This window comes from Phyllostomus hastatus, unplaced genomic scaffold, assembly GCF_019186645.2.
Source record: "Phyllostomus hastatus isolate PE091 unplaced genomic scaffold, TTU_PhHast_1.1 phas_contig_477, whole genome shotgun sequence".
NCBI classification, from domain to species: domain Eukaryota; kingdom Metazoa; phylum Chordata; class Mammalia; order Chiroptera; family Phyllostomidae; genus Phyllostomus; species Phyllostomus hastatus.
The window spans coordinates 1269493-1338136 of NW_025333889.1; the positions used below are offsets into that span (position 1 = coordinate 1269493).

The 68644-nt window shown below is 67.1% G+C and overlaps 1 protein-coding gene across 1 annotated transcript; it reads right to left on the reverse strand.

Moving 5' to 3' along the window:
- Window positions 1–426: 426 nt before the first annotated feature.
- Window positions 427–37062, reverse strand: TWIST2 (twist family bHLH transcription factor 2). Its single transcript, XM_045845603.1, has 2 exons — window positions 36390–37062; window positions 427–685 (listed from the first exon to the last, which is right to left on the reverse strand). The coding sequence occupies exon 1, from the start codon at window positions 36905–36907 to the stop codon at window positions 36425–36427; it is 483 nt and encodes a 160-aa protein (XP_045701559.1). The 5' UTR covers window positions 36908–37062; the 3' UTR covers window positions 427–685; window positions 36390–36424.
- Window positions 37063–68644: the final 31582 nt, after the last annotated feature.

A 68644-nucleotide genomic window follows, 5' to 3' on the forward strand; every position in this document is an offset into this window, starting at 1 on the left:
GGGCGGGGCGCGGGGTGGGGGGGGTACACAGCCACGACGCAGTCACTGAGCTCGTTAAAAATATCTCAATAAATAAAACAAATAAGCAACATACACACTGAAACAGAACATACAAAAACTGGTTAGCCGAGCGCGGCGGGGAGAGAGCGGAGGGGCCGAGGGGCCATGGGGACCCCCCCGACCCGCCGGGGACAGGCATGCGGGGGCGGGGCGGGGCCTGGGGGGGCGGGGGGCGGGGGTCCTTTCCCGAGCGAGAGCCTTGGTCCAGTTTAAGCAGAAGGTACAGGAAAGCATCTGTTTTATTAAAAAAATATACATTAAAAAAGGCATTTAGAGGATATACAAATTCCAAATCCTCGTGAATGTGTTCTTGCATCTAGAGGTTTTCCAGAAAGAAACGCCCCCTCCCCCCCGTAAAACCCAGAAGAAAAATCCAAACAGTGGCGAAGAGGACGATGCGCACGCGCCGCCGGTGAGCACGACCGGGGGCGCCCCCTCCCCCGCGGGGACCGTCTCTGGGGGAGGGGCTGCCGGGCCGGGGCCCCGTCCATCCGCCGCCGCCGCCCCTCGTCCAGGGCGCCCGCTGCAGAGAAGATCCAGGGGCCTCCTTGAGGTCGTTCGGGTGTCGGACGTCACAGACGTGGACGCGTGCCTGTTCCTCGTGCCCCTCAGCCCCGCACAGAGTCTGGAAGACAAGGAGGGGGCACATGAGACCCCGCGGCCCCGCTTGGCGTCCTGGGGCCTCCTCCCCGTCCGCCTCCGCAGAGACCTCTGTCCGGGACCCCGGGCGGCTGCCAGACGCTGCCCTCAACCAGGCGTCCACGCCGGGCACCACCCTCCGCCTCACGCTCGCCTCCTGCACCCCCCAAAGGTGCCGCCTGCGGGCTCTGCAGGGCCCCCGACGCCAACTGTGCGACCCTGTGGGAGCCGGCAGGTGGGGGCGGGAGGCAGGGACGCAGAGCGGCAGTGGCCCAGGCCAGCCAGGGGGCATCCGACCCCGAAGGGTGGCATCCTGGTCTCCAGGACACCTGAGGTCACCGGGGTCCTGCCTGCCTGGCCTGTGGGTCCCTGTTCCCGTGGCTCTGGGGGTGTGAGGCACACACATCCGAGGCTGGGGACACGGAGACGGGTCACGCGTCACCATCAGACCCCACAGGAGGCTAGGCCGCTCGTGGGAGCCCCCAGAGACCCTCGCTGCATGGAGGCCACGCCGGCACTGGGGGGACCCTACGCAAGGAGGACACACCCTGGCCCCAGGGGTGCGTGGGGGCGTGGCTGTGGACTAAGTGCTGAGACCGAGGGGCAGCAGCTGGGTGGGGCCGGGGAGGGAGATGGACTTGGGGGACTGGGGGAGGCGCCCAGGTCCTGGGACCAGGTGGGTGGAGGCACAGGACTGCGGAAGCGGCTTTGAAACAGGGACGTCAACGCCCTTGGCAGGGCCTGTGTCGTGGGAGCGGGTCGGTGCGCGTCTGTGTGTCCGTGTGTCTGCCCGCCTGAGTGCGTCTCAGTGTGAGCGTGTGACCCCGAGGCTGCTCCGTGGGCGGGGTGCCGGCCCTCCCGCGGAACCCCAGCTCCACGCCGACACCCCGCTCCTCAGGAGCCCCTGCGAACTGAGACAAGGATCTGAAGGTGCTCCGGCTCATTGTCCCTGAAACTCAGGCGCACAGACACCGCCCCCCACCCCCCCCATGCGTCTCCTGTGCAGTTCGGCGCGCTCCAGCCAGGCGGCCCTTTCCAGTGTCCCCGGGCAGCGAGTCAAGGCCGCTCTCTGGGAGAATGTGGTTGTAATTAGATAATTAATGGGGGGCTGGAGAGGGCTAAATGGAACCCTTCCTCGGTGGGAGGGGCATGACCACGAGGCTTCTGATATCTGAGCTGCACCCGCCCTTCCCGGCGCGAGGCAGGCTCGTCCGGAGACGCCGGAGACCACAGGGCCGTCTCCCCGAGGCGGTGGGTTCCGGGGTTCGCTCCCCATTCCCGGGGGCCGGGAGGAGACCCGAGGCAGGTCCATTAGTCCTCTGACCCAGAGCCGCGGGGCCCTGCCCCTGTGGTGTCACCCTGACCCCAGCGGTGTCTGCTGACACGGACGGCGTTCCCCGCCACAGATGGGAACCATCTGGGCCCGGCTGCCTCCCCCAGATGAGAGCCACCTGAGACCGCGTGCGTGCGGCTCCGCAGCTGCCTGCAGGCCCAGGTGGGGGCGGCCGGGTGGGGCTGGAGCGTTGCTCTCCCCTCCCCCACCCTAGGCTGTCGGGTCTTACTCGACTCTACGTCTGCAGGACCCAACACAGGGGGTGAAACACCCGTGACAAGTCCCCAGACGGTGGGGCAGGGGTGGGCTTGCAGGGAGCAACGTTAATGTGAGGCTTTCTACCCACCCACCCATTCACCATCTGCCCACCCGGCCGGCAGCCAGCTTTCCACCCATCTCCCAGTCCTTCCCCCTCCCTCCTTCTCTCCCTCCCACCCACCCACCCATCCACCCATCCATCTGTCCACCCACCCATCCACCCATCTCCCAATCCTTCCCCTCTCCCTTCTTCTCTCCCTCCCACCCACCCATCCATCCATCCACCACCCACCATCCACCCACCACCCACCATCCACCCACCCATCCACCCACCCATCCACACACCATCCACCCACCATCCACCATCCACCCACCCACCCATCCATCCATCCACCACCCACCATCCACCCACCCATCCACCCACCCACCCACCCACCCATCCACCGTCCATCCATCCATCCACCATCCATCCATCCACCCACCCACCCATCCATCCACCACCCACCATCCACCCACCCATCCATCCACCCATCCACCCACCCACCCACCCATCCATCCACCCACCCACCATCCATCCACCCACCCATCCACCCACCCACCCACCCATCCATCCACCCACCCACCATCCATCCACCCACCCATCCACCCACCCATCCACCCACCCATCCACCCACTCAGCCCTCGTGTCACAGACAGTCTGTCCACCTGCTCATGGACAGTCCGGGCCGTGCCGAGTCCCTGTGGGAAAAGAGCAGTGTCCCTTGACGACTGAACCCTGACGGACTGGGGACCGCGTGTGGGGGAAGGGCGGAAGAACACATCCAGGTGTGTGAACGGCCTCAGGGGACACGCCTCTCACTTGCCGCGTCCAGACGGAAGGGGGCTGGGCTCTTACTCGGCCGGGATGGCCCCCGAGAGACACCCCCCCACTGCCAAACATGGACCCCGGGGTGCTAGGGGCAATGGGGCCCCAGGCAGAGCCTCGCAGCTCAAGGTAAAGCAGGGCACTCCCGGGAACCCGAGACCCCGTGGGCAAAGCCACTGCGGGTGCGTGCTGGCGGAGAGCCGGGCCCGGCGCTGCGTCCTCGGGCTGGGACTCGAGGTCACCGAGCGTCAGCACGGCCTTCAGTGGGTCGCCCGCTCTGGAAACAGCCGGCCTCGTCCTGGGCCGGGGGTCCGCCCTCGGCAAGGCCCCCCGCTCTCCTGAGATGAGCAGAGAGAGCCGGGGGGCGGGGTGGCGTCCTGGCCCGCGTCACCCCCTCCCTGCCGGGACACTGAGGCCGAGAGGAGCCAGAGGCGCACAGCTGCTCAGCGACAAGGCCGGGCCGTCCCTGCGTCGGTCAGAGTCTGTCAAGTACGACTCGGTTTTCAAAGGGACAGTTAAGGGCCGACGGGGGCGGGGGGGGCGGGGCTGAGGAGGGAAGGACACCGGGCAGACTGCTCTCTCCGCGGTGAGAGAGCACCGTCGGTCCGGGAGCGACGGGGCTTGTGGGTCTTCTGCGCGCACAGGGGCCTGCACAGCGGAGCCTGGGTCGCTCTGTGCCAGGCCCTTCCTTCCCCAGGGTGCCCCCCCCCTCCGCTGGGGGTCCGGAACGAAACGGCAGCGATTAGCGGCAGCGCACTCTGGTCCCTCTTTGGGGGCCCCTGTGCCCCTTTTCAGAGTCAGCCAGAAGCCACGGCCACGTGGGTGTCAGGCCAGTGAGGACCACGGAGGCCGAGGCGCTGCCCACAGACGGCGCTGCCCATGGTGCCCTGCAACACGGCTCAGAGTTAAGGCCCAGGAGCCTCCCCCGTGGGCCGGGCGGGCCCCGCCCGTGGCCCTTGGAGGGTCCAGATCTCCCGGGAATGGCGGGGCGGGGGCAGGATTCCCTGATGGCACCCACAAAGCCCCTAGAACACCCAGCGGGTTCTGACCCTGCAGAGAAGGGCTCCAGGCGCCACACAGCTCCGAGAGGGCCCTGTGGGGGTCCCCAGGACGAGCTTCCTTCAGGAAGGCCGCCCCCACGCCCGCCCAGGCCGTGCCCTCTGGAGGGGCCGTGCCCGTGTGCGCCCGGTGCTGCCGACGCTCCCGCGCCCTCTGGACGCCCTCTGCTTCCAGGACTGCCCCGTGCTTGCGGCTGTCACCTGCGCGGGGCCCCTGCACTCAGGGTCTGCAGGCCTGGGGGCAGGGGGCAGGGTGACAGCAGGCAGGGACAGGCCGCCCCTCTCCCAGGAAGGAGCGCCATGACTCCGGCCGGGCCCCCGGCTCCCGCCGTGCGTGAGAAAGAGGAACCCTGTTTGGAACGACCAACCAAGTAAGGAAGCCAAAGCCAGGGCCGCGCCCCTGGGGCGCCCGCTGGCTCGCACAGACTCCGGGCCCGCCCGCCAGGGAGGCAGAACCCCCACCCTCCCGGAAACTGCGCTGCTCTCGCCCCTCCCCAGGGCTGGGCTCCGGTGGTTCGGCTGGACGGACGGGGTCTGGAGCGGCCTGTCCGCCGAGCGGTCAGCCTGAGAACGGCCTGGGGAGCGGGCGGGCGGGCCTCTGCGTGGCCAGCACGTCTCTCGTCCTGGGTGCCTCCCAGCATCCCTGCCCTGGGCAGACCCGCCCTGCGGACCCTGCCCGCAGCAGCCAGGCCGGCCGCTGGGTCCCGGGGGAGCTGCGGCAGGAAGCCCTGGTCCCCGCAGGCGCGGGCCTCCACGCCCGGAGCTACTTCTGCCCAAGGGCGATGCTCTCTCCAGGCGTCTCTGCAGCCAGCTCCCAAACTCAGCCCCTCGTGGGCAGGGGCCCTCAGCGGGTGCAGCAGGAAGGGCCTCCGACGGTGTCCAGTCAGGGACGGGGTCAGCGAGGACTTCCCCCGGGGTCACCGGGCCGGTGCGGCCAGCCCAGAACACAGGTCAGCGGGCCCTGGGCTGGAAAGGCCTCCTCCCCTCGACACCCGTCCCCTGTGTCCGCGGCCGGCGGCCCTGATGTCTTCACACCGCTGACCAGGGAGAATCTGGAGACGGACGCCCCGGGGGCAGCGGCGCCGGCTCAGGAGAACGGGACTCCGGGGGCGGCCGACCCTCGGGTGGCGCTGGGTGCCGGCGGGCCACACAGAGCCGGCTTGGCCCTGTCCTCAGCCGGGTCACAGTCACGGGCGGTGGGGGGGGCAGACGACAAACTCTCATAACGAAAACGGAATGTGTCCTGACGACAGGGTAAGAAAAGCACACAACGGCCACGGCCACTTCACTCTACAATGTGACCGTACACCATCAGTGTAAGTGGTTACTGCAAAACGCAACGTGTTGTCATCGAGGTACGAACAGATGCATTCTAGAAGCACAGAGGGGACCACGGTTAAGTCCCCAGGGGGTCGGGGGAGCTCTTCACGGCTTCAAGGGCAGACTCAGGGTCGTCGGGGACGTCTGGCCCCCAGGGTTGGGGGTGAAGGACCCCTAGGCAGAAGCGAGGGCCCAGGGCCCCAGGCAGGCGGGCTGGAAGGAGGTGGGATATGGGGGGACCCCCGAGGCAGCGGAGGCCACGCGAAGTGTGAGGTGCTCTGGCCTGATCGGCCTGCGTTTCAGAGACAGCTGGGCCGGCCGGCGCAGGGTGGCGGGGAGGGCTCGGGCAGGGCACCCACCCTGCCGCGGCCCCGGGGGCAGGAGGACAACGGTGGTGCTGGAGGGTCGTCCGGGGCACCGAGGGGTCTGCAGGGGACGGAGGGGCGGCGACCCCAGGAACTAAACACAGAAACGAGGGAAGGCGCTTTGGGGGAACGGACAAGACCTGTGCTGGGGGTGGGGGCGCACTGTGGGCGGTTTCCCGATGCCCTGAGCTCGGGTCACTCTGCAGGACGCACGGCCGGAGGCCCCAGGTGAGGGGCGGGGCTTCAGACACAGGTGAGGGGTGGGGACCGGCGTTAGCTCCCGCCCATGACGCAACTGGGGATGCGGACCTCCAGGGGCCCGGGGTGGGGGGGTGGCGGGGACAGGGTGTGGGACAGGCTGCACGGGAAGGGTTCGCAAAGGGCACGTGCGTGGCTGGCGGGCAGTGCCCCCTGCTGGAGGGAGGACTGCCCTCCCGGCGGGCGGCCAGGGCCTGGACTTGGCAGTGAGGAGGCACCAGGCCACCCCGCGAGGGCAGGTCGGTGCAGGCCAGCGTGGCCTGGGCTCCACAGGAACAGTCCCCCGTACACGCAGAGACCGCGCGTGCCGGGAACCGGGACTGACGGCGGCCGCCGCTCACGCCCCGAGTGCCAGGCCCCGTGTGTTCTACAGGGAATTCTCGGAAGGCTCCCCGAACCCTCCGGAAGGGGGCGCCCTCACCTCCCACGTGTTCGACAGGCTCACACCGACCTCCAGGGCCGCACGCCGACCGGCCCCACCCCCACCGCGTGCGGCAGCCCGCCCCTCGCGGCGCACGGGTCCGCGGAGTGCGAGGAAAGACCGCCCTGAGACTGCGTCCGTGAGCGGCGTGGCGGGAAAGAGCACAAGTCGACCCCAGTAGCGAATCGGCCCTGAGGACGAGCCCCCACTACTGTGGCCGGCTCCGGTTCCCGGCATCAACCCCCGAAAAGCAGACACTTCTGAGAACTCAAAACGCTCTGCAGAAACAATTACCCCCAAGTCTGTCTCATCGGGCGCCCTCTCTTCGAGGGACCCAGGTAAAATGTGCTACTTTTGAAGCACTTGCACGTATCCACGTATCTGTGCACACTCAGAAGAATGCAAAAACCTTACCAAGCTCTGGACAGAATTCTGCAGTGACCCAGCCTCCAGTGCCAGCGACCTCCGGGCCACGGGCTGCAGCAGACGCTGGAGACACGAGACTGATTCCCGGAAGCCAGCGGTGCGCAGCGGCCCCGGTGTGAGGGGTCTGCTCCTGGGCGCTGTGCCACCCCAGCTCTTGGGTGGCTGGGGGCCTGGCCAGCTCACCCCTTCAGCCATGGGGACTTTCGGCCCGTTTCACCCTCTCAAATTTCAGCCCCGTGAGAACAAGACTGATCTCCGTTGGGAAATACGTCCATTTGGAAATCAACTACCACACACTCCTGTGCGGGAGACCCAGCCCGGTTCAGTGCCACTGTCTCGAAGCCGCAGGCCAGGTGAGCGAGCAGGCCCAGGTGCGCCTGTGGGCAGCAGGCGCCGGGGCCAGGGAAGGACCCACGGTCCTGGGGGCGGCCGGCAAGGGCTGGTTTGGAGCCACGGCTCCGGGGTCCCAAGGGAGGGCGTGGCTTCTCCAGGAGGGGCTCTGCGGGAGCCGGGCCACGCCCCACCACGTGAGAAAATCGGGCAGAACGTGCAACGTGCGTGGCTTAAAGACAGACGAGAGCTGAAGGGGAGCAGACAAACGGTCAGACTGAGGGGCCAATGGAGGAGGAAGGGACAGATGGCCCACGAACACACCTCGCTGTCAGACGTCAGCGGTCCCACCTGCCCCGGGGACGGCCGGGCTTGCTGGGTGGGCCGCTCCGCCTGGGAGCCGTGCAGGCGCCTCCCCCCCGGGCCCAGCATGCCCAGAGTGAGGCGCCATCTGCCAGCCAAGGCGACCCGGACCTCTGAACTCCCACCTACTCTCGTCTCTGGGCCTCCTTCTGGCGGGCAGGGTGAGGGGGTCAGAGGTCAGCCAGGGGGAGGACGTCAGGCGGACCGCTCCTCCCGCCCCCTGGGACCTCCCACCACGGACCTCCAGCACCTGGGAGCCCCCGAGGCTCAGGGACAGCAGACCCAGCAGCAGAGGTCAAGGCCAAGACCCGGGCCCTCAGGAGGAGGGGATGCGGGCCCCGCGGTCGTGCTGGTGAGCCGCGAGTCACATCTGAGAAGGTGCCGCAGAGATGCCCCCGCTGGTCACCGGGGCGGGGGGGACCTGCGGTCAGGAGCATGTCTCTGTGGGGTTGGTTAGCCGGGTGACTGCGGCCTGGGGGCTCCTGGGAGTCCCACGCCCAGATTCGGCCGGGACGACGCTGCTGGCCTGGAAGCACCGGGGCTGTGTGGCCACTAGACGTCCCCTCCCACAGGGAGCGCCCCTCAGACGCTTCCTCGCAAAACCCCCCTGACCCCCAAGTTGTGTTTTTGGGATGGGACCTCCTTCTCTCACGAGACGCAAACGAAGCGAACGGCACCGTGTCCTCGTCCGCACTGACTCCGGAAGACCGCGGGGGGGGGGGGGGTGCATGCGGTAGGCCCGCAGGTAACCTGCCGCGTCACCTTCCTCGGTGGCGAGTGTCACCTCCCCTGTGTGTGAGTGCGCACCGTGGCGTCTGAGGAGGACTCGACTCACTCAGCCTGGTGCTGTCGTGACTCTGGGGACTGAGGGGCCTTGTCTGGGGGCCGGGGCTGGGGTGGGGGCGCAGGTCCGAGGGAGCAGAAGCCCCGGGAGCCGCCTGGGCGGCGGCCTGGGTTCTCGGGGTCAGAGAGCAACACTCCACTCCGGTCTCCGACGGCTCGCCGCCCAGGGCCCGGGAAGGAGATGCAGAACTGCGTTCATTTGGGTCCGACTTCGAAAAATTCAGCATTCCTGGATTGAAACCCCACATTTACAAATTATAGCTTACTCAAAAAAATCTTACGGAATTTGTTTTGTTTTCAAAATTTTTTGAGTAGTGGAAAAAAAAAAGACCTGAATTACCCCATGTTTTCCCCATACCGTGAGAGTTTACAGAAAGTCACCTGCTGAGAAGCAGAGCATGTGGGTGCACCTCTGGCCGCGTTTCCGAAGGTCACCCGCGTGGGGAGCCACCTGCAGGGCCCGGCGTGTGCCCCGTCCGTCCCACAGGTGCCAGGACCCGCCGGTCCTGACCCCTCGCAGCGGAGGACGGAGGCAGGACAGCCCCTGAAGACAAAGGGGGCGCACCGGAGACGCCACACCAGACGGGCCGTCTTGCCGGGGGCGACGACATTTGCCCTGCTGCCTGCGCCAGCGAGGGTGACCCCAGCCTGCCCCGACGCCTGCAGAGACCTGTGGTCAGTGCCCAAGCGCATGGCCAGGCTCCGCCTCCCCTGGCCACACTCTTCTCCTCTGTGAAATGGGCTGGTTCCCCTGATTGGGGGTGGAGCCCCGCTCCGGACCCAGGACATACCGGGCAGGCATGGCGGGGCAGGTGGCAGTGGCTTCCGTGCCTCAATGTTTCCGAATTTTACAGACACGGTGTGCATGTGTGTGAGTGTGCGTGTATCACACATCATACACTGCATGTGGGTGTACATGCAGATGCACATACATACACACCGTGCACACACCAACCCCCCCGAACACGCACACACACTCTTCCCTAAGAAGCGTCACTTGTGTCCCAAGCTCGCGCCAGGACTGAACTCCAGAGCACACACTCACGTGGTTTCTCCCGGCCCCTCACACGGGTCAGTGTGGGTGCAGGGCGCGGAGGCATAGCTCGGTGAGACTCCGTGATGCCAGCTCTCCTTCCCCCACCCCCCACAGCCCTCTGAGACCCCAGGAGCTCCGGGGTGGCCAGGGGCCGGACGCAGACGGAGAAGAAACCTGCAGGGTGGACGTGCCCAGGGAGGGTGCTGGGACCCTCCTTCTTAGGAGAACTCGAGTCTCGAAGGATGTTCTGGCCTCTTCCTTTCCGGGGGGCTGGCCGTCCTCCTGGGAGCCGCAGGTCACACGCGGCAGCCTGAGTCACGCATTTCCCTGAACGCTCCCGGGCATCTTGAAGGGGCTGCAGCACCATTCCTGAGCCCGGGGGCCAGAGACCCTGGCCCCCCTGCAAGGGCGGCCGAGCAAAGACCCGGAGGTTCGGGACGAGGCCTCGGAGCCGCCATCAGAGCTGAAGGGTGAAGCCGGCGAGCCTCTGCGGTGGCGTCTCCAGTACACGAGGGGCTACCTACCGCCCCTCAAACGGGAATCCCCCTCCCCTTCCCTGCCCGTTTCTAGCGCATTTCGTTGCCATCTGAACTCCAGCTCGGCTGCCCACAGTGACTTCTCTGGCCAAGCCAGACCCGTGAGCTTGTGGGGTCCCGGCATCCGCGCGGAGCCCCAGACCCGCGTGGTCACCCGCCTTCCCGCCCCGGCTCCGCCCGCAAGCTCTGCCAGTGAACAGATGCCACACAGATGTGCCGCGTCGTCTGAGAGACTCAGCTTGAAGTCCGCTTTGAAGCGAGACGCCGCCACGGGAGCCGGTGCCGAGGAGCGCGGCCAGCGCGGGGGGCGGGGGGGGGGGCGCGCGGAGGCTCCAGCAAAGCCCGGCACGCACGTGGCAGTGCCCGGGAGATAGGCCGCCCCCCCCCCCCCAGCCCGGGCTCGCAGTCCAGGGCCAGGCTCAAGGGGCGCGCGCTCGCACGAGGGGCTGGCGCTGCACGGTCCCCTGAGGCGCCCGAGGGCCCCGCCGGCCAGTGACTCGCCGGGCAGCCCGGCGCGGAGGCCACGACACACCCTGGAGAAGCCCGCGACCTGGGGAGCACGGGGGTGCGGAGGGCCCCCGAGGCCAGGCTCCTTGGACGTGGGTCTGAGTTGCTCGCCGCAGACGGCGCCCTCAGCAGAGCGAGACAGGCCCGTCCGGGGCCCAGCAGGACGGCGAGGGCTGGCCCTCGCCCGCGTCCGCACGAGCCGGGTTTGCCGCGGCCACGCACCAGCCCGCCCCCGGCGCCGGAGCACAGCCACCGTTCCCATCGGCCTCGGCCTCCCTGCCCGCTCCCAGGGCGGGGACCCTGCGGGGGCACCCCGCGGCCAGGGCTGCACCAGCCGTAAGCTCCCCATGAGGAAGCTTCTCCGGCTGCTGGGGAATCGGGCTCAGAACAGGGGTCTCGTTCACCGACGGACCAGGAGCCTCCGAGGCCACAGCCCCCCTCCCGCCGGCCTGCGCCACCCAGAGTCACCTGCAGATGGTGGAAGGTGCGGGCACCGAGCTGGTGGCCGGGGTGCCCCTCACGCCCACAGCCAGGCTCCGAGACCCGCCAGGAGCCCGCAGTCCCACTCACCAGCGGGGGGCTCTGAGCTGGCGGCCGTCCGCCTGCCCGCACTGGGCTCGTCTTTACGGTGCTGGCGACCCCGCGGCCTCTCACGAAGGACAGTGCGGGGCACCAGCGGGTGTGGAGGGACCGCCTCCTCCCAAGACACTCCAGCCGGGCCCCGGGCACTTTCCCTGCTGAGCTGAAGACGTGGCTAACACTGCGTCCGTCCGGAGCGCGACCATCTGCGGGGGGCAGGGGTCAACGCCACCTCACCGGCAGCCGGGGACGCGGACCCCGGCAGGGCCCTGGCAGGCAGTAAACAGGGCCGCGCTCGGCCGGCCCTGAGGACCGAGTTCACCGCGAGTTTTCATGGCGCAGGCAGGGAGGGAGTCGTTAGCACTGTGACTGCAGCCAAGGCCACGAGCACACGCTTGAATGTGGCAGCGCCCTGGCTCCTTCTGGAAGTGACCCCGAAGTGTCCCGGTCACGTGCCCGTCACCTCCCAGGGGTGCGCAGGGGGCTCGCACAATGTGGTCTGCGGGGCTCTGGGGGTCTCGGCGATTCTCACCCTCGCCCTCAGTGCCCCCCCACAGGGTCCCACCGGCTCCGCTGGCACCAGCCCCCAGGACCCAGGGGTGGGACGGCACCCCGATCTCGTCCCCTCCGGCTGGGCTGTGGGCTGTGGGCTGACGGAGCAGGTGTGAAGGACGCCAGGCAGCCCGAGAGCAGAGTCGTAGGGAGCCCTGCTGGGCCGTGTTCCTCCCTCAGTCGGATGTGCGCCAGCCAGACCCGAAAGGGCCAGCTTTCCACCCCCCCCCCCACCTGAACGCACTAACACGGACCTCCGAGGGGCCCACGGGCACCCGGCACTGCCGGCACAGGGCGGAGGCTGCTCCCCGCCAGGGCCCTCCACCACAGCCCCCACTGAAACCGGTCATCCGAAGCCCGTCTCTCCCAGCACCCACGCGGGAGCCAGGGTGCTGCTCGCGCCTCTCACCCAGCCCTCCTGGTGGCGAGTGCCAGCCCGTTCCCTCGCCACGCCACTACCCTGGGTGTCCTGTGGACCCCGGTGGCGGGGGGCCAGCGGGGGCGGGGAGGCACCCCACACGGGGAGCAGTTTCCGGACTCACGTTGCGGACGCGCCCTCGAGCACAAGGCCCTGCCAAGGCGGAGCGCTCCGTCTCCCCTTTGCCACCTGCTGGCTGGGCGAGCTCGGTCACACGTTGTCCTCAGACCGGACCTCGTTTCCGCCCAGCAGAGGCGGGGACCTGGCTCCGGGGTCTTTGTGAGATTTTAGAACCTGGAGGTCGGAGCGCTCGTTCACACGTTCCCGGGGGGCGGCGGGGGGGGGCAGACACTGCCGGCGTCTGGCAAGTCTCCTCCGAGAGCTGGTGCTTCCTTCCCCCGAAGGTGCTCAGCACCGTGAGCGCACGGCCCTCCCTGGGGAGGGGCCCGGGTCACGGTTGGCCCGAGGGAGGGCCGCCCACATTTAGTGTCTCCGAACGACGGGCCGAAACCAGACCCGCTCACGGCCCCCTGCCATCGGCTCCCGAAGTCTCGCAAGAGCAGAGACAGGTCACGGCCACGGGCACCTCGCAGCTGGGAAACGAGCAACCGTCACCCTCGTAGCTTCTCATTCCCAAACGCTGCCTCCTTCCTGGCAGGCAGGGAGCCGCCGCACCAACACCGGCCTCTGGGACGCCCGGGGGGGCCGGGGGGCCCCTCCCCCCATGCCCTCAGTGGGCGCAGGCTCCCCCCACCCCTGGCCGGCCTTCCAGAGAATGCTGGAAGCTTCCCCTGATTCGTCTTCCAAACCCTGCTCCTTCTGTCGGAATGAAAGGCTCACCAGGGGTGGAGGGTGGGCCGGCCACCTCTGTCCTCGCCTTTCCCGGGCGATGTCAGGACACCAGGCCCGTCCTCGGAGACCAGCAGCTGCGGAGCCGGGCACCAGTGGCTCTCAGACTGACGGGGAATCTCAGGACGGGCAGCACGGTGAAGGCCCTGGTCTCCACCTCGGAGGGTGGGCTCTGCCGCTCCCTCCAGTGCTCCAGGGCCCCAGGCTTCCCCAGGGCGACCACCCACCGAGGGTGGGGTCTTCGGCCCGGTCCTCACAACACAGCAGATGCCCCTCCACGCTGGGCCCCCCCACCCCGAGGCCCTCAGCAGCACCAGGGGAGCGAGAGGAATGCACGGGTCTCGCCCCGGGCGCTGGAAGACTCCACAGAAAAACAGAAGGTGGAGGGGAGGCACCGTCTAAGAAAGTCCTCCCACCTGAGTCCTGCAGGGCCTCACTCCCAGGGCCGAAGCACCCTTGGGGGTCCGGGTCTCAGGTGGGACGGCCCTCGACGCCCGGGGTGGCTCGGACAGACAGACGTCCCCCGCCCAGCATCCGGGCCCTGCCCCTCGGGCCCCAAGGGCTGAGCCGCCCCGGGCACTCGGCCAGCCGCCCAGGAGACCCGGCAGGGCTCCGAGCCCTGTCACCTGGAGGCGGGGCTCGGACTGGAGTCCCGCCCGCCCCGGGCGCACAGCTGGACTGAATCTGCCTGCCCCTGGGCTGCCGTCACCGCCACCTGGCTCCGAGCGGCCAGGACGGCCCCAGGCCCCTGAGGGGATCCCCAGAAAGGATCCCTCTGTTTTGTGCATGACGCTTTGGCCGCGGGGAACCCCCGGAATTGACTTGTCCCTTCACAGGACGCCAAACACCGCCCTGCCCGGCCGGCCCCCTCACCCTGGGGCGCAGTGGGTGTGTGGCTTACAAACTAATTTGCTGCTTTCGAGGAGCTTTCCTCATGAGCCTAAGTGTTTCCACAGACCCTCCGCTCGGGGCTGGGGGCCGGCAGGGGCAGGCGGGCCGAGGGGCCGCTGCCTCGGCGTCTGGGCTGAGCAGCTCTGAGACCACAGCGGCGTGAGTCGGGCTCTGAGACCACAGCGGCGTGAGTCGGCGTGGCCCTTTGACGGTGCCCACGAGCGCCCGCGAGGCCGGCACCCCGGCCGGGGGTGGGGGGTAGGAGACGCACGCTTGGTGTCTGCATTGCTACTCGGAGCGGAAACAGCCCGAGGGGTCTCTGGCCGCCACCTTGGTCACGGCCCCCGTGGGAGAGGGCTGGCAGGGCTGGGGCGGGGCCCGGCTCCCGCTCTCAGACGATGGCCCTCGGGCTTGGGGGACCCGGGCGGCTGCGGGGGAAGGGAAGACTTGAGGCGTGGCGGGTGACCGGGGACTCCGGGCCAGGCCTGGACTTACGTCCTGACTGGCTGTGTGCCCACTGAGCAAGACTGTGTGCATGAGTGTGCGTGTGTGTGAGAGAGAGAGAGAGAGAGAGAGAGAGAGAGGGTGGGGGGAGGGAGGGAGGGAGGCGGGGGCACTCCCTTGCTCTCAGACTTGTTCGGAGATCCGTGGCTCCCACGCACGGAAGTCCAGCCGGATGGCGGGCGGGACGCCCACCCCAGTAGTGCCCAGGGGTCCCCACCCCGGGTGCTGGGAGGCCCCCAGACAGGGCCCTCAGGCTTGACAGGCGCAGAGGGCCCCTGGAGTGGACACAGGACAGCGGGCACAGGCCATGCCCTGGGCTTTGTTACCGGAGGCACTGAGCTGAGAAGGGGGAGAGCCGGCCACCGGGAGAGAGTCCAGCCCAGCCCGGCTCAGAGACCCGGCTCAGAGACCCGGCCCCGGCGGCCGCCGCCTGCGACTCTGCTGCGGCCGGGAAGGGGTCCCTGGGCCTGGCCGGCTGCGGGCACCAGCGGGGGTGGGCCATGAGGGGCTCTAACTACTCTCCACCCGCCCCCCATGAGCTGACAGGACCACACTCAGCCAGGGCTCACGGGAAAGGGGCAAGGACCACAGAGCCCGCCGTCTGGACCCTGGTGCCGGCCGCTCGTCGCCTTCACAACCATCACACCGAGAGCCTCACCCGGTTCTTCCCACGCCCACCGAGCCGGTGGCCCCAGGGCTCTTCCCGGCCCGGGGACTTCCCTCTCTGCCCTGGGGGCTCGAGTCGCCCCTCCGTAGCTCCAGCAGGACGACCTCCATGGCCATGAGCCGCCCTCCCCGCAGAGGAGCCGCGGGAAAGGCGGCCACTGCTCCTGCCTCCACGGCGCGGTCCGGGAAGACAAGGGCAGGCCCGTCCTGGGCGGGGCACGCGGGCTCCGGGGCGCAGAGCAGGGAAAGCGTGAGTGTCCACCCAGGACCCACCGGGGGACCCACTGGGGACCCCTGGCTTCCGGGGCCGGCCGGGGCCCTTCCTCTCGGAAAGCACACACCTCGATGTGAGGTCATACAGTTGGAATTCTGTTCTAATTGTGGCCTCGCGCTCCGTCCCTGGGCAAGTTGGTGCTACCGACTGACCAGGAGGTGCCCCCCGCCCGTGGTGAGTTCAGTGGGTGAACCCTTCCGGCGGCCTCCGCCAGCAGCGTTGGAATGGAGCACCGCCCGGGCTCGCCGGCTCCCGTGGGGGGTCGGTTGGCACCTGTCCGGACAGAGGAGCCGCTCGCCGGCCCAGCGCCGGTCACCACGGACCCGGTCACCACGGACCCGGCCTCGGGCTGGGGGCGCCGGGGAACCTGTGCCGTCGCGGTGGTCCCGGAGAAGTGTGCCGTCACCTCGCCCCGGGACTGAGGCTTCTTCCCCCGGAAAACCTGCCCCGCAGCAGCGTCTGTGACAGCGCCTCTCACGCCCCCCTGGGCCGGTCACAGACCCCAGGACCCCCGGGAGGGGCCCCGGGCCGGAGCGGGCTCCTGCACGGTGGTGCTCTGCGGGGGGAGTCCAGCAGCTCTTTAACCGTGGGCGAGAGCAGGGGGAGCTGGGGCATCACCGCGGTTCCTCGAGGGAGCCAGGCGCTGTCCACAGGTGTCGCGGGTGGGCCCCGAGAACGGGCCGGGGCCGGGGCCGGGGTTCGGATGTTTCCGCGTTCGTGGCTGTCGTCTTCACGTCTCACCGTGTGACCGGGCCGCTCACCTCTGGCCTGTGCGAGGGTCTTCTAAGAAACCATCTGGGCTGGGCGATCGGGCTCCTTCCTGCTCGGTTTCCTTAGTTTCGACGGAATTTTTTTTTTTCTGGTGATGAGGCGGGGACAGGTTTTCTGGTACACGATGGTGTCACCATCTCCGAGCAATCAGTCCTGGTTCACCGTTGTGCCCTGCGCCCTCCTCCCTCGACGTGGTTTCCAGAGCCACCGCCAACGGCCAGGCCACGGCCACGGCCACGGCGCGGTTTGGTGGTGACGCGCACGGCTTCCGTGCGAACGGCTCGGGGACTGACGCCGCCCAGGACAGTGGCGGAGGGTCTGTGCTGGCACGTTTGCCAGTTTAGAAGCCAGAAAAGGGATGTCAACACCAGAAACATGTTACATCTTCCCAGAGGTGTTTCAGCGTCTACACAGACGCCTCACTTTCGCCGGCGCTGACGGTGGGCTGCGTGGTTCGGGGGGGCCCCGGCGCGGGGGCCTGGCGTCCACTGACCCTGGGGTCGGCGACCACAGCCTCCTCGGCGTGTGCCCTGCGCTCCGGAAACACCACTGGGTTCAGTTTTCTTAGCCTTCACCCAGAACGTGATCTAAGTCCTAAGGAAATGGGTCTGTTCGGGTTTTTTTAACTTCAGCCGATGATGGCAAGTGGGCTGAGAGGTTTGCTTTGTTCCCCACCAGCGGCGGCGTGCTGTGGAATGTCCCCCCCAAGGCGGGGGCTTCTTCTCAGTACCCCCCCCGGGGGGCCGGCACCCCAGGGGTGCCTCCTGACGGCCCGACGGTCCTCGAAAGGGGACGGGAGCCCCAGACAGGGCGCACCGGGAGCCCGGCGTCCCTTCGGGAGGCAGCTCGGGTGGGAGACTTGGGGCGGTCGTTTCTCCTGAGGCCCGGCTCGCCCCCCCACCCCCACCCCCACCCCCGCCCCCGTTCCGAAGGTCTTGCCCATGAGGAGAGCGAGGAGCCGCTGAGAAGGCCCTGGTCCCACTGCGGGGGCAGCCTGGGTCCCCGGCCTGGTTTCCGTCCGGCGAGGGCTCGGCGGCTGCCGTGTCTCCCGAGGGGCCGAGGGGCCCCTTCCCGCACCCACCCGGGGGCAGGCTGCAGGCCCCACCCCCGGTCCACCCACAGGCAGCGAGTGGACGAGGACTTGACCCTGGCCGGCCCGAGGGCCCCGGGCCCCACCCCGGGCCTCCAGCCCCGCCAGGTGGGGGGAAGCCCCACGAGAGACAGGCCCTTGAGCTTGTGTGTTTTCCTCCGCTGCATCGGACTCTCGAGCTGCAGACTCTCCCTCGGGCCGAGCGGGGTTTCGGGGGTCTCCGCCGGGGCTCCTTGAGCGGGCCTTGCCGTCGATTTAGGTGTTTGTTTATTTTTGGCCCTTGGCGGGGGCAGGGCAGGACTCAGCAGAGACCCGTGACCCCAGGGACGGGCCGAGTGACTCACGGCAGGGGAATCTGCCCGGCCTGCATCTCGGCCGTCCCGTGACCCGGTCGGGAGCCGAGGTTCTCGGCGCTCTCTTGGCTCCCACGGGCTCCTGAACGTCCAGCTCGCGGCGAGCCGGTCCGGTCTGGCCCGGGGTGCAGCCCCAGGCTTCCCTCGCCGACACGCGCCGGCCCCGCGGGACACGGTGACAGGGGTGCGCCCCTGACTTGGCCGCCTCGGAGACCTTGCTTTCTCCCCTCTGCTCTTCCGGTGGATCAGCTCCCCCGGCGGCAGGGGGCGGGGGGGGGGGCCGAGGGAGGGGCCGGCGGGGTCTGGGGCGGGGGCGGTGCTGCGAGGGAGCCTCAGGAGTGTCCTTCCCACCCCCCTTGGCTAACGCCTGCAGCTGGTTCCTCCGCTGATCCGTCCTCAGGGCTCCGCGAGGGGCCGGGCGTCCACCACACCCACCCGGAGCAGGGGCACGGCTCGGCCGACTGCAGCCCGAGACCGCGGCGGCCTCTGGGTGCCCCGTCTCCCGGCCGTGTTCGACCGGGGTGTCCGAGCTCTCAGGAGGTGTCCGAGCCAGCGATGTGCCCCTGGGCCCCGAGACTTGGGTGGTCAGAGAAAGTAAATCCGTCCCAGCTGCATGCGCTCTGCCGGCCTCCGTCCATCTCAGGTCTTCTGTGCAGTCGAGACAAAGCTGCCCACCGAGGAGGACCATGCACCCCGGGGGGTGGGAGAGGGGCAGTGGGTGCAGGTGGGGGAGGGGGAGACGGAGAGGGACCCCTGATTCCCAGTCAGGCAGCCTCACCCTCTTACCTGGGGGCGTCTAAAGGACGCTCGGGAGCATTCGAACGCTGCCTCGACCTCCCCCCTGGGGACGGGAGCCCCTGCGGCTCCTTCAGGAGAGGGCGGCAGGACCGAGGGTGAGCCCTTAGGAAGCCGCCGCGGGCGGGTGGGGGCGGGGGAGGACCGGAGGGGGGGGCCCGGGGCGCAGCCACCAGACACACCCGTGCAGACCCTCGGCCTCCGCTCGAGGAAGCCCCCGGGCCTGCGTCCTCACCCGGTTCTTCTGCAAAGGAAGAACCTCAGACGACTTGCGGGGGCGCTCCAAGCCGCAGCAGCGCGGGCTGAAGTGGACCCCCCCCCCCCACGTGCGATCAGACAAGCAGCCGGGGCAGAAATGTCCAGAGTTTCAAGCAAATCGGGTTCTCCTTTTCCCCGACTCGGTTGCACAAGGCTTTCGGCGGGAGAGTCCGGGCGCCTGTGCTCTCCACGCTGCTGGGCTTCCCCGGGAAAACGGTAGCTGCTGGGCCCCCGGGTCACCGGCCTGGGGACCCCCTGATCTGGGAAGACGGCCCCGCCCATCGCCGCCCCAGGCGAGTCCCTAACTTCCCCAGGACGTGGCCCGAGTCTCAGCTCGAGTAGAACCCACGTGAGTGGTTACTCTTCCCGGAAGACACACAGAGCAGCGCGTGAGGGACGCGAGTCCAGCAGTGCCCGGCCAATGCCCGGGGAGGGTCTGGGGGCAGGGCAGCCGACGAGGAGGACGAGCCCAGGCTGCCGGCGTGTGCGTGTAACTCCAGCGACTCCGCACCAGCTCCCGCAGTGGGGGGGCTGCGGGCCGGACGCCCTGGCCCCCCCCACCCCCACAGTGCGTCCACAGAACAGGAACCACTGGCCACAGGTCCAGCGAGCTGCCCGGGTGCCCCAAGGGGCCGAACCTGCGCTGGGCCGGCTGGGCCCGCCTCCCTCCCAGGCCACACGCTGCTTCGGGGTTCAGCTCCGAACACGCCACTCGCCGCCCTGGAGCCCTTCGTCCGGATGACCTTGAGGACGCGAGTCTGCGTCAGATGGGCAGACGGCGAACTCGGTTCTCAGGAAAGAGCATCCCTCTTCCGCCCGCGGGCCTGGCCGAGAGTCACCGAGTCTCAGTGCGGGCTCACAGACGCCCGCGGGCTCCGGCCTCCGCCTGCTCTTCAGAACTCGGGAGCATCACGTCCAAGGGACAGGCGCTGGGGGCCCTGACGGACACATGTCTGACCTGCCAGACCCCCCGGTGGGCCCGGCTCTGCGGCCTGCACCACGGTCCAGCACCGGTCCCGTCGCCGAGGCCAGAACCCCGCCCCTCGGGGTGAGCAGGGGTCACAGGAGCACCCAACCGGCCCTCGTCCGGGCCGGCCTCCGAGGGCGCCACCGGCAGCGCCCGGGGCTCCCGTCTGCGGTGTGGGGGTGGCAGCCACCCTGGCGGCCGTGAGGCCGTCCCCCCGCGGCTCTGACGCGCGTTTCCGATCAGTGAGGCTGAGCGTCGGCCACCTGCAGGCGGCCGGCTCCGGAGTGAGGTCTGCTCGGGCGCCCGGCTGGCCTGTCAATCAGACTGTGTGTGTTTGCTAAGTGCCGACGCTCCCCCCACGTCCCGGGTAGAAGCCGCCCCTCGGCCACTCGGTCTGCGGCTCCTCCCTCCCGTCCTGCAAGCTGCACGGGGCTCCCTGGCGCTCTGACGCACCAGCCGCCCCCGCCGGCTGCGGCCCCACTGTGTGCGTTCACTCTTGCCACCCGGCAGAGAGCCCCCACTGCTCTGTCCGAGGAGGAAGCCGTCTCCATGGGAGTTGGGGGGGGGAGGGCGCGGCAGAGGGATACAACCCAGGGTGCACCGGAGGTCACTCCCAAAAACCGCTCCCCCGGTGCCGTCCGGTGCATCTCTGCCCCCAGGATTCCCCCAGCAGGCGGCCGCCCCCCACCCCCCCTCAGAGAGCAGTTAGGAGGCTGTGTTCCCTCCAGGGCCATGGCTGCCTCCCGCCGACAGCCACCGGCCTCTGGGACGGAGGAGGCCCTGTACCATGAGGCTCACTCGTCCCCAGCCAACCCGGGGTCCCCAAGTTGCCAGGAGCGCCCCCCAGGCAGTCACACACCACAGGGGCTTCTCCCGGTCACAGGAAAAGGGCGTCTCTGTGTCGTGAGTTCTTCGTGCGCTTAGGAAGGCGAGCCCGCCCACCGTCCCCCCACATGTCCGCACCGAGCAAACACGCGGGGCACAGACCACGTGCCCAGCCGTGGGCCATCCCGGCGACGCGTGTGTGAGCGGGACGTGGTCCCCCAGCGGCCGAGTGGGGGACGCTCACAGCGGCGTCCTCCGTGGTGGCCCGCACTCGGGGCCGCCGGGCTGTCTGTCCCTCAGTGGGCGGCGGGCCAACGCCCTGGCCCACCCAGACGGCGGGGCGGCGTTCGGCGCTAAACAGTCACGCCCTCTCAAGCCCCGAGACGGCGTGGAGGGGCCTTAAGTGCAGGCTGCCGCGTGGACAACGCCCGTCCGGGAGGCTGCGTGCTGCGTGGATCCAACCCCACGGCATGCTGGGACAGGCAGCGCCGTGGAGACGGTGCGGGGGAGGGGGGCGCCGTGGAAGCCGGGCTCCGACGGGGGGCGGGGCCCAGAGGGCAGCGGCCCTGCTCTCTTTGGCCCTGCGGTGGTGGACACCTGGCGTGACGCATCCGTCCGGACCCACAGAAAATACCACGCCACGAGCGGACCGAACGTCCACTGGGGGCTCCGGGTGGCCGTGAGGCGTCCGTCTGCGGTCACAGGCAGCAACGACGGTCCACTCGGAGGGGCACACGGACAGTGGGGAGGTTGGGGGCACGGGGGGGGGGGGTGGTTTCTGTACCTGACCCTCGATTTTCCTGCGACCTTTAAACTGCTCTGGAAGATGTGAAGTGTTAACTTAGGAGACAGCTACAATGTTTCAAAGAATGGGCTGGAGAGAGGGTCGCAGATCCCGGGAGGCAGGCCAGGAGGAGGGCCCCGCCCCCGCCGGGCCCTGCGTGGGGGTAGCAACGCCGCATCCTCGGGGGTCACGCTGCTCACACGCTCGTGCTGTGTGGACAGCAGCAGGGGGCTGGGGTGGGGGGGTCCTCCCTGACGGGGAGTGTTACGTCTGCCCACTGTCTTCAGCACACATCTGAGAGGCGGTGGGGGTCCCCGAGTGGGGGTCCCCGAGTCGGCAGGGACGTGTCCCTGACGCCCCAGCAGGAAGATGCGCCCCAAACCAGCAGACCCCAAGTCCCACAGAAGCCAGGGGTCGTCTTGTGCCCTGGGCCCCCTCCATTTGCAGGCTCAGGCTGTGGGCGTGTGGCTGGACTGCCAGAGCCAGGAGACGACAGGGCGCCCGTGTCCTGGCTGAACACGCCGGGCCCGTCTCACTGAATCCCGACCACACAGGAGTGTGGGGTGGAGCGGGAGGCAGGGGCGGCTGCCGCCCGGCACAGAACTGGCCAGGCCGCCCCACGCGGTGGGCAGGGGCGCAGGGAGTGCCCACTGGGCCCCGTTTGACGCAGAGGGCAGCCCTGGTTTCAGACAATGCGCGTGAGGTGCCAGCCGCCTGGGCTCCGCTGCCGGCTCCGCCCACTGCCAGCTGGGTGTCCTCAGCCCTCAGTCTCCCCACCTGGGGAATGGGAGCAAGAGCAACCTCTGGGGCCCTTTTCGGGGTTAAAGTAACTTCTGCGCCAAGGGCTGGGACCAGGGGAGGGTGGGCATCGGAGCCCAGCTGTCCACACGCTGCATCCTCGCTCGCCTCCGCCCCACGCTGCCCCCGGGGCAGCAGGCTCTGCCCCCCCCCCGCCCTTGACGGTTTGCAGGGGGCGGGGGGCGTCCTCACACTGCTTGGCAGCCAGGCCTGGCGCTGGGGCCAGCCCACGGAGCACTCGCACCGGCCTCTCTGGGTTCCCGCAGACCCCGAGGCCCCGCCCCGCCATGCACCTCGCGCTCCAAACCTCGGAGAGGGTCTGGAGGAGGGAAGACCCCGAGGACCCCCTTCCTTAGAGCACAGGGGCCCCGAGAAGGGCGACGGCTCGTGACAACGCACCTGACAGGTACGTCCGCAGCAGGTGGCTGCAGGACAGGGTGCAGTGCTCCTTGTGGGCCTCTGAAGGGCAGGGCAGGCGGACCCCGGGCAGGTGGACCTCAGAGCAGGGGGACCCCGGGCAGGGGGACCTGGCCCGGCATCTCTCTGCAGAGCAGCCGAGGCCTGCACCCCCACCCCACCCCTCCTCGGCCCTGCTGTGCCCAGGGGGCACCAGCCTCTCGGCCCCGGGTCCCACGAGGTCTTGCTCCCGAGCACCTGCGCCCGGGCGAGCACTCGGGAGCGGCGGCTGCCAGCCAGGAGCCCTGGCGGCCCATCAAAGCCTCCCGCTGTGTTTACTTGCAGCCAGAAGACAGAGCGCCTGGGCTCTGAGTCACCGCGCTCCCCAGGCCGGTCCAGGCGGGGCCCACGCGGGGCCTGGCCGGCCTTAACCTCTCGGTGTCTCCGCACCTCTGCAGCGGGAGGCGGCGGTGGTGCGGGCTGGGACCACGCGCAGCTCGCCGCCCAGCGCGCCGTGAGCCGCGGGCGGAGGAGCCCGGCCGGCCGGGGAAGGTGTGGGTGCGTGTTCCCTCCGGGGGCCTGGCCCTGCCTCCCCGTGGTGACGAAGCCGCACAAACATCTCAGCTGTCTTTCCCAAGGACGGTTTGGTCATCTGGCCAGAGCGGTCCCAGAATTTGCCAGAACAACACATCCAGTGCAGCCCAGGGTGTGAGAGGAGGCAGCCCTAGTGCACAGTGGGGCCTGGGGTCCGGGGAGAAGTGCGAGGCTGCAAGCCCCGGGGGTGGTGGTTGGTGGGTGCCCGGGGGGGCGGGGGGCGGTACAGGGTGGGAGGGGGCCGGGCCTCGGTGGGGACGGGGCGAGTGCCCCTGGCCGCTCCACCTTCCCCTTCAGCCCTGAGCCCTCGCTGGGCACCCGGGAGGCGAGGAGCCCAAAAGGAGGGACTGGACTGTGTTCCCAGGAACTGGGGGACACAGACGCCCCCCCGAGGCTGGGAGGGGTCCTCCCACCCCTCCCACTGGGTGTGTTGGCAGGAGAGAGTGAGTTCATTGCCGGTTGGAAGCAGTTCATACTGACGCACATGCAGCCCCGAGCACCCGAGGAGGAGAAGGAGACAAAGGCACACGGGGGCCAAGAGGCGGGGTCATGAAGTGTCGTGTGCAGAGGCCAGTCGGTGCACCCGCTGGGGGCCAGGCGAACACTGCACTGCCCTGACCCCCGGGGCCCGGCGTGCCCGCGCCGCACGGGGAGACGCAGAGCTGTGCTCGCAAGGCTGCCTCCTCGCCTGCCTTCCACAGCATCCAGAGTCACCGCAGGGAGGGGGCTCCCCGTGCAGAGGGCATTTCGGGGGTGGGGGTGCTCACCGCCTCCCTGCAGAGGGACTGGGGAATGGGGGAGGAGGGAGGGACCCGGAGCAGAGGGAGGGACGGCCGGGGTGCGGCGCCCCCTTTGAAAAGCACTGCTTGGTTTTCTCGAACTGCAAAAGGCGCACCTGGAAGGAAGTTCGGAAAAGAAAGGAAGTGACCGGACTACTAAGGGGGAAAGGGAGGACCTTCCGTGGGCGTTTCGGCCCAGAGCGGCGGGTTTCACCGGTGCACCGCAGGAGTCTGTACGACGACGGGCACCACGGACGCGCCAGCCAGGGGCACGGACCGCTCTCCCGGCGAGCGTCAGACAGACACGTGGCCGCGGCCGGCCCGGCGAGGGCCCTCCGGTGTGAGCGCGTCACGGTCACACCTATCGTTTTGGGTCAGGTGCACAAAAGCACACTTTCTGGCGAGCCGCAGACTTTAGTAACTAGTCTGTGCGCCGCGGGATGAAAAGGGTGGGCGTCGCTGGCTTCGGCAGACCCGCCTCCCAGGTCTCCGGACGAGCCCGCCCACACCGCAGGCTCCGAATGTCCGAATGTCCGGCCGGGGACCCCGGGGTCCGCCCCCCCGCACCACTGTTCCCTTCACGACGACCTCAGATGCTGGTTCATCACACACGAACCTGCCGACTGCCTCGCGTCCCTGGGTCCGGAAACGCCACTCTGCGTGCCAGCAGCTCCCCAGGCCCCAGGTTGGGGACGATTTGGCGGCGTCAGCAAAGCCGGCGGCATTCCTTCCCGGCGAGGCCGGTCCGCATCGGTCACTCCTGACGGCTCCTAACACGTGGGATGCCCACTCGAGGGGTGACTCCCCTTCTCCAGTCTTCTCGTACCGGCTGCACCTCTTGAGAGAGACGTCGCGTCCCCCCCGCTCGTGGGCAGGGCGGGACTGCCTGGCGGCCCACTCCTCCCTCCGCTTGGGGGGTCCGTGGTCACACTCTCTCCACACGAACAGAGAGCAGCGCCCTCCCGTCTGCTTCCCCAGTGCCGGTGCTTGTCGGAGTCCCGCCCTGTTTCCACAGTCCTCGGCCGACCGAGTCTCCTCCGTCGTGCGTTTCTGTTTTCCCGTGTTTTCTGCGGTGGGTTGTCCGGATCCCTTGAGTTTTTTTTTTTTTTTTAATTTTTTTTAAAGATTTTATTTATTTATTTTTAGAGAGGGAAGGGAGGGAGAAAGAGAGGGAGAAACATCAATGTGCAGTTGCTGGGGGCCGTGGCCTGCAACCCGGGCATGTGCCCTGACTGGGAATCGAACCTGCGACACTTTGGTTCGCAGTCTGCGCTCAATCCACTGAGCTACGCCAGCCAGGGCTTTCCTTTCAGTTTTTACAGGCGCCCTCTCTGGTCGGAAGACAGACCCACTGTAAGACAGACTGTGAAGACCTCCTCCCCAGCTCCCGTGCAGTTTTGATGATCACGCTTCTCTGGGAGTTTAGGCGTTTAAAGTTTTCATGTAGTCAGAATAACTCTTCGTCTTCCACTCGGGCCTGCTGTGCCCTGGAGGGCCGGCCCTGGAAACCGGGGGCTGTGACGTGAGCACAGTAAACGTCACAGCCGTGTCCTGAGTGTCCCGTGGGCTCCGTGGGGCAGCGCCCAGGCGTCCCTCTGCGTTCCACCCTTGGTGGGGCCACACGCCGTGGGCAGGGACCCCCACCGGACGGGGCCATGGGGCCTCGCTGGGGCAGAGCCAAGGCGTCCACCAGAGCTCACCAGGGAGCCTGGCTTCTGACTGGCTCTGGTGCGGGTGTTTTAAGGGAGGAGGTGGGTGGCTGACCAGGGTGACACCCGAGCCCAGCCAGCTTCAGGGACGGAGAGAAGGTCAGGGTCGGTGGGAGGGAGCACGCCGTGCACTCCCGGGAGCCAGCTTCATGTCCCCTCGACAGCATCTCTGAAGACCGACTCTCCCCGCACCCCGCTGTGACTGGCAGGCTGGCCGCAGGGTCCCAGGACGAGCCACGCCCAGCTGCTAAGAGGCAGAGTGGCCGGAGGGGACAGCAGCGCCCCCGGGAGCACAGGTGTGCCGGGCAGCGCATCGGCTCTGCCGCCGTGGGGAACCAGCAGCGGGGACAGACGGGGCCCCGAGACAACACATGTCTGGCTCTCGGGGGCACCCAGGCCGACGGCACAACTTTAACCACCAGGGCCCTGTCCTCTGCCTCCGTCGGGCCTCTCAGCAGCTCCTGGGGGCCCAGCCCTCCCCCCTCGGGGGCGTCTGTGCCAGGACCAGAGGGCCGGGAGCAGGCAGTGGCAGCAACCGCCGACCCCAGTGACCCTGGGCTCTCCGCCGCTGGCCCCCCCGGGTCAGCTTCTGCAGAGCTGTTCCGAGTCCTCCCAGGGCCTCGCCCTGGGTCCCTGTCTGCGAGGGTCCCGCGGGGGGGGGGGCCCACCGGGCACCGGGGGCTCGGGGAGCATGGTGGGAGGAGAGGAACCCCGCCGTTGGGCCCTGAAGGGTTCTGGGCCCCCTTCCGCCCCGCGCCCCTCCCTCAGAGGACAGCACCCACGTGCACGCGCGCAGCACTGGGCTCTGCTCCCCTCCGGGGCGGCCAAGGGCCCGAGCCCCACTTTCCCAGGTCAACCCTGGGGCAAGGTCAACCCCCTGGAGCGTCTCTGCGCCTGAGCACTGGCCGAAACGGGACGGCTCTGGGGCGCCCGCTGCTGGGCGGGTGCAGGACCTGCAGAAAGAACCGTGGCCCTCCCCTGTCCCTGGCCCCCCAAGTGTGAGAACTCCACCTTCCACGGGGTGGTAGGGTGGGGGGCTTCCAGAGGCACCACCGGCCAGCCCCCGACATCGGGGGGGGTGGCAAAGCAAGAGCGGGCTTGCACGGCGGCCCGGGCACTTTGTCGGCGGCGAGCGCGAGCACGCAGGGAACGGGCTGCGCGAGGAGGAGGCGCCCAAGCCCAGCGGGACCCGAGAGTGCGCGTCGTCGCGGGTGCCGCTGAGTCATGCGGACAGCTGGGCGGCCTCTCTGGGAACCGGGGGAAAGTGGAGGCTTGTCTCGCCGCCTGCAGTCAGCAGGGAGGCCCACGGGGCTGAGTCACGGGCTCCTTTTCTTCTCCTCTCGGGGGTAAAAGACTCATAATGTAACACGTATCACTGTGTCCGTTTGGAAGTGCACAAGTCAGTGGAATTCGGTCACCCTGTTGTGCAAACATCATCCCCATCCAGTTCCAGAACCTTCTCGTGGCCCCGAACAGAAATCCCACAGCGGAGAGGCGATCCCACCCTGCCCCCCACCCCCCCACCCCCACCCCCACCCCCAGTCCCTGGCAACCACGCACTCACTGTCGCCTGCTCTGGAGACTTCACTTAGATGGAATCACACGCGGTTTGGTCTTCTGTGCCTGGCTTCTCGGGCCTGGCGTGGGGTTCCCAGGCTCCTCTGGGCCGCAGCGGGGACGGGCTCGCCCTCCCGCCTTCTGGCTGAGGGGCAGTCCCCCATCTGGTGGCGACACCAGGGTTCCTGTCCCCACCCCTCGGCGGGCGAACTGGGTGTCGTCCTCCCTTCTGGCCCCGGTGACCAGCACCCCCGCAGCACGGGGCACCCGTGGGGGCCCCGTCTGCAACCACGGGGGGCAGCTACCGAGGGGGGACGGGGGGCCTGTGGGTCCTGAGACCGGTCCTCCCTGGTCACCGTCAGAAACCTGCTGGCCCTCCACGGCTCGATGGGGAAACCGAGGCCCAGGGAGGCCCAGACTTGCCTCGGGCCGTGGAGGCTGACGGGACCGAGCGGTGCGCCCCACTCCGCCGCCACCCCGAGAAGTCCCGATCCGGAGAAGGGACACCCTGGACACTCGGCGACACCGTCTGCCCCCCAGATGACCCGGGGGTCCGGCCCGTGCCCGCCGAGGCCGCAGCCTCTGGTTTCTGTCTAAGTGAAATTCTCCGAAATAGAAAGATGCCCGTCCGAGACGCCCGTGGCTGAGGGAAGGGTGACACGTGGTTTGTCCTGGGAACAACGACTTCGGCACGCTGCAACACCCACTGTGGACGGTGACGCTGGCGGCACGCCGTCGCGACCCGGAGCAGCACTCCGCACCCCAACCGCAGCGTCGCGCCGCGGGCACGGAGCACGCCGGGAGCCCACACAGGGCCCCAGCCTCCCTCTCCCCGGTTAGCAAAAGGGAAATTACGCAGCCAGCGTGGAGCGAGAGTGGCCGTGGGTTTCACAAAGCACAGGACACGCGCCGGAGGCCGAGGCCGGCCCCAGACCCCTCCCCCCGCACACACGTGTCCCCGGAGCGAGCTGGGGGGGGGGGGCGAGCCTGTCGCCGGCGGAAGTCACCTCCATGGCCGCTCCTGCAGAGGGTCTTCCCAGTGAGCCAGACCGACCGCGTGGCTCTGGCTCCACGGCAGAGCCGGGCGCCGCTGCGTCCCTGCCGGCCACGGTGGGCGGCGTGGTCCCCCCTGGACGCCGTCCGCCGCCGCCGCCGAGCCAGAGCGCTCCGAGAGGAATGCAGCTGCAGGGGCGCTATCTGCAGCCGCGAACTCCGGGAGGAGGAAATACAGGCCGAGTTATCGCTTCCTTTCGTTAACCTCGGCCAGCGCCCAGCCGATCAGGGCTCCCGCTGCGGGGGGGGCCTTCACGGTGGGGCCTGCGGGCGGAGCCCAGCCCGTCTGCTGGGGCCCCGGGAGCAAGGGCGGTGGGGCTGGCAGGCTCTTCCCTCTGGCTCCCCTCCCTGCCACTGGGGGGGGGTCCCTCCAGACCCCCCAGAGGAGCTGAGCGCCTTTCTGCTGGGACCCCCCAACCTGCTCCCAGGGAGCTCTGCCCGCTCAGGCCCCTGCAGCCCCCGGTGCCTGCGGCCGCTCCTCCCAGGCAGGGGCCGCGGATGGGGCTCCCCGGCTGTCCCTCGCAGGGTGGCGCGGACACCTGGGGACACAGGAGAATCGCAGGCCCTGTGGGTCCTTGTGCAGTGGCTGCGGCCCAGGGCGGCGCGGAGGTGGCCCTGCTGGAATTCTTAAGAAGTGTCGCTTTCCTGGGAAGGCAGGTGGGGCGCTGGTCCTGCTAAGCCCCCTCCCTCCCTCTCCCCGCCCCCCCCCGCCCCCAGGGGACCGAGGGGGAGGGGCCTCCGTGACAGGCAGTGGAGGGGACCGGCGGCCGGGTCCCCACCCTGTCCCATTGCTCGTGAGATTCTCCACGTTGCCCTGCGCAGCCAAACCCTCACCTGCCCCTGCGCTCTGTCCTCCCTGGGAGCACCCCCTGCTCCCGTCCCAGACCACACAGGACAGGCTGCACTGGGCGGCCCCGGGGGAGGGGGGGGGGACACACGGGGAGGCCACGCTGCCGGACGGCTCAGTTTTACGGGGGTCGCTCACGTCCGAGATGGGAGAGAACGGAGGGGGTGGCTGCGGCGTGGCCGCGACGGCTGAGGCGCGCAGGTGCGTGCCCCCCAGGCCACGCCTCTGCCTAGTGCTTCGGCACGAGAAAACCTCCATCCTCAAGGGAAAAAATGCTCGAATCGCGTTTCGGAACCGGCAGCAGCAACGGACCGTCCAGCCAAGCAGCCTTCTGTTAACTTCGCCCTGGAAGGGCCTCCTGGCGCCGCCCTTAGCTCCAGTGAACGCCGGCCCCCCGAGGTGGGCACCCCGGACTCGCCTGGGGTCCCCACAGGACCCACATGCGGTTTGGGGGTCTCCCGTGCAGGCCCTCCCGCACGAGAGAAACCCACCGGAACAGCACACTGGTGTCCTGGGCTCTGAGGTCCCCCTGGGGGCCCGTCTGGCCTGCTGGCGGGGGGACGGTTTTCCTAGAAAACGGGGACAGAGGCGACCCGGGGGGGCGGTCACCAAGAGCACGGGTGGGGGCACGTCTGTCCCTGAGCGGCCCCCCAACCCCAGAATCCCCAGAAACGCTCCGCTCAGAGGGTCCTGACGGCGCGTCCACTCCACTCCCCCGTGTGACGGGGCTTTCTGTCCGCCCCTTCTTGCACCGCGAAAGCCCCCCCCGACTTCCGTGACCACCACGGGCAGAGCGAGGTCTCGGCTGAAGAGGACACTGGATGGAGCGCCTGTGTGGGGGGCGGGGGGGGAGGCAGGAGCGGGGGGGGGGGTGGACGGAGGGGGGCAGGGGGCGTGGCCGGAGAGGCAGCGCTGGCCAGACGGGAAAAGCCCACACGAGGTCCCATCTTCCTCTCTCAGGCTCCCCGCTCCGACCAGGTATCGTGGGAGAGGGGACGTCAGGCGGCCCGGCGCGCTCAGGACAGTCGCTCAGGCACTCGACGCGCACCTGTGAGAACTCAGGAACACTGATCTCCGACCGAGACGGGGCCGTCGGCCGAACCCCACAGCGACGTGGCGCTCGGTTTGAGAAAGAGAAGGACACCCCCCTCCCTGCGCCCTTGCCGGTGGTGCCAGCATCTCCCGAAGACACAGGAGGTGCTGGGCTGGGAACCATGGAGGCGGCCTCATGCAGGACGCGGGGGTGGGGGGACCCGGCAGGGCGTGCAGATGGGGCTGACTCTGCGCCCCTCCGGATCACAGGGAGGGGCCGAGGACTCGGCAGCAGGCCCCTCGCGCCCCCAGGGCCAGAGGCAGCGCCTGGCCCGTCCCTTCGGACCCCCGCCCCTCTGCAGAGAGGGCACCGCGGGGGGCCGCATGAGGCTCACACAGGAAGGAGCGACTGGGCACCAACTCCCCGACCTGGCGGCCCGGCGGAGCTCAGGGCAGGACACGGAGAAGCCCGCCGGCAGCCCCGCCGGGCGCACGGGACGCCTCGCGGTGTTTCCCTTCCGGGAGCGCGTCCTGCACACGCACTCTCTCCCGGAGCCCCCCCCCGGAGCCCCCCGGAGCCCCCGCAGCAGGCGGAGTCTCCCGAGTCCCTTCACAAGGGGACATGCTCCCGGAGGATGGAGCAGGAAGGCTAGTGTGGTGTCTCATTCGTGCGGCACAGACAAACAGCGTTTACGGCACACGCTGGGGCACCCGTTCTCCGCGGGGGGAGGCAGGCACAGGCTCCCCACAACCCCCTGCCCCCCCCCATCATGAGCCAGAGGCCGAGACCAGCGGCCGCCGGGCGTCCGGAACAAGCCGCTCTGCAACCACGCCACAAGCCGCAGCCTCGCGGCCGGGGCCTGGTGCTTGACGGCCATCAAAGAGTTAATAAAAATCCAGAGGTTCCCCCCCCAAATCTCTCCCATCAGTCGCACGCCCACCAGAGCTGCACAGCCAGAAAAACAAACGTGAACTCCCCGTCAAACTTGTGAGAAAGACGAGGCCGATGCCAGACAACACGGCCGAGTCTATCACGTCCCCCCGAAACACGCCGGCGGCCGCTCTTCGGGGGCTGAGCATGAGCTACGGAGAAGGAGCATTCCCCAGGAGGACTGAAACTTGAAAACCGAAAGTCCTGCCTTTGGCCGATGGAGCAATTCTGACCTTTAAGGGGAGGGGGGACGTGCCGATGGTGAGGCCCTGCCCCGGGACCTGAGGAGCGAGAGTGCAGCTCCGCCGGCCGTGGGACCGGCTCCCGGGTGGAGCGGCAGAGGAACGGGATGTCGCGGCAGGGACCCCGGGGGGGGGGGGCACGCACAGCCCGGACGGAGAGCGTGCACGCCGCGCTGGGTCCCCCGCCCTCGCCCACGCAGCCCAGGACCTGCCACCGAGGACCCCCCACACGGTCAGGTCTCGGGGGCCGCGGGGCAGGCACTCAGAGCACGCAAAGCACTGTTCTGATTCCCAGCGACTCTGTTCCAACTAACCGCCGAGGGCCCCTCGCGGGCCGGGATAAAGTTACCCGGCGGTCTCCCGGTTTCTGAGTCCGGTCTCCTCCCGACGTGACAGCCGTCGGCGACCGCCGGAGAGAAGCCCCGCGGTGCTCCGGCTCCCCTCGGCGTGGAAGTCACGCCGGGTCTCGGTCGCATGTCACGGCATCTCATCCCAGGACTAACGTGACACGGAGGCACGCTTCCTGAAACTAAACCGCACCCATCGGACTCAGAACAAAATATGTTCCCAGGACAAACAAATGCGGATTTAAAATGACCAGGCTGAGTTGAGGGGTTTCCTTCTCTCTCTCTCTCCCTCTCCCCCCCCCATCTCCCACCCCACTCCCCCCCACAGGGTACTACTTTAAATACTAAGCCCTCAGAGTCCATGCTGCGTGGTGAGCAGTTCTGATAAACCGCAGCCTGCAGGAAAGCCTGGGCCCGTCAGTGCAGACTGAGCTAAAAGCAGCTGTGCCAGTTTCAGGTAGATTCTTCCTAAATTTTCTCTGAAAAACCATTTTCTTCCTTAGTATAGGAATACACGTATGGATGGGTATTTTTCTCAGAGTTCTGGGATTCCACTACTGAAGAATTTTAAGGAACCACCTCTAATTGATTCTAGATAAGAAACAGGCTGCTGAGATTTCTCGGAACCCGAAAGGAAGGGCAACAATGCAACCAGGGGAGACCGGACTTCTGCTCAAAAATGCGTATTTGTAGTTTATTGCTACAGGATAACGCATAATAATTCCTGGCCTAATTTACTCACTCGAGTTAGAAACATTTTCGTTCTTGTGGGTAACTTTTTAAACTTACGCTGAGACCCCCGTGGACTCACACGAAGTTGTGGGGAGCAGCAGCGGGAGACCCAGCGGAAGCACCTCGCCGCCGCCGTGCAGTGTCGCGGCCGGGAAGCGGGCACCCAGGCCGTCTGCAGGCTGCACCCTGCGTTCACCAGCGCTGCACGCCTGTGTGTGTGCACGCACACGCTCCACCGCCCTGGGGCGGGCATGGGCTCCGGGGGCCACGGGGAGATCTTTCTAAGCAGTTTCTGTTTTCAGTGTTTCATCTTGGCTTCACTCTGAATGCACCCCTGCCTGCGTCTCTGAGAAGCGGCTTCTCCGGCGTGGCTTCCTGTGTCTTGGCTACAGCAACACGTCCGTCCCGGGGCCCGAGGTTTCCCGCCGGCCTCCTCATCCCTGAGCGCGCTCTGCGGGCGAGCGCTTTGCCCCGGCTTCCCTTCTGCACGCAGCCCACACACCCGTCCCCACGAAGGGACACAGACACACACAGACATTCCAGCACACTTTCACGGGGCTTTAAAGACACCAGAGAGACTAGACTCGTAGACACACGCAGCTTAAAAACTGGCATAAAAGTTCAGCCTTTAAAACGGGCTTACTAAAATATTTGTTGTGTTTTTTTTTTTAACCTAGACTTCAACTACAACTCTGAGTTATAGTGGCTCTGCTCACAGAGTTTACTTTACGAGCTTCGTGCCAGGCAACGGGGATCCGGCGTCTGTGCCGCCTCAGGAACACAGCGACGCGGGGGCGCCGAAAACTCGGGGTTTCTGGGCTCAAGGCCCGTCTGGACGCGGTGCCGTTTGTCAGGGCAGCTGGGCCCAGCACTCCAGCTCCGCCGACCTCCCACCGCCACTTCCAAGCCCCGGCCCCCCTCCAGCCCCGCCGCGGCCTGCTGGAGCCCCAGGCTTTGGAGGGCCGTGGGGGGGGACGACACCCACATGCTGAGGTCACCTCCCTGCATCCGGTCTCACGGACGGGCGTTTCGTCCCGAAACGCGGCCTACGGTGCAGGTAGCTCAGCCTTTCCTGCCGCTCCCGACCAATCAAAAGCTCTGCCGAGATCCTGCATGTCCGCTCTCCATGGGGAATTCAGTTTCTTTTGAGACCAGCTGGCGTGCGGATCACAGCCGCGAAGGAGCACCCCCAAGAAGCGAATTTTGGGGAGGGAGGAAAAAGTCATGCGTATTGGGTACTGAGAGGGCCACGCTCTGTGCTTGAAAGTCACTCCAGCCCTGGGAGAAAAACAAGGTCGTGTGCTGAGCACGGTGACCCACTGGAAATCTGTGCGGACTTGGCAGAAGTCAGAGATTTTTTTTTTTAACCACAAAGCAGGGAAAAGGGGGAAAGAAAGGTCCAATAAGTGATCGTCACCTCCCTCCCCCCTCTCCACACCAGGTGCCTGGGATCCTGCCCCCAGAGCCCAGGCGTGTAATGAAAATGCTGGAAGGTCCTCAGAGAGTGTCTCCACCGGAGGAGCCCAGCTGACGGTCCGGAGACCCCTGATTTATCGTCTATCTGTGCTTTTCAATACCAGGCCGGAGAGGAGACTCGGGGTAAATACCAGCACCGGCCCCACGATTTCCCGTGTTTCTCCTTAATTCCAAGGGCAGGGTCAGGCTCTTTCACCGTGGCTGCTGTTCACCCAGACACAGCTCCGTGTACATATATATATTGGGGGGGGGGGATTGTACCCAAACTTCTCACGTTAGACAGTAAAATCACACACCCTTTCCTGAAAGGTCTAGCAATTCTCTGCTGAAACATGTAACTAACGTTTCTTTAACATGCTACCCATTTGCTAACGTGTCAACAAATAAATAACAAATGCCATTTAGCAACGTTTTAGCAGGAAATACAACCCGTGCTGGTCGCGTTGACACTCAGAGCAGACAGGACACCCAGGGCGCGCCTCCCGGGCAAACAGGAGGGGTGCCCCGGCTGTGCCTGCGTCGGGAACACCCCCTCGCCTCCCTGCCCGGGCAGAGCAACCATCTATCTCCTCCCTGCCCGGGCAGAGCAACCATCTATCTCCTCAAAGAAACTTGTTTACTGGAGCCAGTTAACTAGATACAATTTTATATAAAAAAAATAAAAATAAATGGGCCCCCTAGAGATCACGGGCTCTCCAGCTGAATGAATGCATTACCTGCTACCATTAAAGGGTTTTGTCCATCACAAACTCTCTGACCCATCATTCACGTATTACAAGCCTGACGTTTTATTTTTGTATCCTCTCCCACTGTGGCCTCTGTCTGATTCTCGCAGTTTTAGCTGTGCCATTGTTTTCTAATGAATTGTAGATGACCTTACTAAGTTCTGCACGGAGTCATATCTCCTGGTATTTGTTTTCGATCATTTTCTCGAGGAAAATCTCAGTGATAACTTTGTTGGCGTGTTCCCTGCGCGAAGCTGTGTGCGTATATTTTTAAAAGAGGACGCCCCTCCTCTGTCTGCTCTCCTTTCAGAGGTGCCGAAAACCGGGGTGCTCCGGCGGGGGGTGGGGGGTGGGGGGTGGGACTGACTGATGGGACCAGCTCGTGGTTTGGGCAGCGGGACCCAGAGTTCATGGACGATCCACCCCACGGCAGCACAGCGGTGCTCAGCCCGTCCAAACCCTCTCCCCCAGAGAAAGATGTGGTCGAGACGCGTTCCATCTGCTTTTGACAAAGACAGGAGAAGATCCCCCTAAGTTACTCTCGGCTAAAATTCTTTCTTTGTTCGGGGTCTGCGTCGCCGATCCCTACTTTAGAGGGCGGTTTCGCCGGGAGAATTCTCAGTGGCACGGCAATAAAAATAAAAATGAAAATGAAAATGAAAAGACAAAACCCACCGGTGCTAGGTCAGCTCTCCGCGGGCACAACGAAAACACGTCCAGCTCTGGAACCGCGTGGAAAAGGAAGGGGTCCGCCGGGACCGTGGGCGGCCGCGGGCTGCTGAGTAATCTAAACTCCTGCCGCGCTGCGCGGAGACTCCGCGGGAAAACACGGCGAGGGAGCGAGAAACTAAACGCACTGAGTGGGGAGGACTTTTTAACATCCCCCCCCCCCCATAAATCTTGCGCCCGTCCAGCGCCCGCGGGAGCGCTGCCCCGCGGAGCCTTCTGGAAAGGAGGCGCCCGGGTGGCTGGAGCCCCTCCGAAGGGACTTCCAAGGGACGGGACGAGCGTCTGGGACCCGGCGCCGGGGCGGGGAGCCGCGGACGTTCTCGCGGAGGCAGCCGCGCTCCCAGGGCTGCCGGCCGCCGTGTCCCTCCGCCTGCGCCCGCGGACCGGCCAGCAGCCGCTCCCGCTCCCGCTCCCTCCGAACCTGTTTCCCAGCCTGGACCCCGGGCCCTTCCCCGCGGTGCGAGAGGCCGCGACGCGGCGCGGGAGGAGCCCCTCGTCCGACTGTCCAGGTTCAAGGCGGGGACCAGAGGCTCCCGGCGCCTCGGAGGTCGGTTCCGCCTGCCCACGGGCAGCCAGGGTTCCCGGCCTCCGCGCTGCGATCGCGCGCGCCGGCCTCCGCAGTTCCCCTGCGCTCCGCTGCGGGGCCGCCCCGGCTCCCGCGCTGCACCGGCCCCGGAGCCGCCGGCACCGGGCACTGTCCTCCTGCCCTCCCCAGGCAGACCTGGGCGCTCGCGGCGCGCACCCCGGGGCCCACGGGACGGGCCGCCGCACGGGCCAGGACGCCCCGCAGGAGCTGCCGGGCAGAACCGGGTGCTCGTTCCCCGAGAAGATGCGGGGCCACCGCCCAGCAGGACCCGGCGCGGGCGGCTTCCGGGCCGGCTGCCGCCACGGGGGACGCAAGGGGCGGCTGGTCCGCACCTCTCTGACCCTGAACGGCGGGCCCCAGTCGGTTCTTCTGATGCTTATTCCCTCAAAAGTCGCCCACAGGGGCCCCCACGGGGCACCAAGAATGGAAAATCCGACTGCCACCGACCTGCCTTTACCCTACTGACACCCCACACGGAAGCTTGTGAAAGGACCCGGGGGTGCCCCTGGGACGTGGGACCTCCCCAGCCGATCTCCATCCGTTGCCGAGGGAAAGTGCACCCCACGACGCCGCCGAGGCCAGTTCAGCCTCCGTAGGAGGAACGCGCGGGCCCCGTCCCCGCCCCCGGCGGCGCGAGGCCCCTGCGCGCGCTCGGCACCTACCCTGGAGCGCCGGTCCGGGCGTGGGCGGCGCGGCGCTAGTGGGAGGCGGACATGGACCACGCGCCCTCCATGCGCCACACGGAGAAGGCGTAGCTGAGGCGCTCGTGGGCCACGTAGCTGCAGCTGGTCATCTTATTGTCCATCTCGTCGCTCTGCAGGACCTGGTAGAGGAAGTCTATGTACCTGGCGGCCAGCTTCAGCGTCTGGATCTTGCTGAGCTTGTCCGAGGGCAGCGTCGGGATGATCTTGCGCAGCGCGGCGAAGGCCTCGTTGAGCGACTGGGTGCGCTGGCGCTCGCGCACGTTGGCCAGGATGCGCTGGCTCTGCAGCTCCTCGAAGGACTGCGCGCTCGGGCTGCCCTTCTTGCCGCGCTTGCCCGGGGTCGGGCTGCCATCTTCGCTCGACTTCTTGCTGTAGCGCCGCTTCCGGCCGAAGCGCTTGGGCTGCCGCTCGAGCTCCTCCTCGCTGGTGCCCAGGCTGTCCACGGGGCTCACGGGAGAGCTGGAGCCCTCCTCCATGGCGCCCGCCCCAGCGCGCGTGGGGCTGGGGGCGCCGGGCGCCGAGCGCGCGCCGCTGGCCAAGCCCGCGGTCACCGGGCGCACGCTCCCGGGGCTGTTGGAGAGGCTCTGATTTCAAGGCCGGCTTGTGCGAAACCGAGGTCTCCGGGAGAGGAAGTTATTCTAACTTTTTTGGAAACTCTAGCCGGGCTGGGTTGCTAAATAGTTGTCAGGAGCGGGGGCGGAGCGCTGATTGGCCGCCGCGGCCGGGGGCCGGACGAGTCCTGGGGCCCTCGCCCGCCGCCCCCGCCCCCCGGCGCGGCACTTTCAGTTTTGCCTCCCCCTCCGGCCCCGAGTGCGGCGGGCACCTCGCAGGCCTGGACCCCGCGCGCTGCCCGCGCCTCGGCCCCGGGCTCTGGCCACTCTCCGGCCGCTCCGCTCCCCGGGGCTCCGCCGACCCCGCTTTGTCTGCTTCCTGACGCGGAGATGCCCGCCCCCGCCCCCGCCGGGCTGCGGGATTTCTTGCAGGGCGCGTAGGGCACCGGCGGCGACTCGCACCCTCGATGCGCTCCCAGGAGGTGAGGACACCGCGCGGAGCCTCCGGGGACCGGGGCCTGGGTGCACCTCGGCTGCCCCTGGGCGCGCAGCGAGTATGTGCCGTGGCCAGACGATCCGCCTGGGCCGGGGACTAGCGCGGACAGGGACTCCTGAGCCCCCACCAAGGGTGCGGGGACGCTCGGGTGCCCTTGGAGACGCCGCTCCCCAAGCACGTCAGGCGAGGACCCTCGGAGTCTCCGCCTGCTCTGCCCAGGCCCGGCGGGGGGATGTCTCTCACCACAGCTGGTCGGGGAACTGTGGCGCCAACCCCTTTGCAGACCCTCCTCCTCCTCCTGCCTTAAACGTTCAGCGCCACCGCGAGCCTCTGCGGGAGGTGTCGGGGCCGCCGCACCCACCTGCGTGGTCCTGCCCTGGGTGCAGGCCGCGGGCTGAGGGCGCCCGCCAGGCCCGCGGTGCTGGGCCCCGGCCTCCGCGCTCCCCTTCGCTTTGTCAGTCGGCAGTGGACGGAGGGCGTGCTGGGCAGCTGCGCGGCCTCCCCCTCGCCGGGCACCCACAGACAGCCGCGCAGGGCGGGAAGGCGCAGGGCGGCGGGAGCTCCGGGCCCCGGCCTCGGCGGGCAACGCCGCGGACCCCGGCCGGCCCGCGCCATCTGGACGCCGCGCGCGGGCCGTTTGAAGTGGTTGGGGGGGGCTCTTTGTTCCCCGTCCGCTCTGGCTCGGGGCCTGGAGGTGGTTTACGGCCTCCGTGCCTTTGAACCTATTCCCAGGTGGCCCCGGCTCGGTGAGGCCCCAGCCAGGCCGTGCTGTCAGCCCAGCCGCGAGATCAAGGGCGGGACGGGCCCTTTTTGTTGAAGTTGAACTCCGGGCCGGCAGAGCGCTGGGCCTGGCCGCTCTCTGGCCTGCGGGCGGGACTGGGCGCTAGGACCCTCGAGGGCGGCCTGCGGGGCCCCTGGCCGCTCGAGGGGACGCCTCCCCAGCGGTCTGGCGAGAGGAGGGCCTGGGGGCAGGCCCTCACATAGACGCGGCTGCGTAACGGAGCCGATTGTTTCTAGATTCTTCCTGACCCTCGGTCTTGCGACCCTCTGACTTACGGGTCCTCTGGAGTCGCCGCGCCCGCCCCGCTGGCCTGCATGCACCGCCCCTCTCCCCACTCCCCCTGCCCCCCCCCCCCCAGGGAAGGCCCCGTGTACCCAGCGCAGCAAAATCACTTCTGGACGTCCCTTTCTTTAATGTCCTAAACTTAAAACTTTAAGAACAAAAAGAAAGCGAGAAGAGCGTTCTCCCCTGTGGTCCTGCCCCCTGCCCCCACCTCCACCCCGGGGCCCGGCCCTTCCCGGGCCGGCGCAGACAGCCTGCGTGTCCAGCGAGCCTCTCCGTCCGCTCACAGCCGCCATGGCCGGCCTTTCCCCGACTGCACGGCTCGCTAGGTGGGGGAGACCCCGGACCCAGACCCCCGTCGCCAGCCCAGCCTAAACGAGCGGGGTGACCACCCTCCCCCACGACCCGGGGCGCAGACAGCCCACGCCTGTCCCGTGTCTGCCTCTCCCGCTGGCGACGGGCGCCACAGGGCTTTCTGGGAGCGGGGCCTGGGGCGGCCCGCCCGTCTGCAGCTCGGCCATGAGGCCAGTGCGCAGCCCGGGCACTCGGAAAGGGCTGACTCCTCCTTTAAAAGTGACTGCGAGGCATATGACAAGCTCCCTAGAGTCTTCGCACATAGGACAGTGTCACCATGACATTCCCGCCCCCCCCCCCGTGTCTGGCGGGAGGGTGCCCACCGTCCTTCCCACCCTTCCCCTGCCGTTCCTGCCTGACTTGCGGGGAACAGGAGGCTCCCAGTGGCCCTGGCGGCCGTGGCCCGTGAGGTGCACTCTCGTGGGTGTGGGGGACGAGGGCCCAGGGCTCAGCCAGGTCCTCGAGGAGGCCACGGGGGGAATGTGTGGTTTCCATGGCAACGTGGCATCTGGCCGCAGGATCTGGAGGCAGGAGCGAGTGTTTTCTGCGCGGGGCCCAGCAGGAGCGGCACAGCTGGGGAGGTGGCGGCGGCTCCCCACTCAGGGGTGTTTCCCGAGTCACCGTTCTGCCGGGGCTCCGTGCGGCCGTCGGTCCCGAGAGCTGCGCCGGGGGCCTGTCCCTGCAGCGCCACGCCAGCCCCGCACGGCCTCGAGCGGGCTGCCTCTCACTTGCACCGGCCAGCTGGTGGGGTCCTGCTCACTGCAGCGGCACCTGCCCGGGGCACCCACCCCGATGCCGACCCGGCAGGTGGACACCAGGGCCCTCCCCCGGGTGTGTTTTCTTGACCCCCAAGTCCCGCTCCTAACGAACGTGCAGCCCGCATTGGCCTTCCGCACACGCTTGTAAACACCTGTAACAGCTACTCAAAGGTGTTCTCGCACCAAACTCATATAGGGATTTTGGGGGGGGACGGGGGGAAGAGATCTTGGGATATACACCGAATCTGGACTCAGAGCGGCGGTGGAAAGCTCGCCCGTGGCACGAGGTGGGCGGGAGAGAGCGGGGTTCAGGGCTCGGGCTGCGGCACGAGCCAGGCCCCCATGCGTGCACCAGCCCGTGCCGACTCGGGGCTCCTGTGAGTGCTCTACGTGATGACAGAGAAGCCGATCAAAATGAACACCGGAGAAATCCCTAAAGAATCTACAGCAAAACCCGACAAAAGCCCCCAATTGTGTATCGCTCTGCTGGCTTCACCTGCAGGCAGGAACCGTTTCAGAGAGGTTTAGACACCCAGCGTGGCCGGGCACCCCGAGTGAGCCACGCTCCAAGGGCCAAAAAAGGAGGAAAAAAAAAAGGCTGAACAGTATGAACTGTAGTCACATTTTAGTAACAGCATCGCTATTGTTGTTCCGGAACTGGAGGGGGGGGCCGGGGCAGACAGACGGTTACGTCTCCGCCGGGGAGGACAGAGGTGCGCACAGGAAGTCAGGGGGCCAGGGGAGCCCCCGGCGCTCCGCGCTCGCGGCAAACATCGGCGTGAACTCCCGATGCGCTCTCTCCCGAACGCCATGCCACCTGGCCCTGACTGCCAAAGAGACCAGCCACGCCAAGTGGCCCGGTGACAGCACCTCGGTGTCCGGGCGGGGTGGGGCCCCTCCCGGGAGAAGCACCGGCTCAGGGTCGGGGCCGGACACGTACAGGACGAGCCCGGAGCGCCTCCTCCTGCAAAGCCGGGAAGCCGTCGGGGACTCGTGGTGTCGAGCCGGGAAGACTCAGAAACGCACCAGAGGTGCCCGCACAGGCCGAGGAAGATGCGAGGGCCGCAGGTGTGTGAGGACGGCGGGCAGGGCCGGCGGCTGCGGTCAGACCACCGGTCTGTGACGTCCGTCAGACGGAGCACTCGCCGGCTGCCTGCGGCTGAGGACGGCAGACCAACCTAGGGTTCCGAGCGCCAGTCAAGAAAGGGGAAGAGCCAAGCAGGTGACCGGCCTGCCTCACCCAGGGGAGCCCCAACGCGCCGTCAGACTTGGGGGGAAAGTGTTGGCCCCGCGGGTGTGCCCCAGGTAACAGACAGAGGGCGGGAAGGCCCCCCCCGGGCCCCCCGACTGAGCGGTCCGCGAGCCTCGTCGCCCAGGCGCCTGGCATCACGGAGCGGGAGGCCTGGCCCTGGGGGTCGGGTCCAGGCACCTCGCGGGGGCGCTGGCAGGCATTCCCAGGAACCGGGGCCCGTTGCCTGGGCAGCTTCCACGGGCCTCGGGGACACACACACACGGGGCCCTCCTCTGCTCAGAGCCGGGGAGGGCTTGTTCCTCTCTGAGCGAGAGCCCGTTGGACCGGGGTCTGCGCGGCCTGCGGCCTGGTGGGGATCCGCCCCCTCGGGCTCTCTCTGGCCTCCTGCCCCAGCCCACCCCGGTCCCTCTGGCCCCCCTCCCCCGCAGCCCCTCCCCACACAGGGGAGCCTTCTGCCACTGGGACAACCGTGCGGCCGACTTCCTCGCCTCCTCAAGGCTGCCTGGGATTCAGTGGTCGCTTCTCAAACCCCGGTCTCACCACCTGCCGCCACTGCGTGGGCCAGCAGGCCAAGCCGCCTTCAACAGGTGGGTGTGCCCACACCGGCCGGTGCCGCCCGTGGGCCTGTGGTTGTCTCACGGCTCCGGCCTCAGGCGGCCTCGGCCACCGGCCTGCTGGTCAGAAGGCTGTGGGCTGGGGCAGGCCGGGTTCCCCCCGCACCCCAGGCTTCTCCAGCAGGCTTCGGCCCCCCACTCCTGGTCCGACGGCACTCCCGTGCCCCCCCGACGAACATGGCGCTGGGCCCGCAGGCCCGTGCCCCGTCCTGCGGTGGGAAGGCCTCCCCGCCCTGCGGCTCGCCCAGCGCTGCTCCGGGAGTGGCTGCGCCCCGTTCAGCTTCTCTGTGATTCATGAATCGGGACGGCCGTTTTCTCCCTCCCCCCACCCCCACCGCGTGCAAGAAAAGCAGCAAACGCACGCACGCCCCGACGACCCGAGTGGACACCTCGTTTCTGCGGTTCCATCTAATCTGAACACTCACTTGAGCGCGCGCTTTCCCAACAGCCCCCACCGCCCTGCGGTGTGCTTGTGCTCGGCCTTCAAGGTCGTGGTCGGTCCCGTTCCCGCAGCCTCCCCCGCCCCGCCCTCTCCTCGCCCCGCCCCGCCCCGCCGCCCCGCCCCCGCCCCGCCCTCTCTCCTCGCCCCGCCCCCTCGCCCCGCAGGCGCCGAGCTGACCCCTCTCCTGGCCCGACTCTGCGGCTCTGTCCCGAGAAGAACACGCGCTTCACGGCACACGGTGGGGAGGAGGGAATTAAGGCGGGAGAACGGTGAACACGGAGCCGTTTCACTCTCCGTCACCCACGGCGTGTCTCGTGGGCGCTGACCCGGGCAGCGGGAGCCCCGCCGCACACTGGGGCGGCGGTCCAGGCCCCGGGAAAGGCGTCGGCGGAGGGCGAGGAGGCGGGGGGGGGGGGGCGTTCAGTGAACGCGAGAGCCCGGGCCGAGCCACGCAGGGGCGAAAGGGGCAGTGGTGTCCCCACAGGGGTCACTCCCGCGGCCCGGAGCTCGGGCTCAGTGGCCAGGACCCTCTCGGTGGCCGGCGAGGTGAGTGCAACCAGAACCTGGCGGGCGGCACAGGGCCACATGGCCTGGGCTCAGCTGGCCTCAGGGGCTTCGAGGACCTGTGTCCCCCTCCCCCCTCCCGTCCGTCAGCTCCGCCTCTCCCTGCGTGGGGGCCTCACCCTCGGGTGCAGCAGACTCCCCCCAGCCCCCCTGGAGCAGCAGAGAAGTGGGGACCCCCACGGGCTGCAGTGCCGCCACGTGGGGCCGGGCCCGGGGCAGCCAGCTGTGTGGTGTGGCTGCTCCTGGGCCGGGTGGGGCCAGAGGGCAGGCCGGGGCCCTGCGGGGTCGGTGTGGGGGCGATGGGGGGGGGTTCCCGCTGGAAAGCGTCCGGCCACTGAACTAGGCAGGTCCCCGTGGTGGGCAAAGGCCCGCGGAGGACAGGTGACGCCTGGCTCTCAGGGCTCTCGGAGGACCTGATACTGAGTTCAGGTTTCCTTCTAAAGGCAGCAGGGGAGGGGGGGCGCTCTCGGGGCGCACGATGACCCGCTGACACTTTTACTGAGAGGAGCTGCAGGGGGACAGCCACATGGGAGGCAGTGTCACAGCCCCGCCGGCTGACCGGGAGCCAGGGGACCCAGGAAGCAGGAGACCAGGGGGTCAGGGGTCAGGGGTCAGGGGCAGGCAGTGCTGGTGGTGCCCCGGGCCTGCGGGGGGAGAGTGGAGGTCCCTGGGGGGAGAGAAGCCGGGGGGCCTGCCGTCTCCTGGTGTGACCGTGAACCTGGAGCTGAGCTGGGGGTTCCCCGCTGGGGGGGGGGGGGGTCGCCGCGGCCCGTCTCTGCCCACTCTGCTTCCGCTGTTAGGGGCCCTCGCCGAGACCCAGGAGACACGCGGTCTAGGTGCTGCTCCATCCCGTAAGAAAACACACCAGCGGGACCCGCCACGGCAGCTGGCTGCGTGGAGGGCGGACACAGAGCCCGGGGGCGGGCGGGCAGGCGGGGGCACGGGGTCCAGGCTCTGGGTTCCGGTGCTGACTCGGGGGTCCACTCCCCTCCCTCCGTGGGAGAGCGGGGGGTTGGCCTCAGCGTGACGGGGCCTCGTTCCCGGAACCGAGGCCGCTGCCGGGGAGCTCACACGTCACATGGCGCTTGGGTGCCTTCGGGAACGGGGGGTGTGGGGGGGAGGTGCACGTCCTGCCGAGACGCGAGTGCCACGCTGTCCCATCTGGCTCGGGACCGTGTGCGGGGGGGGGGGGGGCCCTCCGGCGACCACACACACGCCCGAACCCTCGTAAAGCCCCGCCCGGCCGTGGCTCGCCCATGAACTTCCCTGAAAAGGCCATGTGAATTTATCGTCCGCAGCCCTTTAGAAGGAGGAAGGAGGGTCTCTCTCTGCCGCAGGACGCCGCTGAGTTTTAGCAGGTCTTAGTGTAAAACTATACACGACGTGTTTTTAAATGTTCTTCAGAAAACATCCAACTCGGCTGTTGGAAACTGGACTTAAAAAACCCCGGGCGCTTATTTAAGTAAATGTACAGGCTTAGCCCAGTGGTTTCGAGGGATAAAGCCGGAATTACACGTGTGCACCACAGTTCAGAGGACATCCTCAGTGTGAATACGCGTCACGGCGGCCTTCTGGGGGCCCGCGGGGTGCTCGGGGACCCCTCCCTCACAGGGGTCGCCGGGGCAGTGGGGCGCGGGCCGCCGCACTCTCGCCAGGGCAGCGGGCTCCGGGGTCCCAGTTAAAGAAGAAAACGTCCCCACGCGTGTTTCCGTCGGGGTGTGGGGGACCTGAACTGCTCTGGGCTGCACGGGTTTTAAAGGGTTTTTAATCATTCCATTTGACTCCATTTTCCTACTCTAACTCTTTAGCTCCTTCCTACCAGGGAGGGTGAATACATAACAGCCCAGGGGTCCCCTGCCCCACTCACCACTGCCCGGCTCCATCCCCTGAGTCCGCCTGTCCGTCCGTCCGTCCGCCCTCTCAGGGAGCCGGGGGCTGTCCGTCCTCCCCTTCACCCCCCGGGGAGGTGCTCGCCGAACCGGGGAGTAACGGGAAAGCAGCGGAAGGTCATTCTTCCCGGGAGAGGTCAGAGGGTGAGACTGTCCCCTGCTTCCCCGGCCGCCCCCCCCCCCGGGGCACTTCGCGAGAGCCGTGTCCAGTCCCTGGGGCCCCCCGAGTGGTGGCCGCGCCCCGGCCCTCGGTCCGTGTGGGAACCCACGGCGGCAGGTCCGAGCCCAGACGGCTTGTCCCTCGGTCGCCCCTGTCTGGGCCGCACGGGGGTCGGCGGTTTAAAAGGGAGGAACTGTCTGCACTCATTTTTAATTCTTAAATTTTTTGTGTAAGAAATCTGAAAAATCGTATTTTCTTTCAGGAAAATGCCACGGGTAATATTTCGGTAGGTGCTCAGTAGCAACGCGAGTAGTGGGAATCTTCGAATAACTGTGTTATCTTTCCGCTCAGATTTAAGGACAGCGGTCAGGTCCACGACGAGGAAGGAGGCAGAGGGAACGGAGACACCAAGAGAGCTGTGCCACCGCGTAGAAAACAGAGAAACAGAAACCAGCCTGAGTCCTCGCGTCCCCAGAGGTCGGCGGGGAAGTGGCCCCGAGCCCCCCCACGTCTCCCTCTGTCGCCCTCGGTGTCTGTCCCGGCACCCGGCCCTCGGCAGCTGGCAGGCGAGCCCACCCCCACCCCACCGGGAACGGGGGTCTCCGTGCCAGAGAGAGAGAACGGGGTCTCCTTCTCATTTCTTTCAATCAGCCGCTTTCTGAAGGTGTGACGCGCTCCCATTCGAAGATTAACATCTGGTCCTTTTTGACAAGCGCGGAGCCGCCTCCGCCATCGAGAACACGTCCTTCGCTCCGAAACGCCGCCTGTGCCCTCTGTGGTCCGTCACCCCCCACCCCACCTGCAGCCACGGATGCCGTTCTGTGCCGCTGCTGCTTCTCCCCGAAAGCCATGCGCCCCGGGTCGTGCGGGACAGAGCCGCCGGGGCCCGCGCCTCCCAGGACTGATAACGGTTTTAGGCTCCACCCACGTGCTCGCAGGCGGCGGTAGTTCCCTCCTCTTCGCGGCTGAGCCGTCCGCGGTGTGCAGACCCCAGGGTTCGCTCCTCCGTCATCCGTCGGCGGTGGCGCTGGGCCGTTCCCGTTGGGGGCGGTCACGAGTGCAGCCGCGCTCCGGCCACGGCTCGGCCCTGTCTCCCTCCCTCCCAGGCGGGCAGCCCCTGGGGGCGACGAAGCCGAGGCCCGTGCACGCGCACTCTTCGCTTCGGAAGACAGCGCAGCTTCCAAAACGGCCGGCCACTGCGCATCCCCAACGAGTGTGTGAACGAACATTCAGCTGCAGACGGCTGTGACACACACGCACACGCACACACTCACACACTCACTCACACTCACACACACTCACAGTAACACGTACAGGCAAGAATGCGGAGAAGCCGGAACGCCCACGTGCGCTGGTGGAAGGTGAGCTCGCACAGCTGCTCTGAGTGAGCCTGGCGGCTCCCCAGCAGGCTGGACGCAGAAGGACCGCGCGGCCCGGCCGTGCCGCTCCGCTTCCAAGTGAGCTGGCCGGCGGCCGTGTGCGAGCAGGGCCTGCACGCAGAAACGTTCGCAGCGGCAGCGTTCTCAGTCGCCAGACCACGGGGACCACCCCCATGTCCGTCCGCCGGCGGCCGAGTGGGTAGCAAGTGTGGATTCCGCGGTGAAGAGGACGGCGTGCCGGCATGTGCTGCGGCACAGGTGCATCTCGAAAACACGCACAATAAAACGAGACGGACAAGCAGGGGCGTATTGTCCGGCTCCATTTGTATGAAATATCCACCCCTCCCCCCCCCCCGCAAGTCCACAGAGGCCGAATGCACAGAGGACACTGGGGCTGAGAGAAGGGGGGTGTTAGTCACGCGTCTCGTTGTCTGAACTGTACGGTGCTGTGATATCTCGGGGTCCTGCAGACCGAGACAGGGGTCCCCCTCCCGGAGCTACCCGATTCCTGGAGATGGCTAAAAAGGTGCGGGAGAACTCACCCTTGACGGGCACGCTAACCAACCCCTGGTCCGCGCAGCTCGCCCAGCGCAGCTCACCCAGGCTCCGCGGGCAGGGACACACTCCCCACCCCAAGTCACCCCAAGGCCCGTCACGACAACCGGGGACCGCCTTCCAGCCCAGAGCCAGCTGGAACCCCCCACGCCAAGTCTGCTCGGCCCGCCCCCCTGCCCCCCTCGCCTTGCCCTCGGAAACCAGCAGAACGCGGCTGCCCACACGGTCCCTCTTCTCCTGCCTCCTGCCCCAGCCCAGTCCCCTGTGTCCCCCGCCTCCTGTGTCTGTGTGTGTGTGCGCGCATAAACACGTCTCCAAAGGACAGTCGTTTCTGTTTCTGTGTGCCTTCCCGCGGCTGATGAAGATGAACCCCGGGTACGTTTCCAAACAGCAGGAGGAGGAGGGGACGGTTCACCGCGTGCAGGGCTGGCATCTGAGGGGTTAAGGACGTATGGAACGAGGCAGCGGTGGTGGCTGCATGACACTGTGAGAGTGCTGTCCCCGTGGTGAATTTTATGGGGTGTGTGTGTGTGTGTGAGAGAGAAAGAGAGAGAAGTCTCCAGAGAAACAGAACCAGCAGGAGAGAGAGAGGAAACGGAGACAGAGGGAGAGAGGGAGCTGAGAGAGGGGTGGGCAGGGGCAGGGGCAGGGGTCCAGCGTGAAGAAGCTGATCGTGAGGAGCTGGCCACCGTGATTATGGAGGCTCAGAAGCACCCCAGCCTGCCTTCCGCCAGCTGGAGGGACACCCAGGAAAGCTGCGGGTGTCACTTCGGCCCAAAGGCAGGTGACCGAGGTCCCGGGGCGGCGGGCAGACAAAAGGCAAACAGAATGAACTCCTCCTTCCCCTGCCTTTTCTGTTCTGGGCAGAGTTGACGAAGCCCACCCAGGCTGGGAGGGCGCATACTTTTCCAACCCCCTCCGGGTCAACTGCTGAGCTCGCCTGGAAACCCCCAGAAACAACGTTTAACCCGGGAACCCCTCTCCACAGTTGGGTTGACACACAAAGTTCATCATCACGCCGTCTTTTACCACCACCACGGCGACAACCGCAACAACAGGAAAATTGGTTCATGTGCGTCCCGGTCAGCACTGGCCGGGCCCCGCCGTCTTGGCTCGGCCCCGCCCTCCCAGCCCAGCCCGGCAGCTCACAGCCGCTCACGGCGGTTTCCGTGTATATGTTCTCGATGGCGAAGGATGCTGGCCTTCTTTCCTACCCAACGTCACCTTCACTTTGAAGGGTTGTTAGCATCCCATGAAAGCTGCAAAAACCATTCCGGGCTCCCGCGTGCCCTCCGCCCAGGGGGCCGGGTCCCACAAAACCACAGCCCCACTGTGGGCGCGGGAGGGAGCCTGCGCACAGCGCCCCCTGGAGGGCGCACTGGGCCCGTCCACGGGCACCCGCCAGCGCACTGGGGATATGCCCCGCCCACTTTTCTTTCTTTCTTTTTTTTTTTTTTACTCAAACATCCAGTTCAGGTGACAGACAATATTGTGTTAGCCGCAGGCGCACCAGCTAGTGACCACACATCCTTGTGCCTCGCGAAGGGGTCCCCCGAGGAGTCAGTCCAGTGCCCCCCTGCCCCAGCGCCACACACGGTCACTGCGAGGTCGGCAACTGTATTCTCCACGCTGACCCTCCCACCCCAGGGACTGTCTCCGCATCCAGCACTCCGCGTCGCTCTGTCCCATCCCCCGCCCCGCCCCTCCCACAACCACCATCTGTTCTCCGGATCCGTGACCTGGCTTCTGTTTCGTTTATGCGTTTTGTGTTTTAGGTTCCACCGGTAAGTGACCTCACACGGACTTCATCCTTCTCTGTCTGACGCATGTCACTGAGAAGGACACCCTCCAGGGTCGTCCGTGTGGCCGAAAAGGGCGGGACTCATTCTTCTCTCTCTTGGGCACTTCCTCACCCATTGTCGACGTGAACAGAACGTCCAGCCCAATGGGCACCGTCCAGCGTGCTCGTCTGCCGTCGGTGGGTCTTCGGGGAAGCGTCTGTTTGGGTGTTTTGCCCGGTTTCTTACTGGGCCTTCTGCGTCCTGATTGTCGATGCAAGAATTCTTTACCAGTTCCGGATACAGGCCCTTTCTTTAATCTGTGGTTTGCAGTGCTTGTCTCCCAGTTTTTAGTCTGTCACCGCATTTTCTGAACGGTGTCTTCAAAACCCCCAAGTTTTCGATTCTGAGAAAGTCAAATTTGTCTCTTTTTTTATGGTTTGTACCTTTCACATCAAGCCTAAGAAATCTTTGCCTGCCTCAGTGCCAAAAAAATCTTCTCCTGTGCGTTCCTCCAGACTCGTGCTGTTGCAGCCCCGCGGTCGGGCGTGCGGCTCGGCCACAGCTGCTTCCCGCACACAGTGCGAGACCGCAGGTGAAGGTCGCTCCGGTTGCACATTGTCCAGTCCCTTCAGCCCCGGCGGAACATTTTCCCCCGCCGAGTTCCCATTGCAGATCTGTCAAAAGTCAATCGACCCAAATTGTGCGAGACTGTTTCTGGGCTGTTTATTCTGCCCCGTCAACAGCGCTGTCCGTCTGTACAGGAACCACACGCCGTCCTGGTCTCTGTGGTTGCACAGCGGGTCTTGGGAAAGGGCGGTGGAAGGTCCGGGCTCCACTCTCCTTTCTCCAACGTTCCGGGCTATTCCAAGGTCTTTGCAGGTCTGTGTGAACCTCAGAAGCTGAATTTCCACAAAACTGTGCTTGCTGGTACTTCCATGGGATCGCATCGTATCTGCAGGGGCAGGGTCAGGGTGTCAGCAGGGCCACCCCCCGCCCCCTGCAGAGCCCCAGGGAGACAGCCCCTGCCCCCGGTAGCCCCCCGCCGGGCTGCTGGTGTCCTGGGCTCGTGGCCGCCCCGCTCTGGCCTCTGCCTCAACGTCCCCTCGCCCCTGCCTCTGTGTCGGGCTCGTCCGTGGGTCTCACCGGGATGGTCCAGGCAGGTGTCACCGTGACACTCTTCGCCGAGTCACCCCTGCAAAGGCCCTCCGTGCGAGCGAGGCGGCAGGTCCCAGGGATTAGGGTGTGGACACTGCTTCTCGCGGCGGGGGGGGGGGCACCATTCAACCCGATGCGCCCACAGCCAGCATTTGAGGAGTCGTTAGACTTCAGTTGTTCCTTTTTTGCCCGATTTTACGGTAACTCCCTCTTCCCATGCGCCACCAAACATGAAACACCCTGGGCGTCCCTCCTCTCCTCGGGGGCTCGGCACCCTGGGGAGAAAAGTCACGATCCTGTAGCTCTTCCGGCGTCTTCTTCCGGTGGGGGGGGGGGGGCGGTATTCACCCGGAGCCCCAGCGAGACAGAACTCCGCCGACAGAACTTCAAAAACCCGCGCGCACGGACGTCTCCTTGTGGCCGTCCCCTCGCCGGCCACGGTTCCAGGCACGAGAAGACGCACGGCGTGGCTGCGTCTCCGGTCCCCGACTGTGTCAGCAGGAGCATATGCAGGGTCTTCCGGCCACTACTCACGGCCAAGGCTTAGAGTCACCGGCGTCCAGTGAGCCGCCCTGCCGGATCCTGCTGCGGGTCTTTCCGGCCCCAGGGGGGCTCATGTGTACGCTCTAGCCGGTGGGCCGACTGGGGGTTCCCCGTGAAGTCCAGCGCCGTCAAGGGCGCCCTAGCGGAGCGCCACCCCCACTCGGGACTGCACGGAGAGCCGCGTGTGCCCTGCCTGCGCTGAGGGTGAGGCGGGCTCACCCAGAGACGCTGCCCCCTTCCCACAGCGTCCACGCGGGCTGGCCCCCACCCCCAGTGGGAGGGCTCATAAAGCCCTTTGGGAAGGTGACAGCGCCCCTCGCTCTCAGAACTGTCATTTTTGGACAAAACTTAAAACAACAGCCACCCTCGTCCTAGGGGTCAGCACAGCCAAGCGTTTTGGTGACGCTTCCTGAGCGTCTCAGACCCGAATGGCTCCTGTGTCTCCTGACCCCCGACCTCTGGCTTGGCCCCTCCTCGCCCTGGGCAGTGAGGGCTCAGGTCCCCAGGCTGCTGCTGAAGGCCTCAGTGTCCCACAGACCCACACAGCCTCCCCGCCCCCCGCCCCCCCCCCAGCATCGGCTCAGGCCGGCGCTTCCCCCGGACCCCGGCCTGGGTGCGTCGGCGCAGCCACGGGAACCAGGGCCCGCAAGGCAGGACAACCCCAGCCAGAGTCAGCACCAAGGGCGCACCCGGCCCACGCCTCTGCGGGTCTGTCTCCAGTCCACACTCCTCAGGGTCAAGCGCACAGAAGCGGAAGGGCACCTCTGAGCGGGGCCTCTGTGCAGACCCAGGGGACGCTGGGTGACCCAGCGGCCACCTCTTCCCAGCTGGAGAGAGAGGAGGGGCCGGCGCTCACGCTGGCCCTTGGCTTCTGCCTTCTCCGGGTCCCTCTCTTACCTTTGCCGTGGAAACGTTTCACTCCACGCGCGTTCCCCTGCGACTTCTCCTTGCACGCGGCACAGCGGTGTCCCCCTCCTGCCCCCCGCGGGGCAGGGAGCCCGGACGCTGGAGGACAGCCTCGCACGCCGGAGCGCGCGCGCTCGCCACCTTTGATCTTCCCGCCGACACATGGCACATTAATCATGCGCACAGACCCGCATTGTCTGGGGCTTGCGTCATGGAGCGCGGCCGGGTGGGGAGACGGGATCTGAGGAACACGAGAAGCCGGGAATGCGCGTTGTCAAGTTGATTTAGGCTCGGAGGAAGCGGCAGGGAATCGCTGGCACCGTGAATCACGGGCCACGGGGCTCCGCCGCGGTGTCCGAGGGTCTCGGCCCCGTGGCTCCTCCCTGCAGCCCGGGAAAGCGCTCTTTTCCAGGGAAGGGGGTCTCCGTGGTTCTTGGAACTTGAAGGCTTTAGTATTTTTTACAGCAGGTTAGGTTTGCAGCAAAATCGAGAGGAAGATCCCAAGACCGCCCTTGACCCCGGCCTGCGCAGGCGCAAAGCCTCCGCCAGGATCCACCTCCTCCGCCGGCGCGCGCGCTCCAGTTCGCGACCCGCGTCGCCGCGTCGTCACCCCCAGAGACCGCAGCGCGCACGCAAGGGTTCTCCGTGGGTGCCGCGCCTCCCGTGGGTGTGGACAGCCGCCCCGGGGCACGGGCCCACCGCTCTGGTGTCCCACAGACAGTGTCGCCGCCGCGAGTCCTCTGTGCGCTGCCCGCTCGCCTCCCCCGCAGCCCCGGGGCCCACTGGTGTTTCGCTGTCTCCGTCGCTGTGCCTTTTCCCAGAGTGTCCTGCGTGGGAACCACGCGGTGGGCAGCCTTTCCGGGCTGGCTTCTCCCACTGGGCAGTGCGCGTTTCAGGTTCCTGCGGGTCTTCGGGTGGCTTGAGGGCTGGTGCCTTTTAGCGCTGAGTAACGTTCCGCTGGCTGGACGGACCGCAGGGCACTCGTCCGTCGCCCAACCGAGGGACAGCGCGGCGGCTCCGGGGTGGGGCCACTGTGAACGGAGCTACAGCAAACCGCCACGTGCGGGGGCGTTCGCGCGGACCAGGGGCTCAGCTCCCCCGGGTGCACGCCGAGGAGCCGGTTCGCTGGGGCAGGTGGCGAGGGTGGGCGTGCAGACTTTCACTTCACCTTCTTGTCTGCCGTGCACGCGAGGCCTCCACCTCCTGGATCCGGAATCGTGAGCTGCTCCCATGGAAGAGGAGGGTGGGCCCGGGGCCTCCGTTCACGCGGGGACGGCGCAGCGGCAGGCGACACGGCCGTCGTCTCGGGCAGAGTCGCTCGACCTTTTGTGGGCTCCATTTCCTTTGTTTAATTAGGTTTTTTATTATTATTTTTTGGTTACCACTTGCCCCCCTTATTTTGATCACCCTGTTCACCACCCCCCCCCCCCCCCGACAATCACCACACTGTTGGTCCTTTTCCCCTCTTGCTCCATCCCTCCTCCCCCCGCCCCACCCTCCCGGAGCTGCCAACCCGGAGACGCGGGGCCGCGGGGCCACTTTGGTGGTGGCCCTCGCATGACGCTCTGCTGAGCACGAACACGACCACATCGCAGCGTGGGTTGGGTTCCGTGTGATCAACCACCGACGAGTCGCATTGACACCCAGTCGCCGTGACCCAGTCCGGCTGCCCGTGCCAGCGCAGATGAACCGCACATCGGGGCAAAGCCAGTCCGTCGCGGGACAGACCGGCACACCGTTTTTGCCAACTGCCGTTACACCTGGACTGCAAAACTGACGCAGACCCAGACTTCAGAGATGGGCTTCTCATGCCGAAGGTGGAGCCCGGAGGCAGAAACGGGGACACGGCACGAAACCCCAGCTCATGGGGGAACGCCAGGAGAACGCCGCCAGGGGAATGGAAGTGATTGGGGTGGGGGGGGACGCACTAACAGACAATGTGTGTCTTCGGCGTGAGACGTCCGCGCCTCCGCAACCGGAACAGGATGGTTTGTTTGAACGAGGAACAGAGGGTAAAAGTGAAACGAAGAGGAAAAGAGCGGTGACGACACGCGGTTCCTGGAACTCACGTTTCAGCGGGATGTTCGGGAGGTGACAGTCGGGGCGTCTCTGGGGGGAACGGCACCGGGCGACGAGGAACAAGCCGACAGGTGCTGGCACTCGCCACAGGTGCCCCGGTCAGCGCCACTACCAGCCGAGGCCTCGGGGCCGACCTCCCCACCCCCGGCTCCGGTGGGGAGCCCTCCGCACCGCGGGCGGTCAGCCGAGCCCCAGACCCGGCCACTCCTCCTGCTTTGCGGCGGTCGGCGAGCTCCGCCAGGGAGGTTCGTCTGAGGTCTGTCTTGCTCCCAAAACCTGGGGAGGACTCTCATGGGATGCACTTTCTTGTGCAGCCCCACCCCCACCCTGAGCTTCTCTGACGCCGCCTCAGCCTCCGGTCACCAGAGTCCAGCTGGCCCCGGCACCAAGGGTCCGAGGGGACTCTCGGGCTCCCCTCTTTGGAAGAGAAACCTTCATCTAGTCGGGGACCATGGTGGCCCAGGAGGTGGCTGAGAGGGAGCGGAGAGACGGGCCAGGGGCAAGGTGCTGGGGCACCGAGGCCTGGCGGAGGTGCGGTCTCGGGCACCTGGGCCCCGCGTCGTGGCAGCCCGGGCACCCACTCAGCACCCAGTCAGCATCCAGCCGTCCCTCCTCTGCTTTGTGAGGCGTCTGCACAGCCAGTGCCCTGGAAGGAGGAGCTGAGTCTCCTTCCCCGGGGGAGGGCACCACTGCGGAGCCCCAGAGAGAAGGAGGGTCCCGGAGGGTGATTGGGGCTTTGCAGGGGCCGAGCCAGGACTGGGACCGGAGCGCTAACAGGTGCTCAGAGCGGACAAGCTAACAGAGTGGATGAGACCGGCTCCGGTTTGCGGGTGGGGGTGGGGGGTGGGAGGGAGCTCAGACCCGTCAGCATGGGCCCCATCTCCTCCGCTCAGGGTGACTCCAGAGATTGCAGAAGGTTCTGGAAGCGCAGCCTGGACCCCTAGGATAGATAGAGAGGAGGGAGTCCTAGAAACCAGCCGGCGTGGCCTCTACGCCAGCGGCTGCACCCGTGAAGGGAGGCAGCACCGGCTGTGGGCGGAGGACCCCGCTGGCAGAACGGGGACAGAGGGCCAACGAGCCCAAGGAAGGGCCGCAGAGGTCTCCGTGGAGAGACAGAGGGAGGGCGCATGCCCTGACTGCGGCGAGCACACGGACCACACGGACGGAGAGGAGGACCGGAGACGCACCCCGGGGAGGCGGGTGACTGCCGAGAGCCCCGCGGGTCCCCAGGCCCCGGGAGCACTTCCTTCTCAGAGGGCGGGCGTGCGCTGGTCCCTGGGCTGGACAGCCTGTGAGTCGGGGAGGGGACGGCTGGGTCTCCCCCGGGAGCCCGTGCAGGGGACCGAAGGGTGGCAGAGCTGTGCTGGGGGGACGGGCACGTCAGGTCCCTGAGGAGGAGGGTTGGTGTGGGAGCCCAAGGGAGTGGCCAGGGTGTGGGAGGGGCCTCAGGGGGGAGGGGGTGCTGGGCCGAGGTGTTTGAGCTTGACTGTCTAAACATCTCAAGCACCGATTGCTGTTAGTGTCGCTGGAGGGGAGGGTTAGACAGGAAGCGCTGGGCACAGAGGCAGTGGCCTGGCAGGGACGCTGACAGCGGGGCCTGGTGGCGGGGGGGGCGCTCGGAGGGAGGATGGGGGGGGCTGGAGACCAGGAGGCGGAGGGGAGAGGCCGGACAGTGAGCTGAAAAGGGGCCGAAGGCCTGGTCCGAACCCTGGTCCCTACCTGCTCTCTTTCCTTTCTTTAAAGATTTTATTTATTTATTACTAGAGGGGGAGGGAGGGAAAGAGAGAGGGAGAGAAACATCAATGTGTGGTCGCCTCTCCTGCACCCCCCACTGGGGACCTGGCCCACAACCCAGGCGTGTGCCCTGACTGGGAATTGAACCGGCGACCCTTTGGTTCTCAGACTGGCGCTCCGTCCACTGAGCTACACCAGCCAGGCCCCACCTGCTCTCTAACACGAGCCACCCAGCTCCCAGGAGCCTCAGGTCTCTAACCTTAAAGACGGGGCTCTCGGGCCCCCCCTCCTCCCCTGCATCCTCCTCACCGCCGTCCTGCCGTCCTGCCGTCCTGCCGTGCGGAAGGTTCCCAGGGCTCCGTGAGAGGCCTCGGGGGAGGAGCCCGGCGCAGGAGCTGGCACTGGACAGTAAATGACATGGCGCGAGGGGTGCCGTCCTCGGCACCCAAGAGGCCTCAGTGGGACCTGTCCCCAGCCGGCTGCGATGCTGAGCCAGTCCAGGGTGGATGTGCGGCAGGAGCCACGTTTACTGGAACCAAGGCCGGACCCAACGGCGGGGCCTGTCGCCCCCTGTCACGCGCATGAGCCCGGGAGCCGGGAGCCTTGCTGCTGCCCCCCGAGGGCGGAAGAGGGTCCACGCCAGCAGGCCACCCACCCCCAGCCCCAGCCCCGCCATTTCCTCCAGCTCCTCTGCCAGCCGGGTGCCGGAAGACTGCTGGACCCTGGGGGAACTGGCCGACCCGGCCGGCGCCGACGGCCACCTCTGCGGAGAGGGGTCTCCTCCGGGACGTGTCTCACTCAGGCTGCCCGACCCAGACCCTCAAGTCGGAGGCAGCGGCCGTCTGCCCAGGGGGCTGCTCGGAGTCGCTGGGCGCTGGGAAGGGGGCTCCTTGCCCAGAGGGGCTGCGGTCCCTCTCTAGTCCGGGTGACGGCCCGGACTCGAGGAAAGAGCCGGACGGAAGGGCACTGGTGCCCAGAGGCCGCGCGGCTGAAATGAAGCGTCGCAGAAGCGTGCCCTCGTGGGCGTGCCCGGCCACGCGGGTCGCCGGCCGCACCGACCGGGCAACCGGAAGCCCGGGGAGGAGCTCTCCCCGGCAGGAACACACGAGCGTTCGGCACCCAGGTCGGCCTCACTTCGCCTGGGCCGGCCGGGGGCCCGCCTGGCCCTCTCTCTCTGTGGTCCTCGGGCGGCCTAGCGACGCCGGCCTGCTCTGAGCTCCGAGTGGAAGTGGGGGTGCTGCGAGGGGAGGCGGCGTGGGACGCACGAGTGTGGGCCAGGGCAGCGCGGACTCAGGCCCGTGGGCGGGGAGGAAAAGGGGACCCAGGCCGCTCTCCGTGGAGCTGAGACCGTCACGAGCAGAACTGGAAACACATCTGCTCCTCCGGCTCCGCCATCTGCCCGGGGGCTCGTCCCCGGTTTCCTCGGCGACCGCGCATCACGCTGCCGGTGTGGCGTGCTTCCCGGCCGCCCCGCGCCCAGAAACGTCTGAGAAGACCCGACAGATGTGGTGCGAACTCTGCTTCGCTTTGTTATTCAAATCAGGGAGGAGAGCAAACGCAGAGAGAAATGGTTCTAATTAGCAAACAAAGTCACATCTTCTGCTCGCGGGCCAGCGGGCCTGAAACTGATTTGCACGCAGGCATTCCGCGCAGCCCTCGGGGCGCCCGCCGCCGCGCCGCTTCGGGGCGGGGACGCGGGCCTCTGCCTGCAGCGAGGGGCCGTGTCGCCCCGCGGACGCTGGGGCCGGCGCCCTCACTCCTCGCGAGCGAGCGAGCCGGCGTCACCTGCAGTGAGAAGCAGGACCGCGCCGCGTCTCCCCGAGTCACCGGTGCCCGGGCGTGGCACCGCTAATGGGGACTTTCTTGCTCCGGTTTCCAGACGACTTCAGAGAAAAATCCGTTTCCATCTGACAGAGCCCTGGCGCTCCGGCTCCAGAGGGGACTCGGACCGCGGTCTGGCCTCTCGGGGACTGGGTCTCGGGGTTGGGGGGTGGTGGCGGGGCGGGAGACCCCGGAAAGACAGGTCCACGCCCCAAGCCCCGCAGCCTGCCGCTGCGGCCTCATCTGGAAAAGAGGACCGTGCAGACGCAATCTCGTGGAAGGCCTCTCGGCGAGGCCGCCCCGGACGGGCCCCAAACTTGGGGACGCAATGTCCTAGTGAGAAACAGGACAGGACAGACGGGACCGAAAGGGGGAGAGGCCGTGTAGGGACAGAGAGGAGGCTGGCGTGAGGCAGGCATGACCGAGGGACGCCGGGAGCCCCAGAGGCCGGGCGAGGCAGGAGGAGGCCCCTCGGGGCCTGGCCCAGCTGCCACCTTGGCCATGGACGTCTGACCCCTCGAGCGGCGGGAGAGCAAGGGCTCTGCTGTTTGGGGCCGTCGAGTGGGATGCTCAGTCGGGGGCCCGACAGGGAGCTCGGGCGAACCCAGCGGGGGAAGTCCGGGGCCCGCTGGCCAGACCCCTGGTCCCCCGGGGGGTGGGGGGCTGGCACGCAGGCAGCCGCCTGTCCTCCCTCTGGGCAGCGTCCAGGGCCCTGTGAGGCGGAGAGGGGCAGGGGGTCGCTCTGGTCACCGCCCCGCTGGCCCTGGGGGGAGGACCAGCACACGTGTCCCCCGGGGGCTCAGCCGCCCCCGCGAGCAGACAGTGGCTCGTCGGGTTTAGGGCCCCAGGAGCTGGGTCTGGATTCCCGTCCAGAGCGGATGAGCCTTCTCCACGGTGCCCAGGCACAAGGAGCCTGCAGACCCTGCAAAAACACACGGCCGAAGCTCGGCGGGGCTCCGGCACCTCAAACGTGGGAGACTGAGCCAGGATTCAAGCTGTGGCGCTCCGGTCCAGCTGCCCAGACGTCTCCCCGTGAGGGTCCACGGGGAAGTCTGTCCCGCCACGCAGAGCTGCCTGTCGGCGGGGAGGCCCCCGGGCCGTGCCTCCGGGAACTTTACAGCAGGACCACCCCCAGCCGGAGGGGGAGGTCACATGCCTGGTCCGATGGCCACACAGCCCGCGAGTCCCGCAGCGGAAAGGCCCGTGTCTCAGCGGACGCCCCGAAAGCCGCCGCGTAGCGCCACACTCCGGTGTGTGGGCCGCGTCTCCTCCGAGCGGGCCGACCCGTACCGGGTCTGCGGCGTTCCCGGGGCTCCGACTGTGCGGCTTTCAGAGTGCACGGCAGTCACGGGTGCGGCGTTTACCGGGGGGCAGGAGGGCACGCAGAGAAACACGCCGGGGGCAACGTCGAAAAGACGCGGCGGAAGAAGCGAGCGGGCCATGGAGGGGGGGCAGAGGGGAGAGCCGGCGGGCGTGGACAGAGAGCCGCAGACACTGCCAGCCTGAGCCGCAGGGAGAAGCGCGGTCCCCGGGAGGGGCTGCAGCACCCCCCAGCTTTAAACACGCACGCACACGGACACGCACGCCCAGTCCACTGAAAAGACAGACGGGGCCCCAGCGTCTGTCGGCCTGTCGCTGAGCAGAGGACTCCAGACTTCTCTGCACAGCAAAGCCTTAGGAAACCCAGCACGCTCGGTGCAAACTTCAGGGAAACATTTATCCCTTCCTTCACGGAGAATCCGAATATCGCTACATTATTGATTAGGTCTTTTGCAGAGAGTCAGAATGTATAGATACTATGTAACACAGATATAGTCGGAATATATGCATTTTGTATGCACTGTGTGTCTGTGTGTGTGTGTGTGTGGTCTGAACCCCCTCACGTGTCCCTGAAGTCGTGCCAATGGAGCCGGGCACGGAAGCCCGCGTGCTGCGTGACTCCGTCTCCACACAGGTGAGAACGCGGGGTGGCAGCACTCACCTGTGTCATCAGCAGCCTGGGCCACGACGAGCTCGGTGTGGGGGGGGGGCGGTGCAGCAGGGGCGCCTGGGGCTGGCAGATAAACCGTCCTCTCTGTTTAAGACCACCACCGAGCCCCGGACGGTGCGGCTCCGTTGGCGAGAGTGTTGGCCTGTAACCGAAAGGTTGCGGGTTCAGTTCCCAGTCAGGGCACATATGCAGGTTGCAGGTTCAATCCCCGGTCCAGGTGCCGAGTCCCAGTCCGGGCGTGTGCAGGAGGCAACCAGCCGATGCTTCTTCCTCACAATGATGGTCCTCTCTCTCTCTCCCTTCATCTCTCTTTCTTCTCTCTCCCTCTCAAAGCGATGAAAACAATGTCTCCCAGTGAGGATACAAATAAACAAATAAATGCATAAAACCACTGAGAACTCACTTCCACCTGCAGAACCGCGGCCCCCCAGCTCTGCGGGGCCATGGACGTCAGCTCGGCAGAGCGCCCTGCGCTGCCCCCCCCCCAGGTGCGGGGCAGGGTATCCAGGGCCCAGCGGCGAGGGGACCATGGGGAGAGAGTCGACTGAGTCACTCCAGGGAAGAAGTCGAGGGGAACCTGGGTCGCGGGGTGCCGGTCCTTTTTTTACTCTGAGCCCCCTCCCTGAGCTGCGCCTGCCCTGCCCCAGGGGTCTCAGGGAGCAGCCCCCCTGCCGGGCCCCTCCCACCAGCCCCCCCACCAGTAGCTGGGGTGTGGGGGGGGGCAGGGAGAAGCCAGGGCATGCCCCCCAAGCAGCACCTCTCTCGGCTGCTGGGCCACACCCCTAAAATCTGCTGGTGTCCGTGAACTCCGAAGCGTGCGTTTAAATCTCAAGCCTGGCTGGGGGCGGGGGGGGGGGGGCTAAAACAAGGGCCGCTCGCCGCAGCCCCCACAGCTCAGGCTGCTCCGCCGGCTTCCCACGGGGGGCTAGCGCCGGGCCTCGGCCCTGAGGCTGGTGTGGCGGCCCCCCCAGCGGCGGCGGCGGCGCCCCCTTCCTTCACCGCCGAGCGCTGCTCTTTGGTTGGTGTGAGTGGGGTAGGCTCGGATGTTTGGAAAACTTCCACCGGGGCGTGGGAGCGGGATGGAGGTGTCTTATGCGCCACCAAAACGTTCCCTCGGGACCAAGGTCCCGCATGAATCTGCCGGAGTTGGCATCTCCCAGGGGGCCTGTCCGTCCGGGGCTCCGGAGAGAGCTGCCCGCGCGGCCGCCGCCCCGGCAGGTTACAGGTCAGGCGCCGCCGCGCCGCCCTGCCGACCCCACACGCACGGGCGCTGCGGGGACGCCCGAGTCCCGGGCACCGGTTCTGCGCGTCTGCGGAAACGGGGGCCACTGGGTGGGCGGGGCTTACCCAGGCCACACCCCCCAGCCCCCCCCCCCATCCCGGGACAGGTAGCAGAAGCTGGCAGGTGGCTCCCCCTCCCCCAGACCGACGCTCCCAGCAGCGATGATTCCTCTTTGCACAAACGCCCGCAGCAAATTTTCAAGGAGCCGATCCTCCTCATTCCTTCCCCATTTTTGATAAGATTCTGCTCGCAGCAGTTGTCACCACAGCACAGTTAGCTAGCCACCGTGCGGAGACCCAGGAACGCGGCTCGCCGTCCGCGACCCTTTCGGAAGGCGGGCCGGGCGGCGGGAAAGGCAGAGGCCGTCCCGCGGACGCACGTGCGCCCCGTCTGCCCTGGGCGTGGCTCCCCGCTTGGGCCCCCGGTCCCCAGGGCCCGCGCGCCCCAGCACTGACATTCAGTGTGGACAGGCCTGCCCTCCTGTTCACGCTCCCGCCCACCGGCAGGTTTCCCCTGCGTGTCGCGAACAGCCAGGCCACGACAGGTTCCAAGTCCCTTTTATTGTTTGTTTGTTTGTTTTTTTTAATGCGAGAGAGAGCTAGCAAGGACCAGCTTCTAGGCTTCGTAGGAGAATCGCCATTTTCTCAGGCTACTGGGTCCGACCCCGCGCCCTGAGAGACGCGGCCCCGTCTGTGTGTCCCCGGCGCAGGTTGCCATACCCACGAAACGTCCTCGCCGTTTCATCCTCGCGGCACCGCCGAACCCTGGGTCTGGACCAGCTCCCGCTCCACAGCCCCGGAAACCAGCTGTACCCGACGCAGGCGATGCGGCTGGCGTGCGGGGCCTTCAGGGCGTCTCCAGGAAGCTGACCCACGGTCGCTGGGGCAGGAAAACCTCTAGATTCTTAAAATAACAAAGTTAACTCTGAATCTCAGAACCTGTTGGGTCATCTGTTTCCCTCTCTGGTCCTTTACTTCCAGGTGGGCAGAGGCAGTAGCTACTTTGGGGGGTGGCGGGGGGGTGGGGAGCTGTCTTTGGATCAGCTCGAAGCCCCTCATTTTACACCGTCTGGGGCCCCGCCCGCCGCCAGTGCGGGTGGTTGGTTGCGCTGCGAGGCGTCCCTTTTAAAGCTCTTTCTGCCCTGAAGCCAACGACGGCAGGCCAGAGACAGGCGAGGCAGTTTTGTGAGGACAAATCAGATTTTCCACGTCCCCGCCGTCCCCAGACGTGACCCGGCGGCGGCCTGCGCGAGCTGCGTGGGGAAGAACCCCAGGACCCAGGAACACGCGTGAGGAGACACGCGTGTGCGGGAGAGGCTGCTGTCGCAGGGCGGGGCTTCTCGCCGGGGATCTCCTCGGAGACACCCCCTCCATCCAGAGGCAGCTGGTGGGCGAGATGGGGCGCTGACCCTGGTGGCCTTCGTACGGCCAGAGGGGACCCGGGAGCACGGGCTGTGACGTGCCCGCGGCCGCCGCGTGGGCTCTCAGCAGGAAAACCCTTCTCTCTGCCTTCTTCTCCTCCCCAGAGTGCCTCCCCCGGGGGCGGGAGTCCTGTCCCCGTGGCCCCCGCGGCCCCCCTGAGGACGCGACGCAGAGAGTGGACTCCGACCCTGACCGGCAGGACCAGGCGCCCAGCACCCCGCCGGGCCCCCGCGCCGGCCCCTGCAGCGCCCCAGGCCCGCCCGCCGGGCTGATTATCTCTGCTTTTTATCTGCAGGCGGAAGCGAGAGCGATGCTCGCACAGCGAGCTCCATAAATAAATGCCGAGGACTAATTGCCCGGTGGGCCCTGGCCCAGGCGGCTGTGGGGCCTCGTGGTCGCGTCCCTTTCATCTCCGGCCGGCCGGCCCCGCTGGCCCAGGACGCAGGAGGCCCCGCGCGCGCGGTCTGCCTGGGGCGCTGCCCTGACGTCGTCCTAATGGGTCTCGTCTTGGCAGCCTCGGCGCGGTCCTGGCCGCACTCTGCGCCGAGGCCAGTCCTCCGAGGAAAGCGGAGAAGGTGACAGGCCGCTCAGCTCACGGGCGGACACGCAGGGAGAAGACAGTTACCGTTCCAGAAACTTCTCGCCAGAAGGCCGATGTCGGAACGCAGCCTGGGCTCCAAGTCGCTCCGCCCGCCACCCTTGCTCCCCGGAGAAGGCCTGTGGCACCCAGCGACGCGGGAACTGGGCGGCGTCCCGTCTCGCGGCCACAGGGCAGCGTGGAGTCGGGGAGTCTCTGCCCAGTGGGGGTTCCGATTATTTTTTTTAACAGTCACTATTTTCTAGAGCTTATAAAGCATCGCACTTACGGTGGGAAAGGTGGAAAATGCAAGGTGGGGTGCAGGGGAGAGCAGGCGTCCCCCCGATGGACGGCTCAGAGGTAAGCACCAGCAGTGCCCGCGGCTCCCGCCCCGTCACGGCCTCCTGGGGGCGTCTCCACGCCGGGACAGGGCCTGCCGTCTTGTGCACGCCCTGGTCCCACGTACCTCCTCTGCGCCCGGGAGGCCGTTTACCCGGACGGCGTGGTGTTTCATCACTTAGCCGCCCGTTATGTATCGCCAGACGGCTCTGATGACGGACATCGGGGTGGTTTTCGGATCTCATTATTATAAATGAGGTGCTGAGAAACGTTTTCAAGCATAAATCATTGTCTCCACCTTTGATTATTTCTTTAAAGCGGACGACCCAGCATGCATCGCTGGCTCACAGGCAGCGAGCATTTGATCGTAGTTAATACATTTTTTCCCAGTCCCCTCCCCAGAGGGTCCCCTCCCTTGGTGTCCCCGTCCCGGCCCAGGAGGCCAGCCGCCCCCCACTCCCGCCCCGCCCCGCCCCCAGCTCTAACATTTTAGAACCTCGGTCGGCGACGACGCGCCGCTTTGATCTGCACCGATAGCCATCAGCAGTGTTACACACACTTGTAGATGCGCTCCCACCACGGTTCGTAGTGCGGCTAGTTTTGAGATTAGCTCGTCCCTCGTAACGGTGGCGGCCGTGCGAGGAAGCATTCGCACGGGTTTGCCCAAACGACCGACCGGTGCGAGCCACACCGTGTGTGGGCCTGTCCTCCCAGGCCGGGCACCCGGGCGCCTCCTGGACGCAGCCCTCGCCTCTCCGGTCCCGCCCAGGTCGTCTCCTCTGCCCCTCCCGTCTGCCGGGCCCGGGCCAGTGCCGACCTCGGGCCGGCGGCGGAGACGCCCACCCGTGTCCCCACGTCTGGTCTGCGGTCCCACCGCGGCTCCTGCTGCACGGCCCGACCTTTAACCCCCATGCGTGTCTCCCCCTCTTCCCTGACTCTTGGCAGGTCCCACGGTCTGTGCTCACGTGACCCTGCTCTCATGCACCTCACCCAGGACGCGAGGACATTCTTGAGCCGCAGCGCCCATGTCTTCTTTCGGTCCTGGGACCTGCGCCGGCGCCATCTCTGCAAGCCCTGCCTGTTCCTACACCTCGCTGTCCCCTCCCCGGGGCCCCCGTGAGCCCCCCTCGCGAGCTTCTTGCTTGTTCTGCGTCTCGCCCCTCCTTCCTCTCTCCATGGCCCGGTCTCCCTCCGCTGCCGGCTGGCGCCTGTCAGCCTCCTTTCCACTCGGCCATTTCTCTCTTCGGCCGCATCGGGTCTGCCGCTGGAGCTGGAAAAAATTCACTTCCAGCGTCGCAGGTTCGATTCCCAGCCAGGGCACATGCCTGGGTTGCTGGCCACGACCCCCAGCAACCGCACATTGATGTTTCTCTCTCTCTCTCTCTCTCTGTCTCCCTGCCTCCCCTCTCTAAAAACAAATAAATAAAATCTTTTAAAAAAATTCACTTCCCCAGGCTTTCTACTCCTTATTTTTCAAATTTGCTTACTTTTGTTTCATATTTGGCCTAGTCTTGTTTTGAAGATTCCTTCCCTCCCTCTGGCTCGTTGAATGTTTAACGTTTTTAGTTCAGTGCTTCTTTCCGATTGTTCTATTGATTCTAGCTCTTCGGGCGCCAGCTCTCCCCCTGGGAGGAGCGGGCTCTGTGGTCCAGCTCGGGGCACCCGGCCTCACCGACAGCGAAGTCCTGGCGTGCGCTCGGTGTTCGGTGTTACATTTCCACGCCCCGAGGCGAGCGTAAACCGGCCTCGCTCCTGCCCACGGCACATGCTGCGTGTCTTCTCGTTTCACAGCGTTTCAAAGGGAGTTTCTGCCCTGGCCGGTGTGACTCAGAGTGTTGTCTGTAAACTGACAGGTTGTGGGTTCGATTCCCACTCAGGGCACATGCCTGGGTGACAGGTTTGGCCCCCAGTGGGGGTACATGGGAGAGGCAACCCATTTCATATCTTTGGTTTTCTCTCCCTCCCTTTTTCTCTCTAAAATCAAAAAGCATGCTCTGGGTGAGGATAAAAAAATCAAATAAAATAATGAAATGAAATGAAATGAAATGAAAAAGTAGGAAGTGTTCTTCCAGGTCACGGGCAGAGGCCAGAGCACGGAGCTGTGCCCGCTGTCCGCTCACGCGTGGTGGAGAACGTCCCAACGTCCTTCTCCCGGATTCAGAGAAGAAGAGCCACTCCAGGGCCTCCTTGCTCCCGGGCCCCGGTAGCCTCTGCTCCTGTGACGACTGCCTCCCACAGCCCCGGGGGGCACGCGCTCTGTCCTGAACAGAGTCCACGGAAACGCTCGTGAGCCAACGAGTCGGCGCAGTCCTCCGCTTCGGGGAACAGAGTCAGCGCGTGGGAACCAGGGGCGTGTCCACGCCCCCACAGGGTGTGGCCCAGACGCGGCCGAGGGGAAGACGGTGCACCATGACCCCACCATCCAGAACGGAGCACACGGGACTCCGGGTCGCCAGGCAGGCGAGGGCGGCCGCCCCGAGAGCTGCAGGTGCAGCCGCGGAGCCGAGGTCTTGGGCGTGGGGAGGGCCGCCTGACTGCCCGCCGGGGGTCTCCGCAGCCGTGGCCAGGAGTCGGCTGCCCGCCCCCGCCGTTCGGCTGACCCAGGCCCTCCGTCCCTAAAGGAGACCCGCAAGCTAGCGAGTCAGCCCGAGGGCCCTCTCCCCGGGGACACCCAGCGCCCGTGGCCGGACTCCCCGGCTGCCCGGCCGCAGCCCGCTCCCAGACCAGCCTCTGCTCCCCTTCCCCGGCCGTCACGTCCTCCTCTGCACAGCGAGACTTTTCAGAAAAAGGAGTGGCGACTCTTATTTTGATCCATTGCTTTTTATTACAAACTTGTTATTTCTATTTAATGCAAGAGCAATACCTGTTCATTGTGGAAAATGCAGGACATGGAATTTGTTTTCAAAAAGCCCCCTCAGACCCCGCTCAGGAGTGCCCCCCGCCAGCACCTCCCCTCCTCCCCCCCGAGGGTGGGCTCCGTGCAGCCGGAGCCTGCGCTTGCCCCTCCGTGGCCCCAGACCACGCTGTCGGCCCCTGTCCCCTCCCCAGCCGCCCCCCCACGCCGTCCCCACGGCCTCGGGACCGTCCTGGGAACGGCGGGCCGTGACACACGGCCGCAGCGCACAGGCCGTTTCTAACTCTTTACTCCAAACAAAGCGGCAGCAAACACCCTCCCGGCTAAGTACTCGCACACGTTCGTGATTGTTTCCTTAAGGTGACGTTCGAGGGGGAAACGACTGGATTAAAGTGCGTGCGTGATTGTGCCGCACGTTTCTGGGGGCCCAGCTGGAAAGGGCGCGCCGTGGAGTCCCCGGTTTCCGAGCAGAGAGGCCCAGGACCTGGGGCACCGGCCCCAGGGAGGGTCGGCCAGGGGCTACGCGAGCCGTGAGGGCGGCTGCAGGGGGTCTCTGCTCTGACATCGGGGCAGGAAGCCCTGCGTGGGGGTCCGACGGCATCGGGGCAGGACGCTGCTGGGACCCTGTCCCCTGGCCCACAAGTCCCCCCGCACCTGGTCTCCTCGCACCAGGCAAGGCGGTTGCCACCAGCAGCTGCAGGCCGGGCCTGCCCCTCCCACAAGGCCAGCCCCTCCTGCCTGCAGGGAAGCGTGCTGATTGGCTCTGCTGGGTCTTGTGCCCGCCCCCACGGCCTGAGGGTCAGTCCTCCCGTGGGACCACCGGTTCCTGTCCTGGAGGATGAGGTATTGGGGCTGGGGGGGGGGGTGCGTGCTAGGAGAGGGAGGAGGGACGAGAAGAGGGGAAAACCGAGAGACGGAAGACAGCCTGGCCGGCGTGTGGGGTTGAGAGCTGGGTCTTTCCCGGGCTGCAGCGTGGCCATGGGGTCCGTTCAACGGAGAAATCTCCCCGGGGGCCGCTGGCCTCGCGTGGCCGGAACACCTGCTGCGGGCACGGCCTCCCTCGTCTTCCGAGCTGTCGCTTCTGGTTTTCACCGAGGCGCCGTGTGCGTTCAGGGAACATGTCCCCTTTGGTCTGGACGGACGCGTGTGTCCACGCACAACCACGTGACCGCCGCACCAGGACACGCGGAACGGCCCACCTCCCCCCAGGATCCCCGCCCTGCGTCCGGGGCCAAGGAGACGGAGCCGCTGGTTCGTCAGACGTCAGATTCGGCTTTAAACTGCCGGTCGTCTGCGGCCATGCTGGCGGCCCCGCCCCCTCCCACCGGGTGTCCCCGCCGGTGGGGGCGGCAGCAGGAAGGCAGGTGAGCGTGGGGGAGGAGGGGATGCCAGCAACGCGGACGCAGCAGAGCTGCCGTCCAGAGCCGCCCCAGCTCTCTCTCCCGCCAGCGCCACACACGCACGGCCCAGGCCCTTGACGAGCCCACCCAGGTTGAGCCAAGAGTCCCCTTCCAGAGCAGCAGAGCGAGGGGGGCCGTGCTCCGTCGGAGGGGTCCAGGCGCCTGCTGGGGGAGGGGGGCGGCGGGGTGGGGGCAGGCTGGGTGGGGGGCCGGTAGGCACGGGGCTGGGAATCCGAGAACAGGGAACTAGAGCAGAAGGCGGGGGCGGCAACGGGGGGCCGAGCAGGGCAGGCCGTGTGAGGAGCGGCCGCCTCTCCATGCCGTGGGCGCAGCGACCAGGGCCCGCCCGCTGCACGGGCAGAGCGGGGTGGGGCGGCGTCCCAGCGAAGGGGGCCCCCGCACAGGAAGCCACGGGGAGGGCTCTCCACCACCTGGCTGGGCCTCTCCCAGCGCACCTGTGCGTGACCCCAGAAGTGAACCCACTCTGCACAGGTGCAGGGGCAGTCGCCGGCCAACGGGAGTGCAGCGGCACCGGAGCCTTCCCGAGTTCTGTCTGTGTAAACGGAGCCAGAGTCGGCGGAAGCTCCCCCTTCTCAGGGAAGGGCAGGGTCCAGGCGACAGGAGACCTGGGCCCCGGTTTGGGGCAGCGCCCAGCAGCAAGCCGGGCAGGAGGCCGCAGGCGGCGGCCCGAGTCAGGCCTGCAGACCTGGCGCTGGAGACCCAGGACAGCCCAGCCCGGAATCCCCACCACCCACCTGCCGGGCACAGAGCGCCCAGGAGAGGGGAGGCTGGTCGGGCGAACACCAGCGTTTCCATGTCTGCAACGTGCGGGCCCCTCAGCAAGCGAGCAGCAAACTCAAGGTCCCTGAAGTGCCCTCAGACTAAACAAAACAGGTTCCCGAGAACTCAGGGAAGTAGTGCGACCCACGGTCCCTGTTTTTAAGAAGGCGGAGTTTGTGTTCGGTGGGACCCGTCCCCTTGACAGCGCCACCCCAGCCAGATGGAAACCCCGCGCGCCGCGCCGCGCCCGGCCAGCCGGCACAACGTCCCGCCCCCGGAGGGAGGGCCGGCCACACGGTGGCTCTCAGAGCGCCCCCGGCTGTGCCCCGCGGCCCAGCGACCTGGATACCTGACTCGGTCTGTGGAGCGTCTCGGTTTCCCGGCCCCAGAAGGACACGACGACGACGTCTGCCTCCCACGGGCAGCGCAGGCCGTCTGGGTGTGCCGAGCGCTCAGGACGGTAGGCGGCCCCGGGCCGGATCGCCAGCCCCACCCGTCCAGCTGTCGGCCACGAGGTGGGTGTCAGAGATCCTCACCTGCCAGCACGTCCCGGAGACCCCCTGCCCCCCAGGATGCGAGTTCGCCCTCTGACCGGAACCAGCGTCGTGCGGGGAAGGAGGGGAGCGAACCCCAACAACCGCAGCGCAGCGCCCTCCCCGGGGCGCGGCCTCGCAGAGGCGGCATCGCTCCCTGCAGCCGGGAGGAGGGGCAGCCCACGCAGACGGTGGGGGGAACGGCTCCGGGCCCTGACAGAGAGGGGGTTCTGCCACACGCTGCCGCCCGGGCGAACCTGGGGACGTCGTGCTCGGTGACACAGGCCAGTCACCACAGGACAATGGCTATGTGGTTCCACGTCTGTGGCATCTCCAGAGCCGTCCCGTCGGTGGGGACAGAGCGTGGATGGCGGTGCCCAGGGGGGCTGGGGGCAGGGGAGGCGGGGGACTCCTCAGAGTCGGACGGGGATGGAACCCGTCCGGGACGATGAGAAGGTTCTGGGGTCGCTGGCGGCGAAGGCTGCACCACAGGGCGGAGGTGCTGAACCCCGCGGACCGCGCACTCGGAGTGGGGGCAGCGGCGGGTGGGTTCGTCCCGTGGGCTCCATCCAATCACGAGCTGTGCGCAGTGAGTCCTGGGGACGCAGCAGGGGGGCGGGCGGGGCGGGCGGAGAGGACCGGGCACTGTCCAAGGCGGGAGCACCGGGTCCTTTACTGCCACCCTGCCGCCCACTCTGCCCCCACCCGCCCCGCCTCTCCCTTGGCCCCGGCTTTTCTCCTGCTCGGTGCTGCCTCCACCGAGGCGGCCGAGGTCTTAGGAGGCCCACCTTGCAGACAAGAAAATACAGACTCTGAGAGGCAAAGCGGGTCCCCCACGGTCACCAGCGAGGAGGGAGGGCCGGGACCAGAGCCCCCCCCACCCCCGAGGGCGGCTCCCCGGTCCCCGTGCCGGCTCTCCGCCGGGCAGTCCTGTTTCCAGG

Coding starts and splice junctions, on each gene's coding strand:
- TWIST2 (XM_045845603.1), bottom strand. CDS start 36,907: ATGGAGGAGGGCTCCAGCTCTCCCGTGAGCCCCGTGGACAGCCTGGGC.